General features: G+C 38.0%; 1 protein-coding gene across 2 annotated transcripts; it reads right to left on the reverse strand.

Moving 5' to 3' along the window:
- Positions 1–2,909: 2,909 nt before the first annotated feature.
- rps6ka1 (ribosomal protein S6 kinase a, polypeptide 1) lies at positions 2,910–24,738 on the reverse strand. Of its 2 annotated transcripts, XM_038278158.1 has the most exons (22): positions 24,636–24,738; positions 23,829–23,885; positions 18,124–18,240; positions 17,943–18,024; positions 16,730–16,810; positions 16,533–16,612; positions 16,291–16,397; positions 12,830–12,867; positions 10,955–11,097; positions 10,797–10,867; positions 10,606–10,694; positions 10,412–10,476; positions 10,232–10,334; positions 10,012–10,142; positions 8,512–8,637; positions 8,266–8,355; positions 8,037–8,195; positions 5,686–5,847; positions 5,526–5,602; positions 5,321–5,438; positions 5,099–5,236; positions 2,910–4,594 (listed from the first exon to the last, which is right to left on the reverse strand). In XM_038278158.1, exons 1-22 carry the CDS (start codon positions 24,675–24,677, stop codon positions 4,472–4,474), a joined length of 2,199 nt encoding a protein of 732 aa, XP_038134086.1. In that variant the 5' UTR covers positions 24,678–24,738; the 3' UTR covers positions 2,910–4,471. The 2 variants fall into 2 exon arrangements, with proteins under 2 accessions (XP_038134086.1, XP_038134085.1); XM_038278157.1 differs by lacking the exons at positions 23,829–23,885; positions 24,636–24,738 and adding an exon at positions 21,890–22,374.
- Between the last annotated feature and the right edge of the window lie 47,351 nt (positions 24,739–72,089).

Below are 72,089 nucleotides of genomic sequence, written 5' to 3' on the forward strand. Positions count from 1 at the left end.
TTTCTGCACACAAGCATACAACCCTTCGTCTCCCTCCAGTGGCCAAATGTGGAAAGACACACGGCTTGCCATTTTTTTCTTATAAGACTTTAGACTTAGACAAACTTTATTGTCAGTTTGTATACACTGCGTAAATGAGCAGCAGCTTAGCAGTGAAATGAACAATGAGCAGCAAATCCATAAAGTTCAGCAGTGATCAAATGTAAAAAGTGTGGGGGGAAAAAACATGGTGTAAAAACCCATTGATGTGGAAGTTCAGAGCATTTCAAGACAAATATATATGGTGGGAATGTGCAGTATTCTGATTTGGTTTTATCAGTGTGATGCAGAGCAAAAGCATCACTTATACCAAGGTGCATCTTCCACAAAACACAGGCATGTAATACTGTATAATAAACTCAGAGGTGCAATTACAGACTTTCTAAGGGACACATTAAACACTCCCAATAGACTTTTTTTATGTTTACGTCTACAAATTATATTTTAATGGTGAAAAAAACAAACAAAACATTTTTTACAGACTTTCTGTACACACTGTTCCTCTGCCTCATCTGCACGGTACATCCCTCTGTCTCACATGTTCCTGTGGTGATCAACTTGTCATGTCTTCCTGCAACAAATTTCCCTAAAGGACCCAGTGAATAGGTGCTCAGCAGGTATTTAAACCTGTTTATAAAACTAAGTTTACATCACCTCCCCATTGTAGAGTAATATCTAAGTTAAGGCCCTTGAAACCTGTGTCACTCCCACGTTTAATAATCCATCTGCTCTACTTTATTTCATTGTCTATAATTGTCATTATCATTATCAAATCAAAGTGGTTGTGTAATGGGGAAGCAGAAAAAGAGCCATATATACATACATTTCCAAAGTGTGTGCATATTTACTGTAGCATGGCTGAGCCACCATTTTTAAGAATGCATGACAGAAGCGGTCAAACTCTGGTTCTGCTGAGGGGTATTTGGAGCTGAGCTTGTTTCGATATCTGAATCATAGGCTTTTTTGGGTCTGGTTCCTCTTAGCAATTCCCCATAGATTGGAGGTGTGGGCAGATGCCGGAAAACGAACATCTGCATCAACGTGTATTTTTGATGGAGATTTTGGATCTTCTTGTTGTTTACCTTTAGTTTATATAAAAGCCAGTGTAATCCGTTTGACTCACTGAGCAACAACTCCCTCTTTGGATAATGTAGCTTTTGACAAGCTAATTCCATAGCTTGTCAGTAAAAGGATGCATGAGGTACTCTAACATGTTCTGATTTCACTGAGGACTTGAGAGAACCCATTGGAATGATGGATAAACAGATGACATGGCACCTCAGAACATCTGCTACTTAGAGCAACAGAAATCATAAGCCTCTCCACTCCTCCTCTAGAATCGGACACCTTTTATATAAAAGGCAATATGTTCTTTCATCCCTCAAGAAGACATTGGGTCTCTGAACAACTGTAGCTGTTTTTCTCTTTTGCCAGGATGGACTGCTCTGACATTGCTTCTGGTTCCGAGTATCTTGACATGAGGAGTGAAATATTTGAAGCCAATAAGAATCCTAATAAGGCTTCTTATTGCACCTTTTTCTTCCTCTACATTCACACCACTGCAGTGTACTTTTCCACTTTTATTATGTTATCAGGCTTTGTTGATGTACAGGGCTATTGGGCAGTGTTGGCTTAGTGGTTAGAGCAGTGCGCTTGTGGTCTGAGGAGGTTGCAAATACCTGGTTTGATCCCCACAGACTCCACTCTGGGTTCCTGACAAAAACCCTTAACCCCACACTGCTCCCCGGGGGCCGCACAATTGCAGCCCACTGCTCTCCAAGGGGATGGGTTAAATGCAGAGGTAAAATTCTCCAGTTTGAGATCAACGAAGTTCAATTATTATTAGAATACAGTGTAGTTCAGATACAGCACTCAGAATAACCAGCTTCTTTAGAAATGGCCTTTTGAGACTTACCTTCCTGCTACACTGGAAAAACGATTTAGAAATTAGTAAAGATTTCTTAAATTAAGTCCTTAATTTGAGTAAGTAGATGAAAGTTTGCCAATGGAATGAGTATTTTCACTCTTAAAATAAGATTAGATAATATGCTCTTGAAATAAGAAAAATTGTGTGTTCTTATTTTAAGTGTAAATTGTCTTGTTCCATTAGGAAAATGTCTCTATTACCTCCGCAATCCATGAACAAATGCTCTTATTTTAAGAAAAAATTACTTGTCTACATTTAGATTTTTTTCCGGTGTAAAGGATGTCTTCTGAAGGTCATGTCAGCTGTCTTTTTCATGACTGTATAGGGCCATAATATGGCTTTTAAGCAACATTTCTACACCAAAAACACAATTATATTGCTTTATGAAATTCAAATATTTGTTTTTCTGTATCTTGAAGCACCAATCATCAAAATAGCAAGAAAAAAAAAAAGGCCTAAATAATTTTACCTCATAGTAATGAATTAGCAATATCATTTTACAAAATGGAGACAGTGAACCTTTTTTCACCATATAATTTTCTTTTTTAATTTTCTGAAATTCAGCTTTCAAAATAATATAATTTTATTCAGTCGTTAAGCTGTTCACATAGGTTCATAAGGTAACTTCTTCCCTAAACGAATGAAGGCTTTTTAAAGGGCTTTTTATATCTTATCATCTGAAACATCTAGGTGTGATAAAGAACAATAAAACCCCTTTTCCATTTTCCTAATAAACTGGTTCATAATATCAAGGTTTTCCTCTGTATTTGCTGTCAGCATGGGAATTAAAATTCTCCAAGTAATCCAAGGCCAGCATGGGGCTTTGTACAGTTGCAGAGTTTGAGCAGATCGAAACCTTCATTATTCTTAAAAAATGAAAACGTACCATCTTTTTATTTGAGGCAATTGATTTTAAAGATATAAAAGGAAAAACATTACACAGTTTGTCATAGCAACTCAGTTTTTAATATTATAAGATATAAAAATCTTCATCTTTATCATACAATAACATCTTTCCCTAACATCATCAGTCAAAAGAGGGAGCGTTTTGCCACCAAACAATAATCAAAATAGAACGTTGATCCCTTTTGAGGTAAGACAGCTTGTTATTAGTTTGTTCCGCCATACAGGTCTGTCCTTTCTGAATCACATTTTAACTCGACACCCTAGAGAAGATCACTGATCAGCTGTGTTGAAAGTGTAAACCAGAAAGAAGCAGAATGAAATTAAAATATGAATTGAAAAAAAAGAGGAAGGAACGTCTGCTTGGCATTATTAGGCAGTTGTGCTTAAATGCTCAGTGAAATCAGGACAGCAGTGTGCAAGTTTGTCTCCGTACATTCTTACAGCAAAAGAAGAGACCTGTAGGCCAAAACATTCGTATACCATGATCTGCTCAGCATGTCTTCCACCATTTTAAATCATCCCTTTCTTGAGACAGAAAAAAGAAAGAATACAATCATCAACAAAAGCAGCCAACACAATAAACAGCTTTCAATATGCATTATCCAAGAAACACATTGGAATAAACGAGAAACCAAAGCATCGAACAGATTTCAACATGCCACATTGTTCCTTGGGCAGATTTTCTTTCACAGAAAGCCAACTATTTCACTAGTCTTAGTCATAAAAATAGTAGACATCTCAAACAGATTTTTTTCTTTAATCAAGCAGAGAAAGAGAGCAGCAGAAACAAAGAAGCCACATGACATCTTCACGTCACCATGCCAATGACTCTGCAGACAGAACTGACGCACACTGCAAGTCATGCAACTCGCACTCACTCACACATGTAAAATTAAACACAGGTATAGATTGACATCAACCCAAAAAACAACATTTCCCAGAATTCCCAATGTTGCGGTTTTAACCAGAGTCCCAAAAACATCTTTAATTAACATCTTAAATCTGCTTTTTGAAAAAAAAAGAAAAAAGGATTTACAGCAGTTGGACGATACTGTGGCTTTGTGCTGTCCGTGCACATCCACTTGGCAGCACATCCAGAATATAAAGCTTCAAAAAAACGGAAAACAGACAACTGAACAGGCCAACAGACAAGCGTGCAACAGGAACAAATTACAGCAATGAGAGAAAACGTCCATCGTCACAACCAAAAGCACGGCTGCATCCACTCTGCCGCAGGTCATGCAAACGCACATCATCCCCCCCCCAAAAAATACCCATACATCCCAGCTGTTAAATACCCCACCCCAACGCATCCCCTTGCAGTGTCCTCATCGCTTGTCATCATGATCTTTAGCAGGTCCAAGTATGGGGCTCATAGCAGCTGGGGAGCCCACGCATGGAGGACGATAGCCGGAGCGGAATAACGTGATGTCACAAGATGAGTGCAGGACCACAGTCAGTGTTCCTTGGCTGGTTTTGGCGGCTGGACGCTACGTCCCAGAGCAAGCTGACTGGGCTGGTCTGGAGCTGGAAAGCTGTGGTTTTAAGATCCAGCTCCATTCAGCGGGATGGCTGTTTTTTTCTTTTCTTTTTAAGTCGCTACAGGGAGGTGGAGGGCAGCTTCTTGACACGCCGCTGAGCCAGGAAGGAGCTCTCAATGGGTTTAAGCTCCGGAGGAGGCTGGGAGTTCTTCAGGGCAGAGTAGGTGGCTGCCATTGCACCCTGAAAAACAGAGATGATCATTTTTCTAAATGTACGGCAAGTTTATTTGGATCGCACAATTCAGTGCAAGGACAATTCAACGTGCTTTACATGAAAATCTAAGAAAAGTAAAAGTAGAATAAAAGCAAGAAAAGCTAAAAACATGATCAAAGCAGGTAGTTAAACAAATAAAACAGTTGAACGACAACCTTCAACTAATAATACCTCGCTCACATTACAGCGAACTAAGTCATTGCTACGTCAAATCTCTTAGGAGAACTGTTAAAACCAGGAAACGCAAACATCATATGAAAGATAACTAAAGTCTTTCCTAAGTTTAAAAACTAACAAATGCAACAATATTATACAAAAAATACATTTAAACTAAATGGTGCAGTCCAAAGTTTGGAAAAAGTAAATGATCCTATTGACAAGAAGTCACTTAAACAAATCCAGGAAATGAGGCTCTTGGTATTATGTAAACATTACATTAGAATCTGTTCCACAGCTGAGGAGTTTGGTTACCTTGACCAGTTTGAGGTCCTGGTGAGGGAGCTGACTGTTGGGCAGTTTGTCCCTCTGGACAATCCAGGGATGTCTGAGGACCTGCTTTGCAGTGAGTCTCTGATGGGGATCCACATGAAGCATCTTGGACACAAGATCCTAGAAGTACCAAAACATTATTAATAAGGTGAGAATGAGGGAAAATAGTGCATGAATAAATATTTGAGGAAACGTCTGCTCTACCTTGGCAGCATCAGATACGGTGTCCCAGTTTCCTCCAGCCAGGCTGAAGTGGCCGTTTCCTATCCTGTTCAGGATCTCGTTAGGGGTGTCCTCAGGCCCGTTGGCAAACGGAGTAAAACTGATGGAATTTAAATGAATAGAGAGGATCGAGTAAATAAGAATAGTGATTAAAAGACAAAGCATACAGACACAGCTGATGACTTACCCAGCCAGCATGGTGTACAGCAGCACCCCGAGACTCCAGATGTCACATCCTTCGTCGTAGCCTTGACGCTTCAACACCTGCAAGCCCGGATTACCATGCGTTACAATTTTGATATCAACATCAATCCAGGTGCAGCAGTCTGGACTCGTGACCTGCTCACCTCAGGAGCTACAAAGTTTGCAGTGTAGCATGGAGTCATAAGCAGCCCGTTGTTGGCACGCAGCTGCTTTGCAAAGCCAAAGTCGCAGATCCTGATGGACTCAGGATTTCCTGATTCGTCGACGTAGAGGATGTTGCTGGGCTTAAGGTCTCTGTGAACAACCTGCAAAAAACAGGAGGAGAGTAGAAAAAGAAAAGTGGAAGAGACCAGCAAAGGACAGACGGATGGGTTAATGACAGAAATGTGATACAGAAACTAATTTATTTCAGTACTTTAGTTCAGAAAATAAAACAAGAAAAATTGAGATTTTTTAACCACGGAATGATACGTTCTAAAGATGCAACTATATTGGTTTCAATGTTTTAGGCTTAAAGCTAATTGAAACCCAAAATTCTGTTTCCTGGTAAGTTAAAAAAAGAAATTGATAAAAAGTATTTGTAATTTATAATTGTTATGGTAAACTCAATCATAGGAAAGCTGACTGACTAAAAAATAATGCAGCTGACCTTTGGACCCTTCAGGTATAAGATGGTAAATAATAAAAGGTCATCGCTAAATAAGCTGGCTGTTAAAAGACTAATGTAAGCTAGAAAACTTAGTGGAAGGAAAAAGTGTGGCTAAAAACATTCACAGACAATGTGAATAACTGAAGCCTTGGGAAGATTATGAAGCAAAGACTTTTGAAGAGTTTTGTTGAGATCCCCAAGGCGTACACTAAGGCTAAGACCTGTGCTTCATAAAGGTTCCACACAGAGATGTGGTACCATAGCTGTGCTGATTTCCTTAGGCTTGGCCCCTTCTCTACCTGGCATTATAAGAAAAATTCTGGATTCCTGTTAGGTGGGAAAGTCATCTTCTCAGATAAAAACAAGATCCATATTCTGGATGGGGAGTGGAGATGCATAAAATAGAAGATTCTTGAGTTTCAGTTAAGTTCCTAAAATAAGCAATGATGTGAGCAGGAGCAATACCATCTGCTGCTGATGACCCACTGTGCTCCAATAAACTTAAATTAACTCATAACTCTGCTTGTTTGATGTAATAATTTATGCAAAAGGAGCCCTGACCAGACATGGGTTGTAACTAGTTACATTTACCTGTTGCATTACTTCAGTAGGAATAGTTTTACTGTGCTGTCCTTCTTAATTTGTTACTTTTATTTTAATGATATTAACGTTAATTATTACTACTTGTGTCAAAGTTCTGGTGACTTTACCCCTCCCCTGTGAATAACTTGAGTAATTCAGAAATCAGGAGAAAATACAGTAAACAGTAGAAATTGTGAATAGGAGTTCTTTACCCTATCCTAACACATTTATAACATTCTCATTGCAAGGATTGGTTTCTTAGGTTTTATGTAAAAAACAAATTATTTGGTAAGTGAAAAATTCTTCTGGATTATTGTTTAATTTTATAATGTATGTGCATATTAGTCTTGAAAATACCAAAACTTTTGCATAAAGGTACTCTGACCATTAAATTGTATATTAGTCATTTACTGAGTTGGCCTGGTAACAAATATTTTTATAATTTTTTGTGAGTGAAGTAATCTTAAAGTAATGCTATTCTTAATCGAGTACCATTTTTGGGAAGTCTTCAGTAACATTTTTGGACCCAATAAAAATATTTGTTTCTTTCTCGTGGAACAAATGCATTTTTCTGAATTTTGGGTTTTCTTTAGCTGTAAAATGTAATCTTGAACTCAGCAGCAATAATAACTTGAAGGTCAAATTTGCCTTTAAATTAGGGCTTAAAAAATTAATCTGATTCATTGATTATTGAAATAATCATCAACTAATTCAGCAATCGATTAATTGAGATTAGAGACTGTAAAACAGGCATTTAGCTGACAGAGCAACCCACTTAGAGCAGCAATTATACATAGATCATAAAAAAAATAAAATATTTTGCATTTAAGATAAAAAAAAAAAAGGTTTTCGTCCATCAATATGCAACTAGAACTCCTTCAGTGGAAATGTTTTTTTTTTCAACTGGTTTATTTTTGTAAAAAAAAAAAACCTCTTCTTTAAGGAACCTTGGGCTATCAGATTGTTAATAGATTAATCGAAAAAATAATGGACAGATTAATCAATTTGCAAAATAATCATTAGTTGTAGCCCTACTTTCAATGATCTCATCATAGAGAAGGGTTTTCATGCATCATGTAATAGTGCAGAGCTCCTTTAAAGAACATTAGCTGGAATAATTATTGGTGCTTTAATTTTGAACTTAATATGAATATCATGCATTTAAACAACAGTTTTGTTAGACAAGTTTTAGAGGGTAAACCCAATTTACAATAGATGAATGAAAAATCCCTCCTTTTGAAGCAAACTAATCCAAACGCTCACCCCCTGTGAGTGGAGGTACTCCACAGTCTTTGTGATGGTGTGAAGCACGGCGCTGGCCTCTCGCTCTGAAAAGAACTTCTGCTTCAGGATCCGATCGAGCAGCTCTCCTCCACGCATCAGCTCCGTCACCATGAACACCTGCTTCCCGTTGTCATACACCTTAAACAGAAGCATGGCTTCAGAAACCTGAAAGCTCTCTACTGACAGGCGGATGTTGATGTAGACTCACATCCTTCAGTGTAATGATGTTGGGGTGCTGTCCATATCTGAGCAGAATTTCAATTTCCTCCGACGGATCTGTGCTGGTCTTGTCAATCACCTGGAATAAACATTTGGAGGTAGAGAATATTTTGGTTACAGTGTTTTCTCTTCAGTTTAAAGTAAAACACAACAAAAACCGACACAGACGTTTTGTTCTGAAGCTCTTCACTACCTATAAAAATAACAGTCTTTCTTTTCTTGGATCTGTTCATACCTTGACAGCATACTCTGTGTTGGTGGCTTTGTGAATACAGCGCTTGCAGACAGAGAAGGAGCCCATGCCTATGTCCTCCTTGAGGATGTACCCGTCACTGAACAGAAGGTTTTTCCCATGTAGTTGCTGCAGAGAGAAAGTTGAAGCTTGAGAAGCAGAGCGGAGGAGTGACAGGCTAACAGAACCGACGGCGGCAGAGGACATTGATCATTGATGGATTTCAGGAAGGTTGTTTTCTTCAGCTGTTACTTTAAATCTATTGTCTGCAGTTAATTATAATTCTTTAAAAATTTGAAAAATACACATATTTTTCCCACTTGTGGTCAAATTCATTCAATTCAATTCAATTCAGTTTATTTATATAGCACCAAATTCACAACACATGTCATCTCAAGGCACTTTACAGTTCAACCAGATCATACAGTCAGATTGATACAAAGTTTTCTAATCTAAGGAAAACCAGTTGATTGCATCGACTCATTGACTCAAATACAATCCCTCACACTAAGCATGCTTGTAGCGACAGTGGAGAGGAAAAACTCCCTTTTAACAGGAAGAAACCAGGCTCAGTGTGAGCGGCCATCTGCTGCTCCTGCATGGGAGGATCAGATTTTTAAAAACTGCAGAGCTACAGTGCCTGGTAAGGAAGTATTGACTCACTGCAAAATACTGAAAAAAGAGCATCTGTCTTTTAACTTCAGAGTAACTTACTAACAGCTGTGTCACAATAAACACATAAAATACACAAATTTTTTAAAAGAAAACAAAAACAAGCAAAAGAGATCAATGGTTACAAGTTATTGTATATTTTATTCTCATTCTGAACACAGACTAAAGCAGCTGCTGCATTAAGAAACTGTTTGGTGACTTAAATATTCTTATCACCTTATTTCAGCAATTAAGCTAGTTGATGCACAAGTTGATGCAACCAGTTTTTACAATTACAGGGAAAAAAGGTCTGAGTTTATAGTAAAAACAGGAGGATTATGAAGCTTATTAAGACATAAGGCTTATTCTCATTTGTTGTTGAGCAGAGGTGCTGCACAACAGATGGAGCAGATTTATTGTAATAAACAACTCAAAAGTTTGTTTTATGTTTCCTTTTTCAGTGATTAGGCAAATACTGCATACTGGCCCTGGATGCAATTTAACATTATATCATATCATAATTGTCTGTTTTTAAATAGAATATGAAGATCTGTTTTTTTTTTTTTTTTAAAGATGACATGTAAGCAGCAAATTAATGAAAAGAATGATGATAGGTAAATTCGCTTAATTGCTATTTTGTTAGCAGAGGGTGAAATTTGCTTCAGGTGAAATATAGAGATGTTTATTTCTGTTGTCCCTATCTGGGACAGAACTGTTCTCCAGGCATGTTGGTATCCCTGCGGAGGGATCCACTTTTACACAAACCTACGCCTTTCACTCGTTCTACCCACATTTCCCTCAGTGTTTCCCATTGTTTGCATGCTCAATAAGTGACGCGTTCTTATTACTGACCTGGACCACTGGGTGTGGTGGGGGCTGCGGTGGCTCTGCTAAACCTTCCTCCTCCAACAGAGTGGATGCAACAAAGCTGAAGCCTCTGAACAGCTGATGAGCTCCAGCACTTGGGGGGACACCAGGCGAGTCTGGGACATGGTAATAAATATGTGCGTTATAAAGACAAAATGGGAGGTGGGCCAACTGCAGCACCACATTTCAGTGGTTCACGTCTCACCTTTGGGTGTGCGAGACGTAAACTCTGAGTCAAAGTAGAAGGTGTCGTCTGGACGGGCTACAGCCGGCCTGAACGGCGGCTTGACTTCCCTTCGGAACAGTTTCTGAGGAACATGGAACATTTTTACGACCCCTGGGTGTACAGCTGATGCTTCAGTACCATCTGGAGAACAACACTTACATTCCAGTCTATAGTGGAGAAGAAACCGTGCCTCTTTATCTCCTCTGCACCATCAGCACAGGATCCTACAAGCATGACGGCATAATTAAGCAGAATCAAAAACAAGCAAACGTGACTCTAGATAAATCTTCCCCAAAAATTGTGTCAGAAATTCCGCCTTTGATAGAAATCAGATTTTTTTTTTTTTTACTAACCAAATCTGTTGGCAGGGTTCCTCTTGAACAACGCCCTGAGCAGAGACTGGGCTTCAGCACTAAGGAACTGAGGCATTCCTAGGCGTGCCCTGCAGGGGATACGGCATACGGCAAACGGATTTAATCACTGCACCCAAGGCACAGGGGTAGTATGGGACAAGAGATATTTTGTTCACACTGATGTTACTCACTTTAGGATCAGATTCATTGTCTCTTTGCGGTCCTTCCCTTGAAATGGCAGAGATCCCGTCAGCATCTCGAACTAGCAAAGGAAACTTAGTCAGTATGGATGAATACATGGTTAAGCTTCAGTTCACAGAATAACAATCATTTCTTTCAATCTTCTCACCATGAGGACCCCGAACGACCACCAGTCGGCGCTGTGGGTGTGACCCTGTCTGTTTACAACCTCAGGAGCCATGTATTCTACAGTACCACAGAATGAATAGGCCTTCTTCTCATGATCAATGGCTTCTTTGCACAAGCCGAAATCTGAAATACACAACAAAAGATAACTTTTAAACAGCGTGTCTTATCTTCCTCTTTATAATAAGTCTCAGATTTTCTGCGCCGTTTAGGTCAAAATGATTTATGGCCAATTAGGCACCATGACACCGTGTTCTTTAGTTTGAAATTTGTTTTTTGGGGATTTAGGAAGGTTAACAGAACTGCAAGAAAAAAAATTAGAAAAAAAAAAGCTCAGCAGGAGAAGAAAAGCCAAAGATTAGATGTGCTGAGTAGGACCTTTATTTCCAATTTGAATTGGAATAGAGGACTGGCCTTGTGAAGCTGCCCGAAACCAATATGCTACGTTCATCCTGCATGCACTAGAGGCAGCAGAAGCTAGTTTACATGCAAAGTCAATGGTTGACATGCATCCAGGAGCAGCAAAAGGTCCCAGCAGCGCCTCATAAGCTTCCGAGCATCTGAAGCGCGAAAAGCTACCAAAGCAGCAGCTGCTGGAGTTGGAAAAATTAAATTTTTGCTGTTTCATCGCACCACATCAGCCAATCAGAGAAGCTGATCTGGGAGCTGGCAGGGAGACAGGCACAGCGCTGATGCAGGGAGCTATGAACACTCCTCTGAAACAGTTTATTAATGCCTAAATTAACTTAAAATGTTAAAACCTGCCGGAAAAATATGTTTGCCTTTATTATTCTGGTGCCCGCAGTTTGGATTACATACATAAAAAAAAAAAACTTCCAGTCCTGTCTGACTGCACAGACAATGTTTTCAGGTGGACTTTCTCACTTAAAAACATATTAAAACTACTTTATACCCACTGATCACAGCAAATATAGCAAAACTGCTCTCTGCCGCTGAACACAGCAGCAGCAGAAGCATCAGATTCATTTTGATGCACTTTACTGGATGTCTGACCTTAATGTGGACAAACATAAAAAAATTAAGCAGCAGAAGCTTTTTTTTGTCTTCCAGTGCTTGTGGCCTGAATGTAGCATTATTTATTAAAATAAACCAAGCAACACTTTGGATTTCATCCGCCATTGTTACAGGCAAAGAAAGGATAGGGTACCTCCGCCTGATGCGCATCAGACCCACTTTTTGACTACACAGCTAGAGCAACATATAGATGCTGCAGCTGCGCGTCAGGACTAAACTTGTACAAGCATCAAACATGAAGCTGTAAGTGCGTTTTTGCCGCTTCCAGCGATTGCGGCCTGAACGTAGCAATAGACTTTACTTTATAATCCTCTCAATAGTTTATAACTTGTCCTTGTGAAGCATTTTCTTAGTTTTTCCTTCCATCTAACTTTCCAGTAGGACGCTCAGGTCGAGCGTTCTGTGACTTTTATGGCTCATTCCTTTTGGGTGTCAAACACGTCCTGCTGAGTTTTGTTCAAAAGTAAAAAATTATGATTGATTTCTAATTGACAAAATAAAATTTGGGTTTTTAATTATCAGCATGTAATTTCATTTTCAACAGTTGCCGTTATGCAACAAACATGTAGAAGCCTTTCAGTTTTTAAATGAAATAAGACTTTTCATTTATATTCTACTTTATAGACATGAACTTGTACATCTCGTCTTATAAGCATCCTAAAGTCGTCTTTCCTTCAGTGACATCGGAACTCATACTGGCTATAAGATAAAATGTAATGTAATGTTAGGTTTACATAAAGATAAGAGTGACGCTGTGCTGAAGGCTAAAAAGGGTTTGCTCTAATTAAACCCTGACAGGTGAAGGAGGAAATGAAAGACTTACCTGTGAGTTTGATATGCCCCTCCTCATCCAGAAGAATGCTGAGGTAAACAACACAGAGTATGAAGAATTAAAATGAGCATGAGGATATTCAGGTTAAGCAAAGATCACAGTCAGCTCTATGGAATAACGTTTCCTTATGGTGTCTTAAACTATCAGCAGCTGCTTTTAGGAGAAAAAGAGCAAAAGAAAAACTCCAGGAAGAGCCAATGCACATCTTAAAAAGAATTCTATGAAGAAGAAATCTATGCACTGATCTGTCAAACATTCATACGGTGGAAAGAATGTCCAGAGTGGCCTTTTTATTCTCCATTTGAGATGTATATGTTAGGCAGGAAGTGTTGGATGTCCATAAATCTCATGCCAGGTCTCAGATGGGGTAAATGGCCCATGTAGCGCTTTTTCAAGTCAGAGGACTTGACCAAAATGCTTTAGACTACATTCAGTCATTCACCCATTCAATCACACACTCACACACAGATGGACTATGTAAGGTAGGTTAATGATGGTAAGGACCAACGACGTAGGAGAGAAAATCCACCTGTCAAAATGATTAGACCATACCAGAGCAAAAATTATTTGAACGGTGCCAAATGTGAGATTCATTTTCATTAAGGGTTATTTCACTTAATCTATTTTTTCCCTTCTCCTTCAAAGATCAGAGAGGCTGCCTGCAGAAATATCCATTAGGCTGAGCAGTTAAACCAATGGTTATGAGAGATTTAAGCAGAAAATATACCAGCAGTACCATGATTTCTTACTGTATTTGAAAAATGTAATGTCAGCACGAATGTCCCTTTATTAACCTCGCTTGGTGGAACTCAGGTATTATAACTGGTTAAATAAAAGTACATTAAAGATAAAGTTATTCAATGGAATAAATGAGATTTTAAATGGCTCTGTATCAGGGGTAACCAATTAAAAATCAGCGGCGTCCAAAAAAAGAAAATCAACAACCAGTAAAGGTCCGGAGACATTTTTAATTATAATCTGTTACATTAAGCAGAATTTAACACTGAAATAAAATGAGGTTTTTATGCATCCATGTTATACATAGACTTTTTATATATATATATATATATATATATATATATATATATATATATATATATATATATATATATATATATATATATATATATATATATATATATATATATATATATAGTGTTAAATTCTGCTTAATGTAACAGATTATAATTAAAAATGTCTCCGGACCTTTACTGGTTGTTGATTTTCTTTTTTTGGACGCCGCTGATTTTTAATTGGTTACCCCTGATACAGAGCCATTTAAAATCTCATTTATTTATTGGAAAAATGTTAAAATCTAAAGTGTTTTTTGAAGTAGAAAACAACGATCGCTCAGTTTGGTATATAGATCATTCCCTGATTCACATAGTTAATAAAACACCTAAACTGAACCATTTGTTTTGTTTTTTCTTTCATTTTTATGGCTTAATAAAAGCAGTGGGCTTTATGCTGCCCTGCAAAGCTTTAAAATCTGGGTCTGAATGGCGACAAAGCCATTCTAAAGCACAAAACAAGGTGCTCATTAATTAGCCTGGATCAATATTTATTTTTCATTATACTCATGGTGGAGAATACTGTTTCACAGCAGCAGGTTGAGACAAACCTACTCAAAATGTGCAGGGTCATCTTTGAGCACACCATTTCACTTTTCTGTCACCAGTTCACCACACTTCACACTTCCACAGGTTTGCCTGCTGTGTCTAAAAGTAGCTAGCGGCAACAACCCAGACTGACAGCTCATTGGCTAATTGGCATCATGTGTAGCCTGGTCCCAAAGGACTTTACTGTACAAACAGGAGAAGCGGCGCAAGTGATGTTACACACTGTTGTGGGACAACATGAGGTAATTTATGAATGTTTTAAGTTAAAGTTTGAACTATGGTAGCACAGCTTCTGATGTAGGACTATAGAATATTTGGATATTCTATTTTTTTCATCAATGGTTTCATCTATGGGTTTTTGGAGAAGGGAAGATCAGGTATGTGCAAAGTTAAGAGGTCTTTTTTCTCAGAAACCATTTCTCATATTGATGTAAAATACTTTATATTTTCCTGTACTTTTAATCACTTTTTAAACATTTTATGTGTTTTACTGGTTTAAAATCTGCTGATTTTAGTTGTCTTCAGTTTTATCCTTTTTTTTCTATTTACATTTTCCTTTAATAATTGTGATCCCAGTTTTGACTCTGAAGAGAATTTCAGAAAATGAGCTTCACAAAAATTTCTGTCCATCTCTTTATTATTGAAACAGTGACTCATTACTTTAAAGCATTGCCTGTTGATCAAACATTTCTGTGTCATGCAGTCTTGTTTGTCTCCACATATGTTTTTATTGCATCGTGTTTTTATCTTATGTAAAGATCAGCATCTTCCTTATATCCGATTAAACTGATTGAACTATTGAATAAAGTTTTTGTCAGGATCTCTTACACAGTTTTAATAGATCACTAAATACTTTCATCTGGCAAGTATGTAACTAAAGGTATGTGGGAAAAACTGTTGTCGAATAATTTCCAGAAGATGAAAAATACAGAATTAAAAGGAAGAACTCCCAGTTCTTACAGTGCCATGTATGGCAGCGATAAAAGGTTAAGTTTCTGATTCAACGAAGAAGATAAAATGCCTAAGACCTAGGAGTGTAAATAATAATCATTTAGTATTGATGCATCAATCCAACAGCCAACGATCTGATGCATCGCCACGTCGAATATTGATTCATGTTTTTTTTTCTTCCGGCTTATTTTTATCCATTTGCTCCTGGACATAATTCTGATTCCCGTGCTGCGGTGGCGCTAAACCTATTTTGCCCTCCTACCTCGCTTCCTTTAGCCACTAAACTCTTTCCGCTTGCACACACACTCGCATAAAAAAGTAGTCAAGACAGACATGGCAGAGGAAAAAGAAGATGACTTACACACCCCTCGCGGGTTCAAGTCATTTGTGTGGAAGTATTTTGGGTTCCATAAGTAAATGAGGTTTTCCTAGGCCTAGGTGGAGTACAACTTTGCTACTTCTGTTATTTGCTGTTGTTTCTCAAATAAAATGCATAACAATATCACAGCTTTCATTGATTTATTTCAAATTTGAAACATTGTCTAGCCTGTAAGGTAAAAAAAAAATAAACAATTAATCTGATCGAATCATATTGTGGTGTAGTCTTGAGTATTGAAAATAATCAAATCGTTGGGTCAAGAAATTGATATTGTATCGAATCGCCATGATGGGTGTGATTTACACCCCTACTAAGACCTCTGCAATAGTTTCTGTGCTTAAGCTTAATTTAATAGAAAATTTAGATCTACATATATTTAGATTTTTTCTTTTTGTGTGCAGGATTTCCTTGCCTCTTTGTTGTTTAGTGTTTCTTTCTTCACTAAATATTACATTTTATAATTGTCATCACTGTTGTGACATAAAGTATGATTCTTCTCTTACTTTTCAGGTTTGAGATCTCTGTAAATGATGCCCAAGCTGTGCAGGTGGTCCAGTCCTAGTGCAAGCTCCGCCAGATAAAACTTCACGTCCTCCTCCGTGAACATCACCTGGAAGGGGTGAGAAAAGTAGAATTTTACGAGAGAGGACGAGATAGAAATCGTAAAAAGAGAAACACCCCAGGCGAATCAGCTAGTAAGATAAATGAATAATGATTTAAGAAGGAATTCACAAGCTTCTTTCACCTCTTTAGAAAGTCTGGTGAAAAGATCCCCCCCTCGGAGAAAGTCCAAGATCAGGTACAACTTCCCTTCAGTCTGGAATGCTGTTAAATAACAGATTTAATGTAAGAAAAACATCAAAACAAAGGATTCAGAATTCCGAGCTCAAATAACCAATAAAATCTGGGTTTGAAAAATGCAGCGACTTTGGTTCAGCTCACCGTAGTGCAGCTTGACAACAAATGGGTGATTGACATCTGCTAGGATGTTCCTCTCCATCTTGGTCCTCACACGGTCTCTTACTGAAAGGGAGAAGAGTTTTAATGCTTACATAAATTTCATGCTGTTGAATTTAATGCTGTACAAATAAAAAAAGGTTATGGGTTTGATTTAGAAGTTTACAAAAAACGAATTCATAAGAGTTGGAAACCTGATCAGCAGTCTGAGCTTTAGGTCTTCCTTTAGCTTTCTGCATTAATTGAGCATCTAATGTTAGACAGATGCTGTGGTATCCAATCAGTGGGGAATAACCCTCGTTATTTTTATACCGCAGCTCTGGACCTTTAATCTGTAAATTCAAATAATGTTGTAGCTCTTGTAGAATATTTTAATGAGGAAAAAAAGATGAAACCTATTCAAACAAGAGGCTCATAAGAAAGTCAGTCCTTTATGTTTTTGAATGCAAACTAAGAGCATTTCAGTCGGCTTCAATCTGCAACTTCACCACCAGGTTTCACTGTTTGCTTCACGGCTTCTAAAAAAAGAAATCTGATGAGCTTTGGATTTGGTTGGTTAGTGTGTTTTCTGATCTCTTCTTCTGGATGAAGTTAAAAGTAAAGTTCTAAATTTAAAGTCAGTAAAAAAAAAAGAAAAAGAAAAAATCCTTGCAAGCAGTTTTTTTTTGGGGGGGGGGTTTGCAGTTTTGACCAAAAACATAAAATCTTAGGTTTGATTTAGAACTTGAGGGGAAAAAAGTACTACGTCTTTCTTAACAGTGTGTAAACATGTGGTTCCAACTTTCATTGATCAGCATTTTGTCTGAAGCCAGGAACAAAATTCACTGCAGATTTGTGAAATTCACAAAAAAAAACATCCTCTTTAGATAACCATGAGAGACATTTTTTGTGCCCGTTGTTTATCAAACTGGTGAGACCACACCACCTGTGAATGAGAGGCAAAAAACCCCACTGAGAGCTGTTGTGGGCGGGGCACAGGGGTGGTGGTCTTTGCTCAGATACCGCTGTTTGTAGCTGCTTTTGACTAACAGGAAAGCAGAAACACTTTAACAGAAAATGTGGCTAAAAACCACAACAGCAAGAAAAAAAAAATATCAAACTGAAGCCAAAGCAAAAGCTTTTCCTGTAGCCTGGGAAAGTACAGCTCTGTGAAAAGATTAACATAAAAACTAAGACAAAAAAGCTAAAATTTCTGCACCTTTAAGAGTCGCCTTCTTCAGGACCTTCATAGCATACAGCTGGTTGGTATCTGGAGGGGTCACCTTTCGAACAAGGAACACCTAAAAACAAAGCAAAATTTTTTTTAAATACCTTATATTTAATATAAGCAAAGTAACACAATGGGGCAACAAAGAGGAACATGGAGGGAAAGATGTTACCTTGCCAAAAGATCCCTGTCCCAACACCTTGAGCAGCTCAAACTGAGAGGCGTCCGCTTTCTCCGAGCCCTCTTTGACCACATGGGTGATGTTGATCTCCTTAATATCTCCATCTTCCTAAAGAGAGAAAAGTCCAGGACATCAGGAAATCAGTCTGCCTTCCAAACGGCGACAACAAAGACAAGATTCTATTTTTCTAACATGAAAGTGTGTTCTATGTTTCCACGTAAAAGTGTCGTCTGGTGCAAATAGACCTGCTCAGAAAGAGGAAGTGGTGGTAAATAGAGAGAAATTCGTGCAAGTGTGACAGATTACACCTCGACGGCTTCTCATCATTGTGATGCTGCATCTTTCTGGAAATTATGGGGCCTGTGATACTAAATGGAAGTACACTGTCGATTGCGAAAAGGGAACGGTTGTGGTTCGCTGTTTGTTTTCTGTCACAAGCTGCTTAACCTCGGCTTCAACTTTTCGATCAAGGACTTTTAAAGGCAGGTCTAACACTGGGTGGAGGAGCCTCGACTAAACAGCAACAGAAAACCATCAAAGGCAGAAACCATTTATTTTCTTTATTTATTTTCTCTTTGAGTGCAAGCCCTTTCAGCTTTAGGTCAAATATACAAGATCTACAACCAGGAAACATGCAAAATTAACCTTTTTTCTTCCCTGTAAGATTAAAAACTGATAAGTATTAAATGCACAAGTGTGTAAATCAATTAATTGAGTTTAACAAGTAAAACACAGAGATTTGTAACACAGGTCTATATCTCAGGTATTTATATCTGCTTTTTGATTATAAATTAATGAAAAGTAGGGGTTAAGAGTTTCACCAAAAATAACATTGCAATTATTTTAACCAAAATTGGAACTATGATTTTAATTTTCATTTGCATTAATCACATGCATGAAGATGATGCACTCCAAGGTCTCATTGTTTTCATGACCTCATAGGTTGCTTGTCTAAGTCCATTGTTGCAGGACTTTACCGTTACTTGAAAAAGTGCTTTCTTCTATTTATTGTATAGATCTGTGTGCTAGCTGCAGCTCTCTTTCCTTCTGAGGGTTGGCAGCATCACTAAGCACATTTCTGCCACCTGAAGGGCTGGAGTGAGAAAACAAGTATTTTACTCCTGTAAAATGGACCAACATTTTCCTGACTCGCGATTTGAGTTTTGTTAAATTGTGAATATATCGGATATGGAATTAATTGCACATTTAATATTTTAATACAGAAAGGCTATTCCGTGGCCTAAACAATAATGGGAAAAACTGCAAAGCTGATTTTATCCGGAAGGCAAGGAGAATAAAGCAAAAAAGGTTAATTTCAAAGAAGCGAGGTCTCCACAGGCATTTCAAGTAGGGATGCCCAGATACAACATTTTCATTTCTGATAGGTTACATATATTGCAGCTTTAAGTATCAACCACATTCTCTATCAACATAAACCATACATATGTACATTAGGGATGGGACGATTTATGAAAACCCTCCGAACCGTTCGGTTTTGACTGTCTCGGTTCGATTTGCGTGTGTTTCGTTCGGTTCATGCGCTGCTCCTTTTTCTCATAAGCGAAGCGTTTACACTCCAGAGCAGAAGGTGACGGTACTGCAACCAAAGCCAACCACCAGTAGTAAACAAGAAGAAGAAGAAGCAAAGCAGCCAGACACTCTTGTGGCTTAGCAGGGGAAAAAAAATCAGTTGTTGTAGAGAATTGTGTCGGAATGGCGAGTGGGAAAGAACAGGAGTTGGAAGACGCGCCAGCAGCACTTTATAGGTCTGCTGTATGGGACCGCTTTGCATTCAGAGTGACCTACGATGACGGCGGAAAGAAAGTTGTGGATAAATGTGCAACAGTGTGCAAGCATTGTGCAACACGTTTTGTTTATGCCAACAGCAACATGACCAACATGTTATGCTAACCCCGAAATCCCACATACTCCGTCAGCGACCCCCGCTCCGCCCCGCTGCGCTCCAGACCGGCTGCTCAAAGCAAAGCCTACAGCCCCCACTGTGGCTCCCGTCCGCTCTGAGTCCCTTGGAGATGGTAGAGAGCATGTGCGAGATGATTAAATTCAAAGCAGCAAAACATACGGAAATGATCTAGGGTTTCCGTGGATCATTAAAAACAATTACAATCCATTATTTTTTGGGGGATTTTTTCATTGATTTCATAAATTTTTATGGGATTTCGGTGTAACAATCAACATATACCGAATCAAACCGAACCGAAAACCGTGACCACGAAACCGTGAATCGAACCGAACCGTGGATTTTGTGAATCGTTCCACCCCTAATGTACATGGTTCCTTTTGTAGCGTGCAATCTAAGTAAAGTGCCGTTTAGGCAACACTGTTGTCAAACAACAGTCAACAACAATAGGTAAGAGAACAGCTGAATCATTCACTATTAATCAACCGGTTACATGAACTATAAATAGAAGCAGGGTTCCTTTATCCTAGATTTCAGATGCTGGTTGATATATTCTAAATTCAGATATATTTTTTTTAAACTGTTGATTATTTTTTGATTAATCTATTAAAATTCAGAAAGCTAAAGGCTTCTTAAATAATTTAAAATTTTTTTTTTTTTACAAAATTAAACTAGTTAAAAAAAAACTCTTTTCCACTTGAGGAGTTCTGAATAGAGGATATTGACTGACAAAAACATTTTTTGTTATCTTAAATGCAAAATGTTAATATTCTATTTTACAATTTTGGTATAATTACTGCTCTAATTGGGTCGCTCTATCAGCTAAAGGCATATTTTACAGTCTCTATACTCCAGTTAACAATTAATCGATTACTAAATTAGTTGACAATTATTTCAATAATCAATTAATCCGATTAACTGTTTCAGCCCTAATCTGACTGATTTTTTATATAAATATTTGATCAGGACATCCCGAATTATGATTGTAAGACAATAGGTAGAAAGAGGTGTAAAGGCTTGGGAAAGCCTTGAGAGGATTATGACCCAAATCCAACAGAAGAGCTCAAAAGGTCTGGTCTGGACCTGGAGTCCCTGCACTGAAAGTCATTAGACATGTTTAAAAATGTTCTAATTGCTCTCATGTAAAGATGCATTTTTCTGACAAAATCATTTAGTTTTTACAAGATATAAGCCAGATCAATGTTTATCCTTGTTCAATCAAATTGAAAAAGATAAACATTTACCACAATGTGTTAAATCATCATTGAAAAGAGATTCAACTTTCAACTGCAGCAGAAACTTAGACCAACTTTTTTACGACTTTTTTTTGTTAAATCAAAATATCTAATATTTGCCTGTATTTACTGGAAATGAAAGTGGAAACAAAATAGAACTGCTTTTTAATTACTGGAAGAGGAAGTAGTTATAAATAAAGTAACTAAGACAGGAACAAATAGCAGCAGCTTATGAAGATGCTCTGGAGGTGGAAAAGTGGTTGTTTCTATAGACACAGATCCTATTTATAACAAGTTATATTAATTATCCATGACCTGCAACATAAAATATGAATCAAAGCCATGTTCACACAGTTATTAAACATTTTAAGCATTAAAGATTTAAAAAAACATCCTTCCACAACACAGCTAGAGACCACTGCAGCCTGAAATGTATTTGACAACAGGAAACCAGAGTGGGTTGAACTCGGCAGGCACTCAGCTGCACCTTGTTCCTGATCAGCTACTGATAACAGCAAACACCAAGGCACGTTTGAACCCCTCATCGAAAACAATTCAGAATCCTCTAAGCGTTAATTCAAAGAAGATGTGATGACTTTACCGTCCACTCGTTCCGGGGTTCAGGTGGAAAGTCAGTGCCGGCGCTGCTGCCAGCTGCAGCTGTGGACCTGCAGCTGTTGCAGTGAGTCAGGGGCTTGTTCTTTCTGAACGGGTAAAGGGACAGCATGCGGCTTAGCTTGAACTTTTTCTTCTCCTTTTCCATCTCAGCATTTTCCAAGCTGTTGTATAACTCTGCCCTCATCCATAACCCGGAAAACACTGCATTAACTCACACAGCTCATCAGTAAACTTCTCAGAGTACAAGCACACTTCAGACTCCTGTGTGCACTCATGTTAGGGTTTACACTGCGGGCTGCAGGTAAAAATGGAGAAATCTCTCTCTGCCTCTGGTCTTTATCTACTCTCCTGTAGCGGGGGCATCCTGCTATGATGTTTAGAAGTGTTTCTTCTTCTTTTTCTCGCCTCTTCTGCCTTACTGCCTGTTTTGGCCTGATTAGCGTTCTGCCCTCACAGCTGAAAAAAGCTGCAACTAAATCGAGCAGGAAGGAAGAACTGGCTCTTATTCTCAGAGTCCTGCACCCAACCTGTGGAACGCAAACATCTGTGACTAAGAGAGAGAGAGAGAGAGAGACAGACACAGAGCGAAAAAATGCACAAGAGGTAGATCTCACCACAAACAGAGCGACCGAGAGGCAAACAAGTTAGAGGAAAGTGTAGATAACAACAAACAAGCAAATAGTCTGTAAATATAATTTCAGACCAAGCTAAATATATAATTTGAAGTGTTTATTAATAACCTCCTAGATCAAAAAGCTTTATTTTTTGTCGTTTCCCACAATTCAACACAGAAGTAGGAGTTGGCAGAGAGAGGATGATCTGAGCTCACAGCCTGCCTCCTTTCTGCTCAGCCAGTCCCTACAAACAGATATTCTGAGTTATTAGGTTCTCCTTTACCGTTTAGCTCCTCCTTACCCTGCTTTCATCATTGCTCCTAAAACATAGACATCTTAAAAAACTGGCATTTATTTAAAAAGTTCATTTATTTAATGTACATAAATATTCAAGCTTATTGTATAGATTCATTACTTATACACATCTTATAGTAATAAATAGATTTTTTAATACAGAAATATGGAACTGTTAAATGTACATGTACTGTTCAGCAGATGCTTTTAATGATCAGAACTAATTTTGCATGTTATCGCATCAGTGCTTGTGGTTCTGCTGAGGTGTTCAGGAAGCCCAGCCTGCTTTGCTGTAGCTGGTCTGCAATATTGGGCCTGATGTCTCATCTTCCTCTTGATATTGACCAATAGATTCTCTATGAAATGTGTTCACGCCTGTTTGCTTCCCGATCCAGTGCAGAAATTGAAGCTATTGGTTTTGTTAGAAGTTTCAGCAGATGCAAAGCGCCGCTGGAAAATGATGGAAAGCATGTTGTACTTCTAAGTAAAACATATAGGAGCAACATGTCTTTTCAGACTTAAGAGACAACCAGGATTTAAAAACAAACCATAAAAATCTGTTTTAATCTGATCTTTGTTTTATTGCACCCTTAATGAGGTACAAAAGAAAGAAACTGCAATAAAACCTACAAAGGAATAATGTATTTAATCTGTTTTCTGTGCAAAATTGTGTTTGTTGATAGATATCCAAATTCAATTATTAAATTAAAGGTAATTTGTCAATTCTTCTAGTTTGATAGAAGTTTTCAGTCAAAGGAGTTAGATTTAAAAAAAAAATAAAAACCAATACATAAACAGCAGACAAAGAGCATGGTCATTCATACAGCTGGGCTTTCCAGGACCAGAAACTTACGAGTACCAATCAAAAATGTCAACTGTATTTTTATTTCACATTAGTGGATTAAACATCCTGAAGGCAGACAAATTAAAAAAATAAGTGTGTGAAGTGGATGAGAAGCTGCAGAAAGCTTCCAGTGAGGTTGGAACCGTGTTCTGACATTGTCGAGGGCTTACCTGCTGCTGTCTAATATTGGCAAACTCCCTCTCTATCCAGGTGATCTGAGACGCGTTCTATAGGAAGTGATGTAATGTAGCAGTTAACAGCAGTTACAAAAGAATGTCAAAACTGAGGGCTTCCTCCTCATTAATATATGCACTTAAAAAAAATAAAACAGATCATCTACAATCACACACAGTCACACTGAGGCGGAAGGGGGTGAAAGAGGGCATGATGGCTGAGAGATCAGCAACAGGAAACTTCTCTTCCCTTCTAGTTCTCACTTCCTCTTTTTTTGAACCGATCTTACCTCCTTCCTACTTAACACCCTCTGCATGCTAGAGCTATGTTTCCCAGTATAAGGGTAGAGATCAGCCACCTTGTCTGACCAATCACACTAAAAAGGGCTAGCAGTGCACAGTTTTAAAAGAACAGGTTCCTGCGGGGTTTTACGGACTTAAACCGACATGGTTTCCATCTTACTGTGCAGACAGCATGGTTAATGAGACCTAGACCTAAACCTAAACAGTTAGTGCCCATCTGCAAAAATGACTGCCTCTTTTGTTGCTCAGGTAGACTAAAGGAAGGAAAGTCTCAGCTTATCCTTTTAATGATAATTAAAGAGATAGAATATAATGTATTTTACAGCTGAGGAGATGGAAACCCTCACAAGCAACCACAGACCGACCCCCACCTCCTCTTCTCCCAAAATATCACACAACACACAGCTGCCTGAAGCCTTAGGCACCCACACTCTCACACACTTCACATCAGATGAAGGTTACTATCCCGCCTGCACGGAAAGAAAAGAAGTGACCACTTGCCTTTTGGTTGCGATGTTTGGTGCGAAATATGAACCTCCACATAACTGGGTCCTGATATGTCCATGTCACAGACGCTGTCACTGATGACAGCGACGCTCGGCTATCTTACAAATACTCAGTCTTTGTGTCGGTTAGCTAACACTTTGTGTATGCAATACCACAAAGATAAAATCAGCACACACACACATTGACACACACGCAAGAAAATGGGAAGTTATAAAAGCGGGTAAGAGAAGCAGACTGATTTGTTTGGGACAGTAAAGAACATAGAAACATTTTTTTTCTTGAAGGAATAAAGAAGCAAAAACGAAAAGTGACGAAAAGAGCAGCTGCCGTTCTTGCAAGCTCACAGAGAAGTGATGGTAGCTGTTACACAGAATAAAACGGAATCAGGGGCTGTAACTAAGGATTATCTTACAAATTGACTATTAAGTTGATTATTCTTTCAGTTAGTAATCGGATTGTAGATTTTACACAAAATTTTAACCCAGTGCAGCTAAAACTGCGCTTTGAGGACTTCTAGATAGAGAATAGAAATGGACAAAAAGGTCTTTTATCCTGAATGCATTTTGGTATAACAACTGCTTTAAGTGGGTTGGTCTTTAAGCTAAAGGCATGTTTTAGAGTCTCTCTACTCCAGTTAACGATTAGTCGATAATAAAATGAGTTGAAGATTATTATTTTAATAACCGATTAGTCATGATTAATTGTTTCAGGCCTAGATGATATGATTCCAGCAAAAATGATCATAAAGTTTGAATTTTCTTAGGTTTTCTTTACTTTGGTTTGGCCCAACATCATCTCACATACAATTTGTATTAGTTTCAACACTGCAAAACATTGAAATCTAAAGATTTTTTTTTTAAATAAGTGCATTTTTTCTTGAACTGAGGAGATAAGTGAGACCCCATGCCAAAGGAAGAAGACGTTTTACATCTGAAAAAAGAAACAACTGCACTTATTTTATTTTAAGAGTAAAAAGACAGATCATCTCATTTACCTAGTCAAATTAAGAGGAAATATAGTTGATTTAAGAAATGTTTACTTATTTCTAGATAATTTTTGTGGTGCATAATAATATTTTTCAAAGTGAAATAAAGCAAATTAAATCTGTTCCAAGTCACCTAATATTCCTTGTCAAAACCATCCAACATTTTTTGGATATTTTAATAACTTAAGTGTTTAACTTTGTTAAAACTATTTCAACCCATTTTCCCATTAGCAGGTTGTGCCTCACAGGCCTTTAGACTGGTGTAAAAAACTGCAGCCATCATTTTAATAAATGACTAAGGAATTTCCAATCTCCCATTTATATCACCAAACTCAGAGGAGATTTTTGGTTTACTTCCCTATTTAAAACTATTCACCACAAAAGCATAGAATTAATTAATATATTTGGTATAAAGGAAATAGAACTTTCAGACAGATCTCGTATCGTAATATAAATTATCTCTCCTCCTCTTTTACAGTTAGTGAAGGAGTCACCCATGGTTTGCTGCATAGAATAGTTTGCTTTACCTTGAATGCTCCTTTTTCTTACCCCTTTATGAGAAACAGTAAAATATTTCATCCATATGTTGACACTTAGCTGTGCCAAGGGCAGGTGATGCCTTTGTTTCCTCCAGACTTCATTGCAGCAATTTTTTATCATCTTGTCCCAAAAGATCCTTAAACCAGTCTTTCCACATTCTGCAGCTACAGCACTAAAAGAGTCAAAGATTTTTTCCTGTCTTAAAACATCCGGACTGGTCTCCTGTACAACTCTGAATCCAAGCTAATAGCTGCAACTATTAAACCCACAAAATAATTGGAAAACATGAGGCAAAAAAGGGTGATGATCGGTCAAGTATTGGTGCCATCTTCTGGAAGCAAAGGGGCTCAGAGTCTGGTTGCCACTGTCCATCTGGACTGAAGTTTAATGTTTGTTAATAGTTGGCAGACCTGGCAACCGGCAGGAAAACTGTATAGTTGAAGGTTGGAACAAAAGCGGGAAGTGCGCCACCATACTGGCTGGGAGGATTTAGAGTTGTAGCTGTCTGTTTTCAAGTTAAAATGTCTGCAAATCTCTCAATAATGAAGACCCATCAGACTTTAAAAGTTTCATATTTTCCTGTCAAGAGATTAAGAGCAAGGAGATCTCAGGATGCAGGGCTATTAGTGGGTCTTCAAACTAGGTTTAGTGGTAAGGCTTTCTGCTTTTTGGTCCCTTTCAGGTTGCTTTTATGATGGCACTTCAGATGCACACTCCTGTTTTAAAGCGAGAGCGAACACTTCTTTACTAAAGCTTGAAGCTAAACGGCCACATTATTGCCCCTTTCTGCTGTAATTTTTTTATTTTTTTTTCAGACATACAATTATATAATAAAGAAAGTATATGCCCATATAAAATAAATGAAAACAGTCTGAAAAAGGGTGTATTGGCAAAAGCAGTTTAGTTTATAATAAGTTTATAATGCCCACCCGTTTCATTATTGTAATCTACAATTCCAAGCTGTAAATCATTTTGTGGATACACAGAAGCCAACACCATCCAGCTCACACCTGTGGTAACTCCTGGTAAGATGTAAAAAAAAAAAAAAAAAAAAAGTCAAGTACAAGCTTGACCTGTGAGGACCAGCAGAAGAGTGCTGCACTTCTGTGTTTTAGCCACAGGTGGCAGTATCACTAGAATGCGTCTTTAATGTTCCTACTGCTTTACCTCTGCTTTCCACTTTTAAGAAGAAAACTTTGGATGGCAGTTTAATTTCTTATTTTTGTCCAATTAAATTTTTAACCAAGGTACTGTAGTTTTATTATCAGCACTTTTTACCATCCACAATATATATATATATATATATATATATATATATATATATATATATATATATATATATATATATATATATATATATATATATATATATATATATATATATATATATATATATATATTAGGGATGGAACGATTCACAAAATCCACGGTTCGGTTCGATTCACGGTTTCTGGTCACGGTTTTCGGTTCGATTCGATACATGTTGATTGTTATACCGAAATCCCATAAAAATTTATAAAATTAATGAAAAAATCCCCCAAAAAATAATGGATTGTAATTATTTTAAATGATCCGCAAAAACCCTGGATCATTTCCGTATGTTTTGCTGCTTTGAATTTAATCATCTGGCGCATGCTCTCTAACATCTCCAAGGGACTCAGAGGGGAGCAGACGAAGCCACAGTGGGGGCTGTAGCTTTGCTTTGAGCAGCCGGTCTGGAGCGCAGCAGGGCGGAGCGGGGGTTACTGACGGAGTATGTGGGATTTCGGGGTTAGCATGACATGTTGCTGTTAGCATAAACAAAACGTGTTGCTCAATGCTTGCACACTGTTCCACAACTTTCTTTCCGCCGTCATCGTAGGTCACTCTAAATGCAAAGCGCTCCCATACAGCAGACCTATAAAGTGCTGCTGGCGCGTCTTCCAACTCCTGTTCTTTCCCACTCGCCAGTCCGACACAATTCTCCACAACAACTGATTTTTTTCCCCCTGCTACACCCGGCTAAGCTGCTTCGCTTCTTCTTCTTCTTCTTGTTTACTACTGGCGGTTGGCTTTGGTTGCAGTACGTCCACCTTCTGCACTGGAGTGTAATCGCTTCCTCTATGAGAAAAAGGAGCAGCGCATGAACCGAACGAAACACATGCGAACCGAACCGAGACAGTCGAACCGAACGATTCTGACAGTTTTCATAAATCGTCCCATCCCTAATATATATATATATATATATATATGGATGCACTGTATATACTTCATGCACCCTTTTTTCCTTTGTTCACCTTCTGTTTGCTTATAAGGGCCGATGTCATAAGTGAATTTCTCTATTGTGAGATCAATAAAGGTCTATTCTATTCTATTGATTTGGTTTGTTAAGCATCTGGAACGAAATATAGTGAATTTCTACCACAAGGGGACAATAAAGATCAAGACTAACAGATTAGAAACCTCCTTATTGTCAAAAGGGTATATGTCTTAGGTACATACACTGGCAGCTCCTTAGTAAAAAGAATCCTTATATCATATAACATTTTCACTTACTTCCACTTCTCTACGAAGTTACGACATTGTACAACTCCAGAGTTATACAAATGATACAATTCAAGTACGGTAATACAGTTTAAAAACCCTGTAGACCGTATTTTGGGGCTTATAATCCTGCTAAAGGATTTATCAGAGAGCGAGATGAAAACGTTTTTGTAATAATTCAATCTACATGCAAGGACTTTCATGCCTACAGAATGACTGAAGGATGTGAGTGAGGTTTGCAAAAAGGTTCTGGTCCATAAATCTGTTAATATTCTGCTGTTTTTTCCTTTGACTGGAGGTCATGCAGATGCAATGTGAGGACATCTCAGTGAGAGAAGTAATGCAATGCCTTCTGTGAAACACAAGGGGCCAGTGCAGGTTTGCAGCCAATCTGTTGGACAGTGCACCCAAGAAGCAGCGTTAGAGGATATGAGATTTGGCCAAGTAAGGACATGCCTACATTGCGAACCCATGCCTCATTGGAATCCCAAAATTGGCTTTGACATCTGCAAACAGAGAGGGGCATAATAAGTATGACAGAAAGGAAGGATGTGGGTGGTGAATCAGGCCAGAGTGGCAAAACAGTGAGTCTTCATAATGGTAAAGGTCAGGCAATGATGTAGCTTTCAGCAGCATCTCTTTAAAAGTTTGGGAACGTGGATTTCAAATGTGCTCATTTTGGTTTGATTTGATTAAAAGACAGAAAACAAGGAGACAAAAAACAACAACAAAAAAAGCCTGACAGCAGCTGTGTCTGAGAATCACAAGACAATGATGGAACACATCCCTGTCTAAGAAGCTGCACCTCCTTCCTGGAAAAAAAAATAAAAATAGGAGCACCTGCAGGTTTTCAAATACATGACAGCTCCGACTGCTCAAACAGAGAAAAGCCTGCTGGGAAAATGATGGTATGAAGGCAGAGTGTCTGCAGAACAAGGCAGAGAAGTTTAGACATTCCTCCCAGACAGCAATGGTTCAGTCTCATTACTGTGAAAACAAATCTTTCTCACCACTCTTAGTCATAAAAACACAAACATGACACAGAGAAGGTGGTTAAAATGCTGAAAAAAAATACTGAGACAACCAAACCGACTGCAGATTAAATGAAATATTCAAAATCATATCCTTTTCCTTTTTATATTCACGAACAAATAGCCTTAAATGCACCATCGCCTTTTCAACTGTTTAAAACTCAAAGCTGTTCCCTTTATGTGATGTAAAGAAAAATAAATAAAATATTCACAACCGAAGATAACCATCAGAAGAGTTATTTAGTGGATATTAATCTACAGATAAGCAATCCTTCCATTATAATGTGCAGAAAGAAAAAAAGAGACATCTTTATATAAAGTTAACCAATAATTTATATTTTAGGCCAAGAATATCAATTGCTTTAGATCTAAGAATATCAATTCTTTTTGCTAAATAAGAGAGAACAAGTATATTGAGGAGAGTTTAGAAACCAAAATAGAAATGTATTAAAAGGAAACGAATAAATAAATGTACATTCAATCAAAATGCTATATAAAATATTCAAAACAAAAAAGAAATATTTGCATTAAAAGTATTTTGAATAAAGGGAAATAAGTTTACATTAACTACAGATATGGTTACTTAAGATAGGGATGAATAGAGGTAAATTATCTAAATTGTTATGAGTGACCTAAAATCACACCAAATGCTTAAAGTGGCACAACACTAGAAAAATACCTACAATCCTAAAATCATTTCTGAAAATAAAATCTTGTTTTTTGAGGATGTCCAGCCCAAGAGTAGCAGCAAAGCACGGAGTAGGGGTGCTGTAGTGATGTCACTACTACCAGGTGAAATAATATAAATGGGGAAAATGCTGGTTATTATTAAAATCAAAATATGACTTATGACTGTATGCATTTCTTCTCAAATTCATATGAAACGTAAACCAGTGGGTGTTCTTCTTTTATTTTCTTTTTTGAGGTTTTGCGTCACTAGTGGCTTGTTTTTTTCGACAGTAGGCTGACAGGAAAGGGGGTATGAGAGAGGGGAAGAGACATGGGGCAAAGGACCACAGGTCGGATTCGAACCCGGATCGGCCGCGTCAAGGCCTAAGGCCTCCATACATGGGTCATGCACGCTAACCACTGCGCCACCTGCACACCGTCCATTGTGTCTTTTATGCATTTTCCAAAAATAAATGGAATAATTATTTACATTTTAGTTTTAAACATCTGACTGCAATCAATCATTCAGCCAGTATTTCACTGCTTTACCCTCTAAAGCATGGTTGCACAGAATTACAGCATAAAAATGTCCCTAGATTCACTGTAGGGGTAGAGAACACGGATGAGTGGTAAATTATTAGCTAAGATTAATGATGTCCAGGCAGTTCTTTGTTATAAGCAAAGCGGACAGTGATGTGATATATTGTGCAGCCCAAGCAGCTAACATAAATTAGCATAGCTAATATTATTATGCACTTCAGTGACACGCTGTGACTGTGGAGGTCAGCTGATGGCCCAGCTTCACCTGCATTATCAATGAGCCACTTTTTTTAACGCCATTTTCTCCAACAGCTCTGCTCGTCAGAAAACTGTGGCTGCCATAATCTTTATAAAATATATTACAACATATAATTAAAAAATATGAGTTGTAGTTTTCTTATGATGATTAAATTTTATTTAGTTTAGTTTAATTAGTTGAATAGTTCATAATTTCTTTGCTTTGTTGTTTACATCCAAGGGTTTTCACCAGTGTATTTTAGCAGGCTGAAAATGAAGCGTAGGTTGATTCTTTTACGCATTTGTTGGTTCATTAGTAGGTTAATCAGCAATGCCTACACATCAAGGGAATACCATTTGCTGTGAATTGTTAATGTTTTATTTGATGGTTAGTAAAAAAAATTTTGTTTTGTTTATATTGTGACTTTAGTGCCATTCGTTATCATTGAGGTATGTTTATCATGTAAATGGAGGAAGAAAAATCTATGTCAACTCAAAATAACCAGTCCAAAAACTATTAATTAAATACATTTGCACCACATGTTAAAGATCAGTCAGACAGATGCCAAAATGATCAGTACCAGCATTGGTCTTTAAGAATCTGCACCTGATGTTCTCCAAAGGTGATTATGATAAACAAGAACTTAAGTGTGGACAATCGGTTTAATGCAAACATTTCTAGTTGGAACATTGAGCAATAATATTGCAGCTGGATCTTTTCTGAATATCATGCAGGTTTCAGTTTACCAAATAATATAAAAGCAGTGTGTTACAATGACAATACTGTATGCAACAATTTATTTTGAAGCTGTAAAAATATAATAAAACACTGTTAGTCTGTGGGAATCTCTCCAAAGAGGGAGTGGGCCTACAGACTGAGGAAATGTGGGAAATGCATACAGCCAAAGTCTTCGTCGGGCTGCCTAAACAATGCATTTATCAACACTTTTAGTCTAACATTGGGGAAAGTTTACAGTGCTGCTAGACTGAATTATCAGATGTCTCATTGTGGAGTTAGCAGTCCCAAGCTTTGAGCTGATAATTGGTTTTTACAGTGCAGGAAATAACTGTTTCCTCCTTGTGTTTCTAATGCAGCAACAGATGCAGTGGATTTCAGAGATTTTCCATTTTTGTGATTCATAGCTTAAAGTCAGAGCTCACTTTTTCGAGAAGATGTTTTTAGGAACAGCGACCTGCTATGGTACAGAGTCATAAATGCCCCCTGTTGCATATTGAAACACAACACCCACAGCGTAAACACTGGTAAAGTGTCTGCTTGGTGAACAACACTTCACTGCAGCTTTCCGATAATGCATGCAAATGCAGACAAAGGCTAACAGTAACTTCCAGGCTAAACTTACCCTTTTTACAGCTTTCATTCCTGATAAAAAAAACTGTTATTTTCACTTCTTAATGACTGTGTCAATGAACAACCTCATAGAAAACACATCAGGGTTTCCAGTTACAGGGGTAATCAACAGGAAGTTTCTGGAATTGTTCTGTCTAAAGGAGCATTAAACACAGCACTACAGCCTCCAATAGAATATCTTTGCATGTCTAATTACTGTTATCCATCTAAACAGCGAGATTTGGTTTGAAATATAAACCAAAATGTGTTTTTTTTCCTTAGATTTTAATTAACTTACATTTACTTTAGAAACATGGTTAAAAAGTATAATTTTCAATATAACTGATGCTATGTCATACCAGTAAGCATGTGGTTATGCTGAATTCAATTCCCTTAAAATATCTGTTTTTAATGTGGTTAACTACATGCTCATACAAACAGAATTTAAAAAGGAATTTGAAGAGCTCAAAAACAGGTTTGTCTTTTTTGTTCTTTTGTTTCGAAGCAGGAGAGTCCAGACATGCCCAAGGAAAGGGGCCCGAATCTGTCAGGTGGGAGAAAGGAATGTCTACTTCTGTTTCTCTCTGCAGACATTTGAACCGAATGACCAGAGCTAGGCACTACATGATTTTGGGAAGTGCAAAGGAAAATCAAAAATCAAAAATAAAGGTATTGTTCAACAACAAACCTTTCTCTCACTTTTTGCACACATTTTTACGTGTCTTCCTGAACTTTTCCCTTTCTTTAATTCTGCATTGGTCCCCTGTCTCTTGTTTTTCCCCCAGGCAGCACCTGTTCTCACAGCACAGACTGACCAGGCAGATACACAAAGACATTACAGAAGTTGGCAGGAGTGTTAAACCAGATGGGCTTTCACCTGGTCCCTGTGCAAAAAAACATGCACCAAGAAAACAAAGTCTTGTTTCAGAATGAAGGATCAACTAAAGGCTTGCAAAGAGCACAGAAGTAACAGCCATGACAAATACTTCTAGTCCTAATCCCCGGCTCTCAACCTGATTATCCTCCTCTTTACCAGAATACCTGCTGTTATTCAACTGAAAAATAGAAGACTGTTGTCAGTATAGACCCCAGAAAACCAACAGAACTAAAAATCCACAAAGAAAGGGGGAAAAAAAATCAAACATTTGGGACAAGCATTTTTTTTATAAGCAGATTATGGGCTACTAGGGTTAAATTCATCCCTTCTTTAGCAGACTGCCCAATCTTTTGCATCTCCCACAGTGAACTCAAATCTAGAAACAACAGAACAGAAATCAAATAATCAAATTGTAAACGTGGCGCCACTGACTGACAGCTGGCATCTCATCATTCACAGATGCAACCAATCAAATGAAGACGGAGGTAATGGTACAGGAAGTAGTACAGGATTAGCAGGGAAGCTACACGAAATCCTGTGGTGGCATCTGTATTATTAATAGTAGCAGCAAGGGTAGCGGTAAGATGATAGGCAGCTCAGCAGTGAGCCAATCTGGAAGCACCTTGTTTGATATCTATAGTGACAGTACTGATGAGGAAGCGATAGAAGTAGGGCAGAAATGACAGGAAGTAAAAAAAAACAAAAACAAAACAAAAACACCCGACATATGGAAAGTATGGATGCTGCTAATATAAACAATGAGGTCATCAGTGTTAAAGCAAAGCTGGATGATTGCTTGTAGTTCTGAGCAGCTTCTTAAAGGCAAAGCAACACCCACAAGTACACTGTGTGAAAAAATATTAGTCAAGTTGTAGCTTTTAGGGATTAATTTTATTCTCAAATAACTACAGAATTTCTGAATTAATCAAAATTCTCAGTAAACAATAAACCTCGAAGGGTGTGCCTTGGTTAAACAGAAAAAAAAAACACAAGCCACTAGCTCTGTAAAAACAAAAAGAAAAAAAAACAACAAAAAAATAAAACCTCAGTATTTAAGAAAGTAAAGGTTGCATTTTAAGCAGCACATTAAACTCACTGATTTTCTATTAGGACAGAAAGCCAACAGTGCAAATATATTAGATAACTAAACACAAATTGGTAAATGGCCTTTACAGCCTTTATCGCTTTTTAAGTCAGGAGACTTTACCAAAGTGCATTACACTACATTCAGTCATTCACGCCCATTCATGCACACACTCACACACTGAAGGTGGCAAAACAAACTACATTGTAGCCACAGCTGCCCTGGGGCTCACTGACAGAAGTAAAGCTGCTGTACACTTGTGCCACCAGTCTCTCTGACCGCCATCAGTAGGCAATGCAGGTGAAGTGTCTTGCACAAGGATAGAACACTGAAAGCCAAAGCTGGGGCTCAACCGACAACCCTCCAATTGCAGGACAAACATATTTTCCCGACGTCATTGTCGCCCATTGCAACAAACATAAACATGGCGTGTTTATGTTCATCTATTCAAGTGAATATTCAAGTCTAAAAACATGTACCGGTAATCAGTGAACAATATGACTCAGTTTCTTGGTCTGCTGATAATCAACTTTTTGCAGCAGCAACCACCATCACAGGCACTGTTCCGATAGGTGGGCTGTTTTCTGTAAATATCCTGTTTAAGCAGAGCCTGCAGGGTTCTCTGTGGGGTTCAGATTGGATGAGAAAGATTGCCATGACATCATCTTTAAGACTATGAACCCACCATGCAGAGAAGCACTTAGATAAAAGGGATGTGGCTCTGTGCTGCACTGCTCTTTTTCAAAATGTACAGCCTTTCCTTCACATTCACGTGGATAAAATGTGCTTTAAAATCTATCAGTAGGTTTGGGAATTGATTAGGGCTGGGCGATATGGAAAAAAAACTATATCACGATATGGATTATTTTATATCACGATAACAATATATATCACGATATACCACAACCGATGTTGCATTTTATGTTTTCATAGTCCGTCAGATGGGCAGGGTTGAAAAAAATCTTTCATCGCCTATTTTTTACCCATCATCTTGTTTCCTAATATGAGAATCCCAACCCCAAACCAAGAACACCAGTTAAGCAATTTGCGGCCATGACAGTGAACAGTATAGAATCTTGGCTATTGCGCTGCAGTAATTAATCATTTAATATTCGTTTGTTATTGACATTTTATAAAATTCCAAGGCCAGGTTTTTCTCTCGTCTTTCACTTACCTTGTTTTCCACTAGGAGGGTCCAGTCCTTGATGAAATGGATGGTGAGACTCATATAAGGCTGTGTTGCTCTACTCATCCACATGTCCGTAGTCAACGCATAATGCGTCGCACCACTGCGTACCTCTCTCTCCACTTCAGCCCGACAACTAGCATATAAGCCAGGCAGCTCCACTTTACTGAAATGTTTTCGACTAGGCATCACATATCTGGGATCGAGTGTACGGACGAGGTCCCAAAAGCTGTCTTTCTCGACTATGTAAACGGGGGCCATGCCTTTACAGATATAGCGTGAAATAGCACCTGTGATCTGCTTGTGTCGCTGAGACGTCTTCTCAGATTGTGATCCTTGGGCGAATGCTTCCTTAAGCTTCGGCTGTGAGAATTTCTTTCCAGTGCTTCCTGTATTTTCATCCCTTGTTTGTTTTGATCGGAGTGGTTGTAGTTTCCCGTGTTCTTGTTCATGATTTTTCTTCAGGTGGTAAAAGAGGCCGGAAGTATTTGCATCAGCCGCTGGAACGGCTTTGCTGCACAGTTTACATATCGGCTGCGTTTGTTCTTTATCAGATGGCTGAAATCCGAAATATAACCAAACAACCGAGCTGCCTCCCCTTTTGGGCAAAAGTGGTGTTTGTTGTGTCTGTGACCTGGCAACCGTTTCGGACTCTGTAACCGCTGCTGTGGTAACATTTTCTTGGGTGTCCATCATTCATTTTTTTTAAGCCAGAAAGAAATTTCGCAGGCTCTCTCCGTCAGTAATGTCGCAAACGTATGGTGCAAAGCCGCGTGACGTAAAGCGGTGTAGTGTTGCAAAACCACGTTCTCTACACATTATCTTTTTATTCTCTTTTTTTTCGTTATATACAGTTAGAGTTTGCATAGCAAAAACGCAAAATGTTATATTAACAAATTATATTAAAATGTATATTAGCAGTAATAATAATAATAAAAAAAGTTTATCACGATAGAAAAAATAGAGGAGAAAGGTCACAATAGACATGTTTCTCTCGTCCTCACGATATATATCGCCATATCGCCCAGCTCTAGAATTGATGCAAAGTTAGAAGTAAAGCTGGGAAGGTCAAATTACAAATCTCTGATGACACGGCGACAGCTAAAATTCACCCTCCACCTTGCTGGCCTCTGACTCAACATGGAGCTCTGTGCCAGTTACTGATCCAGCCATGGCCCCATCCATCTGGTCCATCCACAGACTCTCATCTCACTCCCCAAATCTGTTTTCTGATATTTCTTTGCCCAGTTTATGTGTCACATTGAGCTGGTGATGCTTTCAGGCGTCCTCGGGTTCCATGTGTTTGATTTTGATGGAGCTACATAATGCATTTAAGCCTTAGGTTGAGGTCTTAAATGTTTGGTAGATAATTTGTTGCTGAATCAGCATTAGTTTTCTTCCAACCCCTTGAACTGCGATAATAACCCAACATCAAAGCAATTTCAAAAGCACTGGGGACCCTATGAAAGACTTTTGATATCTTTTTAGAGTAATAGTTTAGATTTATAGTCTACTGGGTGGCTTTGTTGCTCCATTTTGCCAAAAGCTAAGAAGATGCCTAATAATTATGAATCTTAATAAAAGGTTTTGACCTGTTTGAGCAAAAACATCCTGACTATTAAATCACCAAGCATCCCTTGGCATGCCTAAACCCAATCACCATTTAATTATACCTTGCCTTAGGAGGAAAATATCCTAAAATAATCATCTTTGCTAATATCTTTGTTCAAATGTCAGACACCTCCAGGGGCAGAGGCTGACTGATCAGGTCCTGCTACTGGTTGCTAAATTAAGGCATAATATACATGACAGAACCCATGCAATAGGGCCCTTTCAAGCTCTGAAACATCCAAAGTGTCATTTTTTCACCATTTTCACAAGTGTACAAAACATACATTTAGTGTATATTTTATGATTTATTCATTTTAACAGTGCTAAGTGCTTTTGAAATTGCTTTTAACAACTGTTTTACCTCACAATAGCTCAATATGTTCATAGGTTCTTCATCCCAGCTTCGATAAAATAAGGCATGGGTTCAAGGAAGCAGCAGGCTGGCATTACAGTATCATTGCATCTTATTCAACTCCAAATTACATTTTGATTTCCTTTTTTTTTTCCTGAAATTTTTTTTCTTTTTTACCTTGTCCGGTTTTTTTTTCTTTTCTTTTTTTGCAGAAAACAGACTTTTCTAATTCCCAGTGAGGTTCTGAAATCTTGCACTCAAAATACTAATGTGTGTTAGCAACACAGCAAAGAGCAAATAACTAGAACTTTGATATGAAGTGTTAGATTGTATAGATGGCCAGTTGAAAAAAAAAAATCCAGCATGAGGACAGACAATTATTTTGGAAGAATACATTTTTGAATAAAGTCCTGCATTTCCTGTAATGCATATGACACTGTAGTCATGGCAACAAGGGCCAAAGGTTTTATACTCTTGGGTGTGACTCTAGAAACTGCTGAATAGCAGAAAAAGTAGAAAGGGGGGCAGGGGACCTAAGTTAAAAGCAACCTAAAAACATAGGAATATAAAAAGGTTTCTGCACCAGAAATGGCAACTATAAGACCGAAAAAAAAAGACCGGTAAGAATCAACGTCATGATCTGTAACGAGATCTATGAATGATGAGATGAAATGGTAACAGCATTTTCCTCAATCAAACTTAAGAGGGAAAACCGTGAAGCTATGGCAACTGTGATTTTTCTCTCCTGTCTGCCAGCTTCCTCTTCATAGACGAGGCAAGGCCACACACGCGCACAGGAAAGCTTTTTGCACGGTGCTTCCAGGTAACATTTGCCTACCTCTGTATTCACAAATAGAGTACTCCTGTATCATCGCACTCTACTTCAACAAGGAGCATGATGTCAGAACCTTCTTCACATCATGCAGGAGAACAAAGCTTTCCATATTTGTTCTGGCGGGAATGATGGCCTTCAATAGGCTGGTGTCGGGCTATAATATCAGACACCCTTCTGAGTACATCCTTTATTTAGCTCACAAAAAACGCTAGGCTGTTAATCATCATGGCTCCATTTGATGGGAAAAAAATGAGAAGCTGATTCTTAGTGGATGAATTTGCATTTTAACCAGACAGATCAATCTATGAAAACCCCTCATTAAGTTAACCAATATGAATTGATGAGAATCCTGTTTGTGCGCATCTGTCTATGCCAGTTATAGTAAACTTTTTTCATCTAGGAAGCAAAAGTCGGAACTAGGGCTTAGTGACTCTGTATGGTAGCCATGACAACCAGCAAATGGTAACTATGAAAGGGCAGAGGAGATTAAGAGGACAGATCACTTGATCTATCGTATCACACATCTGAGGGGCACCTAGGTCAGGTCAAGTGGCTTTTTTAATTGGTGCCATTATTTTTAGAGGTGACTAGGGAAAAAAAAGAAAGAAGCAGATAAAAAAGTCTTCATATTAGTTTTGTTTAAATTAAAGGAAAAAATTTCTTTAATGTATTATTAAAAGGTTAAAAGCCATCATTAATTCAGTATTAATATACTTCACTCATGTTTTGTAGTTTTTTTATGGAGACGATGAATTCAACAACTTCTCGGCAGACTAGAGTACAATCCAATTATATTTTTCAATATTTTTATTTAATCTGGAAATTTTACTGTACAGATTGGTTCCATTTCTGTTCTATTTTGGTTGTCATTCTTCCTTATTCGGAGTGAACGAGGAAGGGCGAGTGCAGAAAAAACTGATGTGCATGGTTTGCAAACTATGCTAAAAATGCTCATTTTCTTTGTGCCGAGACTGCTGTGAATGCAGGGAGTTAAAAATAACATGTATTTCAAGATCCTTCTTTGAAATGGCCAAAGAACAGGAGTTAAAAGGCCGTATGGGATAAGGAAGGAGCACCTAGAATCAGACAGCATTGCTACACCTGCTGTAACAATATAATCACAGACAGGTAAAGTGAATTACTTTGCATTGCCTGTTAATGTGTATGAGGAGTCAGGCAGCAACTGAATATATTGTTCTGTTTATCTAGTGCTGCTCTTTTTCCCAAAGTCAAAGGAATGCACAGCCCAGAACCTATAAATACTTTAAGTAGAAATGCTTTTTCTCCTTTTTCAAAGAAAAAAAATCCTTTGATCATTTGAAAAGCACAATTTGACCACAAAGAAACTATTTTTTTTGGAAAAGGAGAATAAAGTTTGATCTGGAGTGGGGCTGTTTGCCCAATAAAACGAAGAAGAAAAAACTGGTGAATATAATACATCAATATGGAAAATTCTCAGCAACAAAGAACAATAATTAACGAGCATGATTGAAGGAAAGCCATCTTAGCAGGGAGCATGGATGAGGAAGTTAACAAGTGTGGATGATTTCCCAGGATTAATGAACAACTAAAATATGGGTTCAAGTGAAGTGATTCAAACCTGACTGAAGAGGAAATAAAGTTAGAGATGGGACAGGTGGCTTGAGATGGGAGTCAACAGCCAGACCATCAAAATAACCTGAGGTGTTTGTAACAGAGTTAAGCAGACAGGAAAGTGTCTTTTAAAAGAGGATTTCACTTTTATGCACAAATCACAATTTCTCCTATTTACCCAAACTAAACAGCATAAGTGTTCTTTGTGCCTACATACATAACATGATATATATAATCAAAGGGTTTCCCATAGTGTTGTAAAATCTGCATTAATTTAATGAAGCTAAGCCCTCAGAGGCAACAAAGTGAGGACTCAATGATATAAAGTAGGGCTTTCTGGTATCAAGAGAAATGTAATGATGCATGTCTATGCGAGTGAGTGCTGATCCAATGCTGAACAGAACCAGAGAAGGATTTATATCAATCTCACTGTGACCAGAATTTTCAAATTGCCACTCGTCATTTGCAACTGTAGTGAGACATAGGCAGGTTGGACTAATCAAACTGTGCTTTTATATTCCTCCATTGGGTACCAGTTTGTTGGATTATTTAAGTCAATATTCATTGTCAACTTCTCTACTAAAATCATATTTTTCTGTCAGAAACCTTCTCATTGCCACTGATGTTATACAGACTTTGTTTCACGCGCTGATGATGGAGTTTGATGCATCAAATCTAAATAAGTTATAGCTTTCTGACACTGTCAACTCACTGTACATCTTAAGTTTTTCTGCATCGGTATATATATATATATATATATATATATATATATATATATATATATATATATATATATATATATATATATATATATATATATATATATATATATATATATATATATAAATAATATAATATAATATAATATATATATGTGTGTGTGTGTGTGTGTGTGTGTGTAAAAAATGCAAGCTAAAACACTTAAAGGCTGAGGCAAAAAGTATGAAAATCAATGTTTCTGAGCCCAAATGTTTCCAGACTGGATTTATCCTACTGTGATAACTGAAAAATCAAGTCCACAATTTAAAATAAGATGGACTGTAAAAGTAAGATCAAGGCTTAAAAAAGGCTTGTTAGTTTTCTTACATGACGCTGAATATTCCTAATTTATCTAAAAAGCACCAAACAGAGATCAGTTGTATAACATCCTGTGGAAACTGTGCCATACATTTCTAGCCTCAAAGCAGGCAGAGGAAGAGGTTACACTGTGTGCAGAAGGATCTGAAGATTTAGAGCTCCTTTCTACCAAAGAGGCAGGCTGGGTAATTGGACTATAAACCATATCTCCCGGTCAGCATATGTATGGGTGTGTGCGTCCATCAGTAATCTTAACCACCTAAACTACCATCCCCATCAACATTTGCTTTACTGATTGCAAACTTCCCTTTACTCAAGCCGTGCAATGTAAACAAATATCCATACAGACTTATTTTCACCAAACTCTGGAGCACATGTATTTATTTACGGATGTAACACACATCCCTGCTGGGTCTACTGGGGATATCATAACAAGTTCTGTTGGTGCTGCAAAGGATACGCAGCCATTTTAATTTGTACTAAAACTCTTCCAGAGAGCCTCAATTAACCTTCTGCATAAACACAACTCTGACTCACATCAATAAGACGTGCATCACGGTGCGTACCTGCAGAGTGTGAGCCATGGTTATAGATCTCTCTCTGTGTGTCTCAGTCCAAAGTCCCTCTTATGAAACCAATGCGATTTTCCATCAAGACTTATATTAACCACAGCTAAGTTTAAAGATAATGAATAAGCAGTACACTTTCAAATCTGCACAAGAAGTGACGGATGCTCCCAACACTATTCAGTCAGACATCACCACATCGAACGCCTTTATTTGATAGACTGAATGACCTTGTTAATTCCAACAAAAGGGGAGCCTTCGAGGTGGCCTTGCTTTAGTGAATAAAAGTTTGGCTCAGGAACTTGGGCATAACATCAGTGAGAAGCATTCAATCCTCAAGGACAGAGGCTCAACAAAGTGTTAAATACCTCATGCTTATCTGGAGTACAAGACATAATGATGAATAAGGCATTAGAGGAGAGTGCTGATGAAAGATAAGGCGTTAGGAGGTAGGGGGAGCGGCAGAAAGAGGGCATCTTCAAGCCTCACTGCCCTTTTTCATTTGGAAGTGTGCGTGTTCATGGCTGTGCGTCATCAGGGTTCCCTTGCTGTCATCATACAGCAAGCTTCTCCAAGTCCCCTCATAAAGCAGTAACTGGGATGTGTGGTTGTCAATTGTCCGCCTGCTAAAGAAAAAAATTGAATAAGCCAGACCGCGCCGCAGTTGAAACTGACGCACTCAATCCCATTACTGAGTGTAATGCAAGAAGATTGAGCCATAGATTAAAGCTAAAACAGATTAGGAAGAGGACAAAGAGGCTGAGCGGACGTGCCAAGTCATAGCAATATTTTAACTGCGGTTTTATTAATAAAAAAAAAAAAAAAAAAAAGAGAGAAAAATGGCTTCTCCAACTGGATCAGGAGCTTAACTTTAAAAACCATTTATGGTTCATGCTAAAGTATTTATGTCCCTTAACTTTGTCACATTTTTATCACATTACAACCTTACAGCTTCAGTGTATATTTGTAAATGACACTGGCTTATAAATGTTTTAGTCCTCTTTAATTTTAACCCATAAATAAATACAAGAAACCAATTTCCTTTAGATTTGATCAAACTAGTTAATGTGCACTTGTAATAGATCCAGTTGTTCTGTGAAGGCCTCAATGGTTAATGGTTTAGTGACCAAACAGCCCCATGAACACCAGCAAACACAGATAAAGCAGTGATGTTTTACTATTATTATTATTTTTAGTGTATGTCCTGTCTGGCAATGTGACAATAGGAATTGTCTTAATGCCAGAAAGAGCCAAACAGATTTTACTCTCACAAGTGGAGCTTTAAAAATCATGTTATGTGGACAACAAAAAAGGAGAAAAGGTGAAAAAAGAAGACAAAAGAGGGATATTGCCAAAACTTCATCAGTCTGCTTCATCACCTGCAAAGAGAGATGTAAAAGGAACATCACAGCCAACTGATATAGAACTACAAATACGATACACCAACATACAGTATTAATCAATACGAAATGCATAAAGTGGTAGGTGAAGATAACACTTGGAGAGTATGTAAGTAACCGGATCCAAGCGCCTGTAGGTGTTTGTGAGAGTATGCTTTTGTGTGTAAGGTTTATCCATGGGGGAAATTATCAATAGTGGTTGTAAAGAGCCAAAACCCCTGGAGCGGGCATGAAGAAATGTTTAGGCAGCATCATCACAATACAATAAGAGTTTTCTTAAATGTAAAACTACCAAAACATTGTTTTCCACCTAAACTGATGGGCCCAGCATAAACAGCATCATTAAAAGAAGACTCAATAAGCAAAGCAAACATGTAACGGATAGGGCGGTGCAAATATGGGAACTTTTTGTCTTGAATAAAGAACAATTAAAACTATAAATCACCATAAAAACACCACCTCCATGGAAGACACATGGTAGTGGTACCAGCATGCTGCAGGGATATTTTTCATCAGATTAAATTTGATCATGTATTATCTTTTAACCTAATTAAGCATCACTTTGTGTTGGTGTATCTCTGAGGTACTCAAGAACACTTGTGGCTTTTAAAACCTTATCTTGAGAAGATCAACTTTCATTTTTGGCTTTTTGTTAGAAAAAGGTTCAGTTTCCTCAGAGGCAGAAATGGGTCTGTCTCGACTTCTTTTGAGTCACACCGAAAGAAAAAAAAACATGATCACATTGTCCCCAAGATAACAAATCTGAGCCATAAACCTGAACCGACAGCCACAACTCATGCTTTAAGTGTTATTATCAGTTAGGAAGCTTTACACGGTTAAATGTCATCTACTGCAGCACAGATGAACCAACGAGGAGCTGTAATCCACTTTGGGAAAATGTGTTTTAGAATGACATTACCATCAGATAAACATCACTATGCTGGGTTCATAAAAAAAAAAAAAAAAAAAGGTTTGCAAATTTTTTTCTTTTGTTTTAATGTCTGCTGCTCTAAGGTCATAATCCTTTACTTTAATACACATCATTGATTAAAAAAAAATGCGCCTCCTTAAAGTATTTTTGAGCAAAAAAAAAGAGAAAGAATATATGTACTAGTTGCTTTCTAACAGGCTGAATAGTCATTTTAAAATCCTGCTTTTCTATACTTCTCGCTAGAAGTAAAAGTAACTTTGTTTGAATTAACCATCGTTGCTTTTCATCCAGAACCTCCCTCTGGAGCTTATTAACACACAGACAAACAGCATCTGCCTAAGCTTCAGTGTCACGCTGTGACATAAGCTTTCAGGATGTGGCTCAGTATCAGCGCTGCTGCTGCAGCGAAACGGGCATCTTTAAACACATGATGTTTCAACCAAGCCATCACCACAGCAAAGGCTTGATCTGACATTTGCTATTAAGTTCAACAAGACATGATCCTGTTTATCTGCTTTGAGCTTAAAAAAAAAAAAAACGACAGTATGAATTTTACAATCTACAGGTTGTATGGTAGAATTAATTATACGTTATGATCTCTGGGTGCCCTGAACTCTTATCTGCAGGTTTCATCTCACTTCCTGGAACAATCTACTTTACAGAAAACAGTTGATTCTCATCATCTTATCAAATAAGATTTTGATGCAGCTTATATTGCTGAACAGGCAGAAACAAGTTCTTTAATCAGTTACTTTAGATGCTCAACACATTTAAAATGTTTGAGTGATAATTTCCGTGTTTGATTTGATTCATTGGCATTTATTCTTGTAATGTCTACCAGCTTTTAATATACACTTAGTCAAAAATGAATAAAAATATTTTCCATCACTCCAGAACTTGCCTCTGGTGGAAAAATGAAACATACATGTAATAAATAGATTTAAAAAAAATTTGAGTTTTTATTTAAGACATATTTTATCAAAAGTTCATTTATACCTGTCGTAATAATTATCACTTGCATTACAGCAGTTCACATTACTTTAATGCTGATCAGATCTCTGCATGTTTCCACTGATATTCAGAAAAATGATAACTATTCATAAGCTCTAAGTGTTTGAAGGCCTCTTTGCCAGCACCATAATCTTCAGATCTTTGCACAGATTCTTTGTCAGAGTCCAGTCAGGACAAAAACACTTTGAAGCTAAATCTTTCAGGATTCTGAATTATAGGGCTTATACCAACCACGCACTGATGCTATTCTGTTTTAGGGTCACAGCTAAGGATTATTTTGCAAATTGATTAATCTGTCGATTTCTTTCTTTCGATGAATCGATTAACAATAGGATAGCCAAAGGTTCTTTAAAGAAGACTTTTTTTTATAAAATTAAACTAGGTGAAACTAAAACTTTTTCACTTGAGGAGTTCTGGATGGGGGATATTGACAGGCAAAAAATATTTTTTTGTCTTAAATGCAAAATGTTTACACATTTGTTTTCCTATTTTTTTTTACAATTTTTGTAGAATTATTGCTCTAAGTGGGTTACTCTGTCAGCTAAAGGCACCTTTTATAGCCTCTATACTCCAGTTTACCATTAATCCATTACTAAATTACGTTTATTTTAACTAATCACAAATAATTTGATCAATTGTTTCAACACTGTTTAAGTTGTCAAGTTGAATTAAAGAAATTAGGTGGCCCCTAAAGTCTAAAGTAGCGTCAGCAAGTGGTTGTGCAACTGTTTGGGATGTGGAAGATAATTCTGCAGAGCTGAAAACTTCCACTGAACATTACATTGGTGATGAAAAATGTTTTATTTCTAAAAAAAAAAGAATGTTGCTTATCTTATTGAGACTCTTTAGGCACCAAGTTTTTATGGGATAATTGTTGGTATTTAACGCTGACATCAGATATGTGAGAGCTTTTGGACTTGTGGATGAGCCTTCCCAAAAAACCCGTCTGTTTCCCAGCATTGCTGGATAACAAGCTGAATTCCTGGGTCTTCATTTTTTAAACAAAACAAAGGAAGGTCAGAGTCTTCAGTTTAAATGTTAACATTTTTACTTTTTTGGTTCTCTTTTTAGTTCTATTTTGCAGCTAGATTATTTTACAGACATTTTTTGTTTGCATTTTTTAACTATACACTTTCACCTCAAATCTCAATATTTTTTACTATTATCCTTCTTTTGTGGTGCATTTTATCCAAATGCAGCAGATTTAAGCATTTAATGCATTTATTCGTTATTATCAATATTTTTTTATTTTATTCTTTGATGAATACGTTTTTATTTTACTTAATTTGTCACTTAAATGTATTAAGGTAAATTGTTCACCGTCACCAGTTGAGCTTTTGAACCCAAGACCTTCATCCTGCGGAGTAATACTGCAATGATCACACCCCATGGCAGCCCAATCTTTATCTATATATAGCACCGTATTTTTAATCATCTATTTCAGAGATGCACCAACTGAGCCACTGTAACATGAAATCAGCAGATTGTCTCCTCTTCAAAAACTAAGGAGCTCCATCGTCTACAAAGTAATAAAGCAAAAGAAAGGGGTTTGATGTTTTGTTTTTGTTCTGTTGGACTTAAGAACACTTAAAAACTTACAAAGTCTGTTTTTCCCCCACCATTTCATATATTTTTTTCGTTTAAAACCAAAAATCAAGCTATTTACAACCACTGCAAATACGTTCAGACAACAAATATCGAACCAAACAACACAAATAGATCTACTAAATTCGGTCTTAATTGTAAATGTTGCTCCATAATTATGACAACCACACAAAGCTGAAGAGTTTTGTGTCTTGTGGTTATCAAATTATCCAATTTCTTACTTAATTTTAGTCGTGATAATTCATGTTTCATTTATTTTAAGAAGGACATAGCGGAATATATCAGATGCAACTATGAGCAAATATGTAAAAACCTTTGAATTGTCCATGTTCTGAATTATGCTAGACAAACTTGTCTCCTTGAATAGAAAAAATACGGTAAAATGTCATAGCACAACTACTCAGAGCAAAAGGCTTGATCATTGATGAGACCATCACATAATACGTTCAAAGGACTCAGCTATCTGAGTCATGAATGAATTAGAAAGCAACTAGACTCCACACATTAAGAAGGATAGAGGATGAGCAGTCCGATTAGCAAACAAAAAGATGAAATATTCATTTTTCAGAGGACCGCACAGCACACTGTGTCTGTGATGTATCTAGGCCATGTGTGTGTCTGTGTGTAGGTGGTGGGAGCTCTTCCCGTAAGTGTTCAAACACAAACTGGGGACCAAGAACAAACTCCAAATCCACAGAGTGCTATAAAGGAATTTAATATTAGGGGCAATGCTACGTTAAAAACAACCATTTAGGCCCTCCTTTTTGGCAGCCAGAGTGTGCGTTTCAGCACAAGTCTCACATCCATGTATGTGGTGCGCAGAAGCAGGGTCACCACTCCACAGAAGCTACGATGCTGACTCAAGCTCTGTTCTTTTCTGAGGAATTTGCATGCTCACAAACACAAACACGCTCAAAGATGGACTGCAGACTCACTGTTTAGAACGGGAAACAAATGAAAACAGCTGCAGCATTTCAGGGTTCGTTTAGCAAACTAAATAACAGGCGGGTTTTATTTAAATGCCTGCAAATTCAGTTCAGGATGTCAAATGTAGGTAGAGAAAAACAAACTGTATTTACAAGTGTGTGCCGTGACTAGACAAAATGAATAATCTTAGGTTTTACCATCCTGGAGAGCTACACTTAGTCACACAGCTCTATTTACTCCTAACCCCTCCCTCTAAAGCTGCAGTGGAATGTGAAGTGTTAAGCTCCGAGGCGTGTGCAAACCCTGTTAATACAGGCCTCCGCTCACTGGGGATTGTGGCCAAGAAGATGCCGACATAATGTATTACTCCTCTGGCTAGGATCCCTGCTCTTTTCGCTTTTTGCAGGATGGTAGGTTTGATTTTCTAGGAAACGACTCTTTCCAGATATAAAAAAAGTTTGGAAATGCTGTGCAGACCAGAGAGAAGACGCTCAACAACCCTCATCATCATCTTTTCTGCAGGCTTTTATTGTATTTGACTAACCTTTATTGAGCTCAGGAGGGCCAGTCGAGCATGCGTGCCCTTTTCTAGTTATATCCCTCTGCACAGTCATCCCTTTATTCATACTGACGTGTTGGAGGTGTCTTGTGAAAACCTGTTCTGTTTTTGTTTTGCTTTTTTGTTCTGTACAGCAAATTGTGTAGCCGGAGGTGGATATTTTTTCCAAGGATTTACTTTAAAACTGTTATTTCAATCAAGATAATAATGTCAGGGGGGATAAACTGTGCTTATTGGAATTATAACTAAAGTGGAAAGATATCCTGGAATTTAATCACTTGGCAAACCGGAGCACAGAAGCAGATGGTAGAGAAATGTAACACAATATTTTTGAAATATGTTTGTGAGGAGTCAGGATTCTTCAATGTTTAACGTATAACAGCACATCTTACACCTGTACCAGGCATTTAAATCAGGGTGACCAGCTGGCTCTGAGTTTAACAGATATATAAAAAAAAAGAAGGCAAATAATAGGGGGGTATTTGAAAAAAAAATATCAAATTTTTATATTAATACCTAAAAATTTATTCATTTAACCAGAAATTCCTTTAAAAAAAAAATAATTTTCCACTGTCAACATGTTCCATTACAGTCACTGAATTAAGGTAAAAGCTAAGAAAAGCTTTTCATTACCATTTAAATTGCGATCAGACGGACAAGAAGGGAATCGGTTTTAAATTGAGAATTGCACTTGAATCACTTCTTGAAATTTATATTGATAACCCAGCTCTTGCATGTTACCGTTGTGGTAATCCTTGATCAAGGTATTTATTAAAAAATTATGCATGTGACAGTACTTCTGGTATGGCATCTTAAAATGATGTAAACAAAGCAGCATCTTCCTGGAAAAATAATTAAAAGGTAGAAGCATCAAATTTTAATCCTAAAGGTTGGAATATCATCATTCCAGCATCTTTATCCTTCAGGCAAGAACAGATGTAAAGATACAACTGAATTTAGCTTGGAATTGAATGGAACTTATTAATTTTATGCTTTGAAGTTAAAAGCAAATTAGCTGAGTGAGTGATCATTTTCTGTAGTAAATTGAGGATAAAGTTAGGGATAAAAAGATCAGAATGTCATTGACTGACGAATCGTTCCTGATCATAAAAGCGTGTACGTTGCTGATTATTTACAGTATGAAAACTAAAACCAAAGCTGATCATATGATGGCAGGGCTGTTAATCCTTTACAGTAGCAAAGGTGAATTTCAGCGGCTCCGTTTATTTAAATCTACATTCTTGAACCACTTCTCCCATGATTCACCATTGGTAGAAAAATATACGACTAAAAATAGGAAGAATTAAGTTTCCCAGTGTAATCCAGAGCTCTGGCTGAGACCACAGCTTAGGCTTCACCTAATCAATGATGCAGCCACAAGCACCAAAAAGTGAAGGCATGTTTAATCATGAACCAAGCTTTAAAAAGGATATGTGTTAGCCTTAGGGAACATGTTCTAGAACATTACCCGTATGAGACAGAAATTTAGAAATTTAACTGAATTGCAAGCAGTTATTTTACAAATACATGCCCCTATAAATGATTAGGCACACATACTGCTGATGTCACTTTTTAACTTTTAAAGATTAATGAGTATGTGATTGGTGAGGAAACTCCCGGGAATTTATGACAAAGGTGCAGGTGATAAAGTGTTTTGATAACTAGGCTTTAGAAGCAGAGGTCAAGAATGCTTGTCTGTAGCCTTCCTGGGTCATAGTGTTCATCTAAGCCATGCCACCAACATACTCTGACCTTTCACAAAAAAAAAAAATAATTACATCACTGTGAAAAGTATGATCAGGTTGAGTACGATGAGAAAACCTGAAAGTCAAAATGCTGGACTGAGGTTTAAGAGTTATTTTTCTATGAGCTCACAGGACGGTTCTTACGCACCTCCATAAATATTTATAATATATGTAAAAACACTGCTGTTTTGTAATGCTACCTGTGCTGATAGCCAACATGGTCTGTTTCATTTTGCCGATTGTATAACAACTGTTTCTATGAAAACAAAAGCTCAAGTTCTGCTGTACATTACTTTTCCTCCATACACCAAGTGTGAGCTATGCTAAAAAAATAATTTAATGCAGCTCCATTTCCTTCTATCACAGCTCTTCCAGCCAAAAATAGTACTGGTAGCTAAAGGAAAGGGACCTGAAATCACCCACGAATTTCTAATTGGGGTATCTTTAAAAATTCAATCTTCATTGCAATCATAAATGAGCTGGCAGCTAAAATGCAGCTAAGAGTAGAAAAATAGCCAACTTCAGGAGATGCCTGGAGCAAAACCACATGTTTACAGTGCAACTGTTGGGTTTTCATGGCCTGTTTAGCTCATTAAAGCTGCTTTTAGATTTACAGTTTGCATTTTTGAGGTCACTTTCAGATGCAAGTGGGGAAAGATGGTAGAAATCCTCTCATAAAGAAGAAAAATGCAAACAGGCCCTGCAGGGGTGCATGAAAAGGAGAGCGGGTAAACAGCAGATATAAGAGAACTTTGAATACAAATAAAAAAATAAATAAATCTTTGTCTCCTCTAGCATGTAGAGGTTCTTTTAGTGAATTCACCAGAGTGAAAGAGCTCAGAGCAGCAATACTGCAGCATTCCAGACCAGTCTATTGCTCCCAACCACAGATTTGGACAGGTGGGAGCAAACAATACCTTTCTAAGCAGCTATGTTTCCTGAATTGCAAATTTTTTTTGCAAACAATGGATTTTTTCCCAAAGATTTCTCCATTGTTTCTTGCAGTCTCCCTTCACTGCAACAAAAGGGATGAAGAAGGCTCAGCAAGAAAACATTTTTAAGTCAAAGATAATAAGAACTAATTTGTGTCAAAATGAATGTAAACTATTCACATTTGCACAATTGTCCCAATTCTTTCAGCTGAAACACTGAAGTGACGAAGACTCCTTGCATCATTAGCAGACCATAATAACAGTGGAGGTTTAGTCTGCAAACAAGTCGAACACAGGCACAAAAAACAAGTCACCCTCTGTATTGAAAAGACAAAAGTACGGTTTTGAGGAACTTTTCCCTTTAGACATGTCATGACATAGAAACTGCTACATGCTAAGCTAAAACTATGAGGCTGTTGCTGCAAAGTAAAAAGGTCCTTAAAGCTCCTGTTTCTGCAACGTTGAACCCCAATGGCTGAGTTCTGTATGTCTCAACTTCTTTATTCCAGATGCGCTTTACATGAAAGCAGTTCTTAACCATGCAATGGTTGGAATCAATGGAGAACATTAATCAGCTGACAGCTCAGTCAGATAATAAAAAGTAAAGCAATTAAATAAACCAGCACACACCCCTGCACTCCTCCGCTTAGTTGTAAAGCTATTCGAGGCTTAAGTGGCTAGTTCTGGTGAGCCAGACTGAAGCGAACAGGAGAGGAGAAAGAGCAACATCCCCCTGCCATGGTAATAAAAGTATAGTTTCAAAAAAGAGTGAGTTAAAAAAATTAAAGCAGAATCATATAAATTGTCAAATAAATGAACCAATAAACCTAAAATGCACCACAAAAATCTTATTGTCTAAATATCAAATGTATTTACCACATTTTAAAATGTGATCTGTATTTTTTTTTAAAGCACTCATTTTTAAAGCCTAAAAGCAACCTTGAAGAGATCATTTATTGGCTCATTTCTACCTTAATTAGTGCCAGTTTCGATCCTCAATAGATGTGTCTGAACTAGGGGTGGAACGGTTCACAAAATCCACGGTTCGGTTCGATTCACGGTTTCTGGTCACGGTTTTCGGTTCGGTTCGATACATGTTGATTGTTACACCGAAATCCCATAAAAATTTATGAAATTAATGAAAAAATCCCCCAACAAATAATGGATTGTAATTATTTTAAATGATCCACGGAAACCCTGGATCATTTCCGTATGTTTTGCTGCTTTGAATTGAATCATCTCGCGCATGCTCTCTACGATTTTCAAGGGACTCAGAGGGGAGCAGACGGGAGCCACAGTGGAGGCTGCAGGCTTTGCTTTGAGCAAACGGTCTGGAGCGCAGCGGGGCGGAGCGGGGGTTGCTGACGGAGTATGAGGGATTTCGGGGTTAGCATGACGTGTTGGTCATGTTGCTGTTAGCGTAAACAAAACGTGTTGCACAATGCTCGCACACTGTTGCACTTTTATCCACAGCTTTCTTTCCGCCACCATCGTAGGTCACTCTAAATGCAAAGCGCTCCCATACAGCAGACCTATAAAGTGCTGCTGGCGCGTCTTCCAACTCCTGTTCTTTCCCACCGTTTTTTCCCTGCTACACCCGGCTAAGCTGCTTTGCTTCTTCTTCTTCTTGTTTACTACTGGTAGTTGGCTTTGGTTGCAGTACCGCCACCTTCTGCACTGGAGTGTAATCGCTTCGCCTATGAGAAAAAGGAGCAGCGCATGAACCGAACGAAACACACGAACCGAACCGAGACAGTCGAACCGAACGATTCTGACGGTTTTCATAAATCGTCCCATCCCTAGTCTGAACTTACTTTTGCCATCATTAAGAAAATAAAGGTTACGTTCTCATATTTTTTATATTTTAGGTTTGCTTTTACCCAGAAAGATGACCCTGCCTTTAAAGAAATGTTGCCATGGTAGTATCAAAAATGGTATCGGGCAACCTTTCAAATATCGGCATCCAGTTTGAACATTTTTGTCCCAGGACAACCCTAGCTAATTAAAGGGTCCAATTAGTCTTTGACTCAGTCAGTCCATTCTGTACTGGATTTTATATCAGCTTTTTCTTTTCAGCTGCATGTAGTTTTTCCTTGTGTTATATTTCCGGATGAGGAATTTGGCTGTTATTGCTTTTTTTTGTTGTTGCAAAAAACAAAAACAAAAAGCAATACAAGGCCTATGAGGCAGAACAACAAATGACATTTACTGTCACGCATTGAAGATTTTACATTAAGGATTTCACTTCTAAAAGACCTACATAAATTATATTAGGAAAAAAATTATTTATTTCAGTAGTTCCATTACAAAAATGAAAAATTGTATATCGTATTAATCCTTCCCACACATCCTTATATATTTCAGGCGTTTGTTTCTATTACTTTTGATGATGACCCCAAATTCAGTAAATCAGGAAATATTATATAAGAATATTGGTGCCAAACTTTAATCAGGCATCCAACTGAAACCACATGAGGCCTTTAGGTGGTCACCCAGTGTAGTTCTGTAGAATACAGAATCATGGGGAAGACTGCTGACTGGACACTTCTATACCATTGACACTTTGCACAACGAGGACAAAACACAAAAGGTAGTTGTTAAAGGGCTGGCTGTTCACAGAGCTCTGTGTCTGGGCCCATTAATAGAGAGATGAAGGGAAGGGAACAATGTGGTAGAAAAAGAAGGTACAAGCAATAGGGATAACTGCACCCTGGAGAAGATTGTTAGAGAGAAAAAAAAATGTAGAGGAGATTCCCCAAAGATTGGACTGTAGTTTGAGTGAGTACTTCAAGGACCACCGTGCACAGATGTATGCATTCCTTGTGTCAAGCAACTCTTGAAAAGAAAATTCTGCATTCTCCGTAACCATACTGCTCCGTTCCTGACCACTTTCATGATGTAACGCCTATAGACTCTGCAGTTACTCCTGTCTTGCTCTGACTTCTTTGAAGCTCGAAGAGAGAATGTGCCATATTATTTTTTTTTACTTTATAGGAATAATGAGGTAGATGAACACTTCATTTAATACGACATCATTAATTTTTACCCTCTGCATCCAGCACAAGGGAAAATATTTTCTTTTCATTCATCACAAAAGTGTTTGTTCTCGACTTCCAAAATCAGCGTCTCTTCATCCATGCCTGCAAGAAGAAAATGCTCTTCAAGTTGTGAGATGCGCTCTCGGAAGATGTTGAAACAACAGTAGTTTGCATTCAATAATTAAATAAAAAGCTCTTCTATTTTAGGAATGTTTAAATAAGATTTTTTCATTTGTGTTTAGCGATCTGTCATGATCCTGTTTTAACTTTGCAAAACCGGATCTTTTCCATGTTTCCTTTCCTGTTTGATGAGTGCAATTGCCGATCTTAACCTGGCCTGATTCCAATGGATCGAAAAGGAGCAAAAAATAGCCATGCTCCAGTGAATGACTGTTTACAAACACGTGAACAGTGGAGAAATCATGGAGATTGCAGAATTCAGGGTAAGAAGCGCCTCACCTGGGCTAAATACAAAAAGCACTGGACTGTTGCTGTGTGGTCCAAAGTTATGTTTTCTGATAAAACTACTGGTTACATTTCCTTTGGAAATCAGGATCTCAAAGTCTAGCAAAGAGAGCAGTGGCACAAATCTACATTGTTGAGGTCCAGTGTAGTTTTCACAGTCAGTGATAGTTTGGAATGCCATGCCATCTGCTGGTATTGGTCCACTGTGTTTTCTGAGCTCCAAGGTTAATGCCACCATTTACCAGAAAGTTTTAGAACCCTTTATGCTTCCTGCAGCTGACCATCTTTTTGGACATGCAGATTTAATTTTTCCTACAGGAATTGTCACCTGCACACACTACTAAAGCTCTCAGTGCTTGGTTTAAGGACCATGGTATCTAATTGCATGACCAGCACTTATAAATACAAACCGAATGCATTTTCATTTGGTAAGGGTGATGATCGTATTTTAAATACATTGCTGTGGTTCATTACACAAGGGCCTAAAGCTGCAAATATGAGTAGGAACTGGGGCACCACAACTACTCTATGCCTGCAGCGAAGCAGTTCAAACCCAGCTCTGTTTCTTCTGAACACATGTAGTAAAGGCTCAAAACCAGAACTCCATAAGGGAGTATAGGTCCCTTCACTTATAGTAAGACTATCTGATATCCCAGAATGAGCTGGAGTCCGGGATGTCTGGATTTCACTCAAAAAATAGTTGTCATGAAGACCAGATCTTAACTAGTGAAAGGACAATAGATGGATACGCTGTTCAATTCTAAATATGATTTCTTAGATTAACCGTTTTACCCACCCAGCACTAAACAAATATCACACACAAGCATGTCATAACTGTGAACATAAACATATGCTGTCATTTTTGCAATATGTTTTTGAAAAAACAACAAACAAAACAAAGATAATACAATCAGCCTCAGTGTGTTTGTTTGTACTTTGCTGTGCGTTATTACTGACATAATGCAACAGTATTATGTCTCAAACATGTCAATCACACAAAGGGAATTTACACACTAAGGCAAAAACTGGATGTTCTTGTTGGAGCTCCTTAAACAATGAAAGCAGAAATGCAGAACAAACCTTTGTTGTCTGGTTTAAACAGGGTGGTGTATTCTTCTCTATGACAATTTTACGTTTTCAATGATCCCACAGGAATTAAACCTGTGAATTAAATACGTTTCTCTCTGTAGAATATGTACGTCTGCAGTGTCAATATAAGCTTCTGAAGAGAGTCATGGAAGGCAGCATAAAAGCAAGCGCAAGGACAACAACTTAAAGTAAAGACCACGGTTGCCATGCCTACATGTATGTGAAAAACTGTCTTGCATTTACAAAAGCTGCAAGGCTGCATGGATTTCACCTTCCCATTTCCTGACTTGCCACTCCAACAAGCATTTTAAAGTAGCCTGAGGTTAAAAGTCGCTTAACAAGCTGCAGTACCAGCCTTCGCACCATCTCTGTTCCTTAAGATGATATTCATTTCACGTACTCCAAATCACAATTTAGCAGTTAAGCTAAAAACTGCATTTCCCTTACAGTCCCTCCATCCTCTGTCTTCTTCTCTCTCAATCACTACGTCACTCCTGGTTTTGCTCTGCAGTGCCCTTTAGTGACTCGGCCACTGAAGCACAAACCCCCCCCCTCGCTCAGCACCCGAGCCGCAGTGAAAAAGCCATTATCTACATTAGAGAGCACAAAAATGTCACTGACACCAATGGAAAAGGCATTACCTCTCTCAGCTTTCTGCCCTCAGGCCTGGAGGCTGGGAGTTCAAAATGAAGTGCAAATTGCACAGAAACAAGACAGAACAAACAGAACACAGGAGGCAAAACACTTTGTCCTACAGCTCAAATTTAAATATTTACTGAAAATGTATTTGAGTAAATTTCTGCATCAAGAGCCTCGCTTCTTGATGCAGAAAAAAACCTATTTGCATAAACGTATATCTTTACTTTAATTTATCCGATAATTAAAAACAACACTTATCCCTGCTTCCACTTTTATATGTAAAGCAAATCTGACACCTAGCAGGAACAGAGAAATTGGTTTACTTTTCGATTATAACCAAACTATTATTTATGAGACTAGCTCGAGCTTGCCTTGACAAAACCATGACAACCAACTCTCAACATATTGAGACAATATTGCAACACTTTGTTTGAGACTCTAATCTTATGAAGCAATATGTGGTAATAAAGTCTGAGGCCTAAAACACTTCTTGACTGCAAATCGCTGTTAACACCACCAGCTCGTATTATATTTCAACTTTAGGGTAATTTCAGCATCTTAATTTTAGATGAGGAGTCAGTTTTGTTAGTTTTCTCTCTCAAGGATAGAAGACCGCTTTCATTTGGATTGTTTTACAAGGTTACAGCTTAAGCACTTATTTGAAACATCTTTAAACCAGAACTACTATGCATGGAATAAAGTACTACAATAATGCAGCAGTTATTTTTAGCGCAAAGAAGATTATCTGGAATACACAACAGAGTCAGATGATAAGTTGCTTTGTGAATTATTGGTTGGAAAAAAATCCCACTGACAAATGTAATCTTGTACATTTAGCAGACTAGTATACTGTTAAAAGCAGACAGCTGCTTAGCTCTCCAAAAAGGTTTGCACATGGTGGTATGAGGGGGTGACAGCATCATGCAGGTTCATACATTATTAAAAATGTATCATAAAAAGCAAATGCAGGTATAATTGTTGTTTTAAAATCATATCTGCTGCAAATAGAAAGAACTACAGTCATATGAAGGAACAGATGGTAAAAGAAAAAAACAGATTAGAGCATAACAAAGCTATTTGATGCTGAGATAAATTTTAGATTTTTTTCTCCAACTCATAGCTCAAAGTGACATCTGTTCATTATTTTTTATTCTTTAGATGTTTACTCATTACTTCACTATCTAAAACCACTTTTTGCAAACATTAGTTGCATTCAATGTTAATTTTTTTGTTAGGTAAACATGATTGTTTCACAGCATTTTCAGAGCTTGAATTTAGTTGCCCTTTAAATCAAGGTCACGTCCCAGAGGCGACTGTTTATATAAAAGCAGGTTTTTAGAAAAAAATACTTTTGCAGTATTTATTATGGAACAAGTGAGAGGGAAAAAGTGTATTTGGTAAGAAAATAACTGTAGCTTAGCTTCTTAAGGCTTCTTCTACCTAATAAGAGGAGAGTGTAGGAATCGATTCAGATGAAAAACCATCTCTACAAATTTTAACTGATTATATTTAACTCTTATGTCTGACACAGCCAAAAACATGCGGTGAATTTAGAAGAGTATTCATATCTCTGCAAACATTAATGTGTTTTGGCGAGTCGGTTATAACCCAAAAAGCAGCGTTTTTAAGTGGGAAGAAAAATGCCTCTAATGCTACTAAACAAAACGCATGGCTGAACAATCCAGTGTTGGATGAAAGTTCAATAAATCATCTGGAAATAAATTAAGTAAAGTAAATAGATATGCATCAATCAAAATTCTTCCGTTCAAACAAACAACCTTTTTTGGAGATCTGCAGATAGCGATGTTTTTCTGATACCAGTGCTTAGTTTGATTTCACCTTATTATCATTACTGTTAATTTTTTAAGAGACTGTCAAACTCCTCTCTGTAATTTATAAAATAAACAACACGCATATCTTAAAAGGCAATTAGAGATCGGTATAAGGTCAGAAAAGGAAGTAATAAAAAGTAAATCATGTTAAAAAGACAATTTTTTTGCTATTCAAGAGATTTTTTACCCATATTAAATTTATCATAGAAATAAACTGAATACATCTGCTCCAACGGATAGGATCAATTTTTCCCCAATATCTGATCTATAATTTTTTTTTCCAACATTGGGAACAATACCCATATCAACATAGGATTGCTGCATCTCTAATTGTACACTTTGAAACTACAGATTCAAGCCCAATTTATCTGACATGCTGGGGAAGGACCATAACAACCAGAGGGGCAAAACTAAAGGCCAGAGGTAAGTTTGGAGGAGCAGCAGGAATCCAAAGCCGAGCCACCGTCTTAATGGAATCCCAACCACCCCTCATAAATAAATAAACTCAACTCATTGACTCAAATGCAATCTCTCACACTAGGCTTGTCCCGATCCGATCCACGTATCGGATCGGGACGCCGATATTGGCAAAAAAATGCGTATCGGCAAAGCATGTAAAATGCCGATCCAGACTGCCGATCCAGTTTTTAAAAAAAAAATCCGGTCCGTATTTTCCAGTTTCGCCGATTGAAACGATCCATTCATCTATTTTGCGCCAGTGTTCCCCTGTTTTGCATTTTTATTAAAACTTACAGTAATACTTTCACCTTTAACTGTTTACGGTTTTACTGCTCACTGTGCAATTTCAGATTGCTATTCATAATTTTGTCCAGTTTGTGTTTATCTCTTAATAAACAGATAAGTTTGTTGTTACCAAGCATTGTGTTTTATTCAATCTCACCTAATTTAGCTGGCTAGATGTTATCAAGAGTACTAAAACCCTTTTCAACATGAGTCTTACAACTAAGGCTAAATACTTTAACTTAAACTTAAATATATGCTCGGATAGGCTGGTATCGGCCAGTATCGGTATCGCATCGGAAGTCCAAAAACAATATCGGTATCGGATCGGAAGTGCAAAAACCTGTATCGGGACATCTCTATCTCACACTAAGCATGCTTGTAGCGACAGTGGAGAGGAAAAACTCCATCTCCATCGCCATCTGCCGAGGCCGACTGGGGTTCAAGGAGACAGAAGCAGAGATACAAAAAGCATCTGTAAAAGTTGGCCCCTTCCAGGAAACACACAGCCAGGCAGACGAGCTGTGAGACAACTCACATGTCAGAGGATGAAGAGAGCAAATCCAGCCAGTCACAGTGAGAGAAACAGGACTACACTGAAAAACAGGCCGATCATAGTAAGTAAGTAGTAAGAATTTGTTTAAGCTAAATAAACAACATCACAACAACTAAGTCTGGCAGTGTTAGCCAGCAAATACAAGTAAGTCTTGAGGCATCTTTTATCATTAGGCAGGGAAGGAGCCTTCCTAATGTGCAGTGGGAGGCTATTCCATAAACAAGGAGCAGCGATAGAGAAGGCTCTTGCCCCTCTGAGCTTCCTCCTAAACTTCTGTACCTGCAGGAGCTGATGTTCTACTTACCTGAGGGACCGGGGAGGCAAGTATAAGATGGGGCAAGGTCATTTAGGCACTTAAAAAAGATAGAAGGTATAAGAATTTTAAAATCAACTCCAAAATGAACAGGCAGCCATTGGAGTGAGTCCAGAAGAGGAATGATATGATCATACTTTGGAGTACCATCTGCTATGCAGATGGATATGTTATGTGAATTGAGTAAACATTTCAATATCCAGACAGATAAATCTGGTAGAAACAAACAGCCATGATAATTGAAATAAAAGATTGTATGACTTTAGTCTGATTTTTATTGAACAGCAGGGAGGGACATTGTCAATGAAACTACACAGATCTACCACATCTGTATTTTAGATTGGGTCAGATACATTAACCACATCTTATTTGATAAACAACTGCAGATCTTCAGCTCATCAAAGATGTGACTAACCTGATACCTTCTAATATATTAACAAAAGCCCCAATTATTTTCAATAACCTCTTACCTGGAAGCTTGATTTATAGTAAAACGAGCTTTTGTTAAATGATTAAATGATGATGTCTCACAAGGACATTACTGATCGGTAAGATACACCTCAGCTAAGTGGGTCTTTTTTGTTTCTGCTTTTACTTGCACTACGGTCTGTTCACGATAAATACTGAATTCACTGAAAATGATTGTAAAAGCATAAACCCATTCATTATGTTTCAAATGTTAAGCATTACATAAAAAAGCAGTACTTACAAGGCAATTATGTGCATCCTCAAATTCACAAACGAGTTCTTCCTCCCCGACTGAAGTGTAGAACATAATGCATTTAATTTTTCAAAGCACAATTAACTTCCAGGCTCATTCAGACAGTGCACATCACATTCTGACAGGGTACAAGGCTCCCCAGTAACAGAGCTCTGTCAAACTCAGTTTAAAGAAAAACAATAAATTGAACCAGATGCTTAAAGAAACAAAGGACAGAGCAGTTTATCCTGTAAAATCTGGTAGATGTTTTATAGTTTTTTTTCTCTTTTACCATTTTGTTTTCCTGCTAAAGATTCATTAATTTCCTGCTCGGGATGCTGCAGGCTTTAATTGCTTTTAACCAGCCTTTGAATTGCCAACAGCAAAATAAGTCCTCAACAAAAACTAACTAAATAAAGAAATCAGACAGTTTTTTTTATTTTTTTAAGACACCTGTCACATCTACTACTAAATTTCAGATCATATTCTTTGCTCAGTTTAGGGAATCAATGCATCACCAAGGGCATTGGGGCTGATGGGATCTGTTGCTAGAAATAAGACAAAGGACTCGCTTTAGTGAGAACAAATCACTGCAGTCCTGGCCTCCTGCCAGGGAGTAAATTGCTGGGTAATATCATCCCATTGAGGCTAGACTGATCTGTTGAGTACCCTCTAAGGTTACTGAGCACGACTCTCAGGTCATGCTGTCAGAACCGCTCACCAGCAGCACATTGTTAACTATGGTACTATCTCACCAAAACACGTAAGAGACAGAAGCATTTTTGGGGCATTTTAATCAGGATTGCATTATTAATCTGCATTAATATCAATATGAGCCGATGGCAGGGCCAATAGTAATTTTCTTTATTTATAATTACTATTTAAAAAAACACTTGCCTGTAAGTTAGGTCTTCAACGTTTTCCAGGCTAAAGAGCCCCAAAGCGATGGCAAGATGGAGCGTGGACCCCCTAATCATATATATACACTATATTGCCAAAAGTATTTGCTCACCTGCCTTGACTCACATATGAGCTTAAGTGACATCCCGTTCCTAATCCATAGGGTTCAATATGACGTCGGTCCACCCTTTGCAGCTAGAACAGCTTCAACTCTTCTGGGAAGGCTGTCCACAAGGTTTAGGAGTGTGTTTATGGGAATTTTTGACCATTCTTCCAGAAGCGCATTTGTGAGGTCGCACACTGATGTTGGACGAGAAGGCCTGGCTCTCAGTCTCCGCTCTAATTCATCCCAAAGGTGTTCTATCGGGTTGAGGTCAGGACTCTGTGCAGGCCAGTCAAGTTCATCCACACCAGACTCTGTCATCCATGTCTTTATGGACCTTGCTTTGTGCACTGGTGCACAGTCATGTTGGAAGAGGAAGGGGCCAGCTCCAAACTGTTCCCACAAAGTTGGGAGCATGGAATTGTCCAAAATGTCTTGGTATGCTGAAGCATTCAGAGTTCCTTTCACTGGAACTAAGGGGCCAAGCCCAGCTCCTGAAAAACAACCTCACACCATAATCCCCCCTCCACCAAACTTTACACTTGGCACAATGCAGTCAGACAAGTACCGTTCTCCTGGCAACCGCCAAACCCAGACCCGTCCATCAGATTGCCAGATGGAGAAGCGCGATTCGTCACTCCAGAGAACGCGTCTCCACTGCTCTAGAGTCCAGTGGCGGCGTGCTTTACACCACCGCATCCGACGCTTTGCATTGCACTTGGTGATGTATGGCTTGGATGCAGCTGCTCGACCATGGAAACCCATTCCATGAAGCTCTCTGCGCACTGTTCTTGAGCTAATCTGAAGGCCACATGAAGTTTGGAGGTCTGTAGTGATTGACTCTGCAGAAAGTTGGCGACCTCTTCGCACTATGCGCGTCAGCATCCGCTGACCCCGCTCCGTCAGTTTACGTGGCCTACCACTTCGTGGCTGAGTTGCTGTCGTTCCCAAACACTTCCATTTTCTTATAATACAGCTGACAGTTGACCGTGGAATATTTAGGAGCGAGGACATTTCACGACTGGATTTGTTGCACAGGTGGCATCCTATCACAGTTCCACGCTGGAATTCACTGAGCTCCTGAGAGCGACCCATTCTTTCACAAATGTTTGTAAAAACAGTCTGCATGCCTAGGTGCTTGAATTTATACACCTGTGGCCATGGAAGTGATTGGAACACCTGATTCCAATAATTTGGATGGGTGAGCAAATACTTTTGGCAATATAGTGTATGTATAAAATTGTGTTATATCAAACTGGTCCAAGAGAAATGTGTGATCCTTTATTACAGATGGAGTCATGTAGGAAAGTAATTTCGTCCTGGGATTGTTAAAGTATTTCTGATTTGGATTCCTCTTTAATGGGACAGGTGTTGTGAATGAAAAGGTGCCCAGCTTAAAAAGGCTACTGTGTGTCTCTGAATGTGTGCATTGATGACTAAAATTCTATTCAATTCAATTCAGTTTATTTATATAGCGCCAAATTCACAACACATGTCATCTCAAGGCACTTTACAGTTCAACCAGATCATACAGTCAAATTGATACAAAGTTTTCTATCTAAGGAAAACCAGTTGATTGCATTGACTCATTTACTCAAATACAATCCCCCACACTAAAAGACAACTTCTGCCTCCATTTATCTGTTTACTACAGTGTGCTGAATTCATGTTAATGTGTATTTAAAGACATTCAATTAGTAGAAAATACTGCAGGGGGGAATAAAAAAAAAAAGTTTAATCAACCAAAACTTTTGTGACCCCCATGCAGTACCTCAGTGGACCCCCTAGGGGTCGCGGACCCCATGTTGAAGACCTCCACTCTAGGGGATTAACAAAGTTTATTAAATCGAGTTGAATTAGGGATGCACCGATATGAAAACCTATGCCGATAAGGATATCCAATATTTCTAACGCTGTCATGACTGATAACCCATAATATATACTGCAATATATTTCTGTATAATTTCAAAACCAAGACAAACCACAGTGCTGACATTGCTTCTCTGCTTCAGTCAAACACAATCCAAAGTTGCATAACAATCACTGTCACATGACCAAACAAATACCGCACGACTGATCCTCTCCTTCCCCCCCCTACTGAAGTAAAAACAGTAACTATATGAAACAATGGTAAATGACCTGTATATGTGAAGCCTTCTATCAAGTCCAATGACCCCAATGTGATTTACACCACATTCACCCATTGACACTAACATTAATAACATGTATTATTCATAAGTAAAACTTGCTTATATGTTCAGTTCAATTCAATTCAATTCAATTCAGTTTATTTATATAGCGCCAAAGTTAAGGATGCAAAGATATTAAAATCTAGGCCAATATAGATATCCAATATTAATAGAACTAGTTAATATCAATCCAGTTTTCCTTATCAGACCGATAAAGATATGATTAAAAAAATAACATTATTAATGCATACATATTGTGCATCCGTATTAATAACCTATTCTATGTTAAATGTCTATAAACATCAGATATGGGCCATAGCAGCCACAATAATATCACATAACAAAATCTGTTTTTATATCAGCGTATATTTTCTAAGATCGACCCCAGCTACCACAAGAAGTTTAGGAAGGAACTTTTAGAGAAAGTATGGTCTACTTAAAAAAAAAAAAAAAAAAAAAAAAAAAAAAGACTTTTGTAAAGTAACACAGTCAGGCAATCATGTCTAATAAGAAAATAAAAAAAATCACAACAGAACATCTGTTTTTAAAAGCTTGTGATGAGATTATGATTTTTCCTTTTTCCATTTCTTTGTAACATCTTACAATCAAGCTCAGAACTAGCTAAAACCCACTGGTTGATTTAGAGTTTATTTTCTCTTCATCATCATTTCTGTTTCTGCTCTCAAATTAGACCGGATCTTATCAAAGAGTAATAATTAAAAACAAAAATAACAGTTGTTTTTTTTTGTTTTTGTTTTCAAGAAAATACAATGTCAACATGTAATGATACGCTTCAGTATCAATGGAAAAATTGTAATTTAAATATTTCACCAATCAGATGTCTACCCAGATGTCTACCCCTCTGCAGATGGCCACTCACACTGAGCCTGGTTCTGCTGGAGGTTTCTTCCTGTTAGAAGGGAGGTTTTTGTCCCCACTGTCGCTAAAAGCATGCTTAGTGTGAGGGATTGAATTTGAGTGCACTCAACTGGTTTTCCTTAGATAGAAAACTTTGAATCAATTTGACTGTATGATCTGGTTAACTATAAAGTGCCTTGAGATGACGTGTTGTGAATTTCTGCTATATAAATAAACTGAATTCAATTGAATTATTACAAGTTTTTGAAAATGCTGCCATGCTGGTATTTGACCATTTTTCTTTGCTGTTGGCCTTTTTGATATTATTCTACTTTTTAAGCCCCTCCACTTATTCACACCAGGACTCTGGCTGGTTCCCTCCAAAACATTAAAACCATTTCCAGTAAGAATTAATCAGTTTCTAAGATTATAAGATGACTTTGAAGTAAAAAAAATCCATAATTTTGAAGTATTTGCGCTGAACTTCAAGTAATTCATTAACTTCCTTGTGGTGTTCTGTGTCTGTTATTCGCAGTCCTCCCATATCTGGTTGAAAGTGCAGCCGAGGGACAATAGTTGACCTTTAAACTGCACTCCTGTATATATATCACAATTTGACAACATGAAGAGACAAGGGGGGGGTTGAGCTAGCTTATTAGTTCTGTTTTTCCTTTAACTAGAAAACTGGCCTCACACCCAGACACCAAACTTGGTGTAGAGGACTATTCAAAGCCACTCTCAGGTTCCAGAAATATCACTTTCACCAGTTAGGACTAACTCTCCTACCCTGTGTGCTCTCTTGCATCAGTTGTTGCTATGAAGCTCTCCCTCACTCCCACCCTCCTCTCCTCCCATTAGGTCTGCTGGAGCCAGGTATCTCCCATGGCTGAAGCAGATAACAGCAGCCATTATCAGATTTCCAGCATTTAGGCAAGTGCTTGGTATTGATCTCTGCAGCGCCTGGTTACAACTGCCCTACTGGCATGGTGTCTGGGGACAAGGTCTTCTAACTATCCAGCCCCCCTCCAAATAGCAACAACACCACCACCATTAACCACACAGCTTCAAAACAGCAGCATGTTGTGAGCTTGAAATTGAACGGATTACATAGATCATCAGATTACAACAAATCTGACAAAGGATTAGCACAATTTCACTGAAATAATAGGGATGTCCCATCTAGTACACTGCCTGGCAAAACTATTAATAGTCTTTAACCTGCTTTTAAATTTTGCCATATTGCAATTAAGCCCTTAATCTTCTTGTATTAATATCTTTTTTTATACTTCTACACAGGTCGCGGCTTTGAACATTTTACCAGAAATGTACCTTGATCTAAACCCCATCATTATAGCTCTGGCTGTGTGTTCATAGAGGCTTTCCCCTTTTTTCCCTTTAAAAAAACCCATCCCGTTTTATGCTTTCTCCCAATATTATACTTATTTTCATCCATCCTCTCAAAAACATCAAGAAGCTTTCCCGTCTCTGTTTAAGAGAGGCATACAGAACATGATGAGGCTGCCAACATGTCTCACCTTGTAAATAAAGGAAAAGATGTCATCTTTGCAGTTTGCAACAGGAATTCTTCTGTTTAATCTGAGGACCATGTCTTGGAAAGCCTGATGGAAAATTGGTGTCGAACAAAACCTGGCTTTAAACTGATCCACCACTTTCTGCTGTGCATCTTAGTCTTATTGAGGGTTGTTCACTGATATTCTCTAACAAACATCCTTCACAGAACAGGTGGACTTATATGAAACAAGAACCAAGCACAATATTTACTAATTAGGTGACTTCCCAGGGTAACTTGAGTGTACTGGAGTTTTTTGTTTTCCCCCCCCCCCAAGGTTTTAGAGCAATACCACCCGGGTTTAATGAGTATGTAGAGAGAAACACGACTCTAATATAAAGAATCATAAAAGCTCTCCAATGCTTTTAGGATGTGTAATATTACTGTTTGCATAGCTGGTTTGTTTTGCGTATACTTGCCTGTTTCCATTTATAAAAGTACCAGCCTTATTTGCATCACATTAATGCATTTGACAATTCTTTTTTCTTTTCAAAGACACCTTTTTATTTTGTTTTAAATATCCCAGTGCTCTCAGTCTGAGCACATTGTTCTGAGCTGAAAGGGGAAACGACAAGCTTTTACAACACTCATCCCTACAGAGCCAGGCCAGATTAAAGGAAAAACTACATGATGAGGAACACTTCCTGGTCCGGTGCCATACGGTGGGAAAGTAACCGAGTGCAGCAGAAAACGGGATCATGTTTCAGGGCTGGACAAAGAAGCGGGGATGATAGAGAGAGGGCTGATGCAGTGATTTCAGTGTGTGTTTTTTTTTGGATGTACCAGCCTGTGGGTATTTTTGTTGACACTTAAGCAGATCAGATGACGACAGGCACTATTTGCATTGCTAATGCCTTTTTGTTTTGACATAGACAAATTGGTGTACATGGCGGTCAGACTTTAAACTCTGCCCTGCCAATAAACTCAGTGAGCTGCGATTGCAGTTCCTACTAAAATGTACCACTCATGCAGCTGGACGCAGCTGTCACTAAAAACAGCACTACCATTCCTCCAACACAAAAAATATGATGCGACTCATCTTGACTAAGTAGCTGGATTGGATTGTGGTCCAGTTAATTTATTTTATATGATCAAATATCTGTCTGCAGTGCACCATACACAGAAGTGTCATTTCTTGTAATTGCTAATTTACGCTTTTATTAGTTATTGCATAACCTTAAGTACTTAAGCACAAGTTTAAATCTGTGATTTTTTTTGTTTTTTTTTTTGAGTTTTTAAGGCACTATTGACTTATTTTTTGACAGTAGGCTGACAGGAAAGGGGGTATGAGAGAGGGGGAGAGATGCAGCAAAGGACCACATGTTGGATTTGATTTATCTTTTTTTGTCAGGCCTGATGCCTTCTTTTAAATAGAAAGATATATGGATATATGGTTCATTCATTCAACATTTGCATCAGATCGGTATCGGCTGATATGCTCAGAGTCCAGGTGAAAGAAACCAGATCAGTGCATCTCCATTTCTTATCCCTAAAGACTCTCTGCTGCTCTCCTTATTTTGAATAACTCAATATAATTCTTAAAACATTAGGTTTTTCACAAAATGTTGAAGCTTCCCTGATATTTTAAGCTGTATTGTTCCCATTGCACTGTTCTCTTAAAAAAGACAAAATAAGGAGCCATGAATGTTAAAAATATTATTTTAAATCAAATGATCAATAGCTATAATTTTAGGCAAAAAATGCTATTTTTTTGTGAAAGTTATAAATTTACCTTATTTACCAAAGTAGGATGTTTAATATGTCTTTATGTGTAAAAGTGTTTCTTAGTTTTAGGTAAATCAGTCTCATATAGGGGGGAATCTAGTGATTGGTTCGTCTTATATTACATGTTAGTCATTGGCTGGATGATGACTTCCCTGTACAAACATCTGCTCCCGATTGGTTGTACTCTGATATGAGATTAAGATCTGAACCAGAAAGAGACAGAATCCAGCGGAGTCACCAGATCTAAGAAGAATCGTACTGCAGGGGGATGCTCTGTCATTTTCAGTACAATTAATACTGGAAATCCATGCAGGATGTTAGATAAAAAAAATTTTTTGTATGTTTTTTGTCAACTTGCTTTATTTTAAAGTTAAAGTCATTCTGACTGCTGTTTGTAGGGTTGTTTGAACACTTGTTCCTTGTTTAACTGTCTATTTTTTCCCAAAACTTGTGTAAAAAAAAAAAAAAAAAAACACAGTTTTGAAACCTAAACCTAAGGAATGTGGAATAATATACAGGTGCTGGTCATAAAATTAGAATATCATGAAAAAGTAGATTGATTTCAGTAATTCCATTTAAAAAGTGAAACTTGTATATTATATTCATACATTACATACAAACTCATATATTTCAGATGTTTATTTTGTTTAATTTTGATGATTACAAATGACAACAAATGAAAATCTCAAATTCATCATATCAGAAAATTAGAATATTGTGAAAAGGTTCAAAATTGATGGCCCCTGGTGCCACACTCTAATCAGCTAATTAACTCAAACCACCTGCAAAAGCCTTTAAATGGTCTTTGAGTCTAGTTCTATAGGCTACACAATCATGGGGAAGACTGCTGACTTGACAGTTGTCCAAAAGACGACCATCGACACCTTGCACAAGGAGGGCAAGACACAAAAGGTCATAGCTAAAGAGGCTGGCTGTTCACAGAGCTCAGTGTCCAAGCACATTAATAGAGAGGCGAAGGGAAGGAAAAGATGTGGTCGAAAAAAGTGTACAAGCAAGAGAGATAACCGCACCCTGGAGAGGATTGTGAAACAAAACCCATTCAAAAATGTGGGGGAGATTCACAAAGAGTGGACTGCAGCTGGAGTGAGTGCTTCAAGAACCACCACACACAGACGTATGAAAGACATGGGTTTCTGCTGTCGCATTCCTTGTGTCAAGCCACTCTTGAACCACAGACAGCGTCAGAAGCGTCTTGCCTGGGCTAAAGAGAAACAGGACTGGACTGCTGGTGAGTGGTCCAAAGTCATGTTCTCTGATGAAAGTAAATTTTGCATTTCCTTTGGAAATCAAGGTCCCAGAGTCTGGAGGAAAAGAAGAGAGGCACTTCATCCACGTTGCTTGAAGTCCAGTGTAAAGTTTCCACAGTCAGTGATGGTTTGGGGTGCCATGTCATCTGCTGGTGTTGGTCCATTGTGTTTTCTGAGGTCCAGGGTCAACGCAGCCACATACCAGGAAGTTTTAGAGCACTTCATGCTTCCTGCAGCTGACCAACTTTTTGGAGATGCAGATTTCATTTTCCAACAGGACTTGGCACCTGCACACAGTGCCAAAGCTACCAGTACCTGGTTGAAGGACCATGGTATCCCTGTTCTTAATTGGCCAGCAAACTCTCCTGACCTTAACCCCATAGAAAATCTATGGGGTATTGTGAAGAAGAAGATGCAATACACCAGACCCAACAATTCAGAAGAGCTAAAAGCCACTATTAGAGCAACCTGGGCTATCATAACACCTGAGCAGTGCCACAGACTGATCGACTCCATGCCACACCGTATTGCTGCAGTAATACAGGCCAAAGGAGGCCCAACTAAATACTGAGTGCTGTACATGCTCATACTTTTCATGTTCATACTTTTCAGTTGGCCAACATTTCTATAAATCCTTTGTTTTTATTGGTCTTCAGTAATATTCTAATTTTCTGATATGATGAATTTGAGATTTTCATTTGTTGTCATTTGTAATCATCAAAATTAAACAAAATAAACATCTGAAATATATGAGTTTGTATGTAATGTATGAATATAATATACAAGTTTCACTTTTTAAATGGAATTACTGAAATCAATCTACTTTTTCATGATATTCAGCCAGCCTCTTTAGCTATGACCTTTTGTGTCTTGCCCTCCTTGTGCAAGGTGTCGATGGTCGTCTTTTGGACAACTGTCAAGTCAGCAGTCTTCCCCATGATTGTGTAGCCTATAGAACTAGACTGAAAGACCATTTAAAGGCTTTTGCAGGTGGTTTGAGTTAATTAGCTGATTAGAGTGTGGCACCAGGGGCCATCAATTTTGAACCTTTTCACAATATTCTAATTTTCTGATATGATGAATTTGAGATTTTCATTTGTTGTCATTTGTAATCATCAAAATTAAACAAAATAAACATCTGAAATATATGAGTTTGTATGTAATGTATGAATATAATATACAAGTTTCACTTTTTAAATGGAATTACTGAAATCCATCTACTTTTTCATGATATTCTAATTTTTTGACCAGCACCTGTATCTTCATTAAATTCTTATTGGGACCGACTTCTTTTTTTGCCACCCTGCCCCTGCAGTACCGTGTCCTTGCCAGGACCTAGTCAGTCTTGAGAACTCACTGAATGCCAACTTGTTGCTTGATCTTTTGTTTTTTCCTCACTTCAAAATACATTCAAACCTTTGAAAACTCGAAACGTTCCCTCTTTGTATTAACAGCTCAGTTCCCGAGCCAGGGAAAACATTCAGAAATACAGATCCTAATCATGAAAGGAAAAAAAAAGAACAATCAGCTGATAAAAGCAGCGCTGCCAACTAGAACTTTTATTTTATTTTTCCATTTTAACTCTTAATTCTGTCAATAGTTAATATTTCTGATGAAATGCGGTCATTGAGTCAAAGGGAAGGTAATTCATGCCAGAAATTAAACCAACATGATTTAATTATCAAACTGGGAAAGATCGGTTGAGTTATGCGCATTAGAGGTCCTTAAAGTTGCTCATAAGTATTTCCATAATGTGTCACATCTGTGTGCTTTTTCTGTTCCATGAGTCTTTGCTTCTGTGAGCATATGTCCCCATTTCAAAGATGTCACCTACCTTGACAGCAGATGTGACTCCGTCCTCAGTCGTGCTCTGCCCGTTCTGTCAAAGAAAGCAGACGTGAGAAGAATCAGTGTGTATGTTAGTGCAAGGATCACACATTTCTACAAGGAAAATAGAGAAAGGGCACAGAGAGACACCAGGGAAAATCTGCAAGACTGTGTGGGTGGCAACAGTCCACTTTCCACCTCTGCAGACAAACCTTATAATCTGATGCTCACTCAAGCGCACATCCTTTGTCCATTCCCCAGTAGGTAGGACTTGTTGAAAAGGGTAATTACTGTTATTTACAAAAATGATGCTGTATTTACAGCTGTTGTTGAGTTTTAGAATACAATCACATTGGAGATTGGATAATGAGATTGCTCTTTACTTTCAAACACAGAACAAGAAGAGAAAGATTTAGACATTCAGAAACCAGGAGTAAGAACTAATAAGAACTGATAATCCAGAGTGCAGGACTGTTCAAAGTTCAAGGTATGCTGGACTTATAGTTAACAACATATCTAACTTCTGCTAGAAGTATACCAGAAAAAGCGAAAGAAGTTGTGACACAAAATGCAGGGTTGTAGTGTAATTGTTCAGGCCAACTATCTTTTGAATTCTTGGAAAGGAAGGTTATAATGCCAAATACTTATTCAATTCAATTCAATTCAGTTTATTTATATAGCGCCAAATTCACAACACATGTCATCTCAAGGCACTTTACAGTTCAACCAGATCATACAGTCAAATCGATACAAAGTTTTCTATCTAAGGAAAACCAGTTGATTGCATTGACTCATTGACTCAAATACAATCCCCCACGCTAAGCATGCTTGTAGCGACAGTGGAGAGGAAAAACTCCCTTTTAACAGGAAGAAACCTCCAGCAGAACCAGGCTCAGTGTGAGCGGCCATCTGCCGAGGCCGACTGGGGTTCAAGGAGACAGAAGCAGAGATACAAAAAGCAGCTGTAAAAGGCGGCCCGTCCAGGAAACACACAGCCAGGCAGACGAGCTCCAAGGCAGCTCCCATGCCAGAGGACGAAGAGAGCACATCCATTCAGTCATGGTCAGAGAAACAGGACCACACTGGAAAACAGGCCGATCTCCAACATCTATAAACAAGGGTGTTGATAGAAGCAGCACAGCTGATGTTTCTTTCCAGGATGACGTCACAGCCAAACAGGAACAGACGAGGCAAAGCTACTCTGAGGAAAAGCAGAGAGAGCAGAAGGTTAGAGATTGAACTAACAGATTCTGCAGAATAGGAGAACAGAGAGAGAATGAAGCAGAATGATGAAATGGGGGTCCCTATGTCCTCCAAAAGTCTAAGCCTATAGCAGCATAACTATAGAGATAGCTCAGGATAACCTGTGCCACTCTAACTATAAGCTTTATCAAAAAGGAAAGTTTTAAGCCTAGCCTTAAAAGTAGACAGGGTGTCTGCCTCACGGACTAAAACTGGTAGTTGGTTCCAC

Source organism: Cyprinodon tularosa, unplaced genomic scaffold (genome assembly GCF_016077235.1).
Source record: "Cyprinodon tularosa strain WSP-4 unplaced genomic scaffold, ASM1607723v1 ctg139, whole genome shotgun sequence".
In the NCBI taxonomy this organism is placed as follows: domain Eukaryota; kingdom Metazoa; phylum Chordata; class Actinopteri; order Cyprinodontiformes; family Cyprinodontidae; genus Cyprinodon; species Cyprinodon tularosa.

What these genes read in the sequence shown, in the direction of transcription:
- rps6ka1 (XM_038278157.1), bottom strand. Translation starts at nt 22,090, where the DNA reads ATGAGGGCAGAGTTATACAACAGCTTGGAAAATGCTGAGATGGAAAAG. An exon ending in GAACCCTGCCAACAGATTTG is followed by an intron (nt 10,477 to 10,605) that starts GTTAGTAAAAAA and finishes TCATGCTTGTAG; the next exon opens with GATCCTGTGCTGATGGTGCA. An exon ending in ACACAGAGTATGCTGTCAAG is followed by an intron (nt 8,356 to 8,511) that starts GTATGAACAGAT and finishes TGTTTATTCCAG; the next exon opens with GTGATTGACAAGACCAGCAC.